Here is a 72,089-nt window from a genome sequence, read left to right as displayed (position 1 = left end):
AAAATTAAAAATATCGATATATTCATAAGATGACGAGTTGTAACTAGAAAAAACTAGATTCCATAGTCATATTCCAACTTGGATAAAGAAAAATGTTTTGCTTATAGCCGTTAGATCTTTTCTCAGCTATATCTTGACCTTTGCTATATCTTTTATTTAGCCTTAATGATAGCTAAACATACAATATCTACATTATTTTACCCGCTACGTTCTTTTTTTTAGCTACATCTTTTCCTCACCTGGATTTTTCACTAAGCCGCTAGATCTTTTTCTTAGTCTTAATTATAGCCAAACACACCCCTGGTAAAAATAATCTTTCCGGATTTTCTACGCAATTGAGACTTCCGGAGATATTATTCCAGAGTTTTTCCAGATTTTCTCGGGATTTTTTCAGACAAAATTCCTTTTTTATTTTTCGTAGGTAAACTCTTATTTCTAGTTTCTTTATTGATTTTTCCGATTTCTTGTGTTTGTTTTTAAAGCAAAAATTCCGGAAAAAATGCGGAGATATTATAGAAATAGTCTGGAGATTACTCCATAAATATCTCCGAAAGTCTCAATTACGTAGGAAATCCGGAGTAAGTCCGGAGAAATCATGAGATATCCGGAGAAAATCTGGAGAGATTATTTCTACCAGGGACAATATCTACGTTATTTTACCGGCATAATTGCTTCTTTAGCTGCATCTTTTCATCAGCTAAAGGCCGACTGGCAAGAATTTATGGTGGGGAAGCATAGCTCTCACTCACTCACTCTGGTGGGCTCTTATGAAAAGGAATGTGAAAGGGGCAGCTTCACCATCATAAACTCTTGCCAGTTGGCTTTTACATTATTTCATTAAAAACGAAAGTTACATCCTTTTATTCAAGTTGGAATATAACTATGGAATCTAGTTTTTTCTAGTTACAACTCGTCATCTTATAAATACATCGATATTTTTAATTTTCAATAATCGATGTCTCGAAAATGGATAGAGATATTGAATTTTTATCATCACTATTGTTTTTCTCCGTAAAAAATCTTCCTAGAATCATTATTAATATTGATTTTTTTTAAATTTATAATTATTTAAAAATATCAAATCAATGAAAAAATAATAATATATTTCGATATATTTTACCTTCAAAGCTCAGTATCTCGAAAACTGTTGAAGGTACGATATTTCTGTTTGAACCACAATATTCCTCGTTAAAAATACTAAGAAAATCGATTTCAAATTTTTTTTTTTTTTTATCAAACTATTTATCTACTAAAAAAATGACGAAAAGAAAAATTCAATATCATGTTTCTTCGATACCTCGAAAAGTATTCGAGATATCGAAGTTCTGTTGCGACCAATATTTTTTGCTTGCAATGACGTTCTAATATTACTCATAAAATCTTGTCTCTATGAATATCGTAATCTTGCTAAAAATCCCGAAATCGAAAATAGAAAAAGCTTTTGCGGCACGGGTTAATGTTGAGTAAAAATTCCGAAAATTTGAGAAAATTTTTTTTTATATATTTCTAACCAAATGAGGGGGTGAGAGTGATCAAATTTCACCATAGCCTTTTTAAGGACCACCCTATTATATATCAATTCAAGTGTTATAAGTAAAAAACTAAAAAATTCAAGAGATGATTTTATATTATTGCTGATTATTTAATATAATCTGAATTTATTCATGGTTACTTGGAACCAATTGTAAGGTTAGTTTGCTAATGATTTTTTAAAAATACAATTTAATTTTTTTATTATTAAAAATATTATAATTAATTATGTGTTTTAAGGCTTAACAATGGGGAGACGTTGTGGAGTATTGAATTGTGGTCACAGTAATGGTCGGATATATGAAAATAAATGTACAGTGTTTAAACTACCATCATTTTTTGAAGAGTGGGTATTTTATTTTTTATTTATTTCACACTAATATTCATATCTTTTTCATTAATTATTCTTTGTTTTTTTAGTTTTAAAAAAAGCATACAGCTTACTGGAAATGAAGAGTTAACTCGATCAAAAGGTTCAATAGTGTTGAAAACCATTGGTATATGTATATGCCATTATAACCAAAAAAATCGAATCGTTGGCAAAGGTAAAAACCGTAGACCTTCAGCAGGCCAGTTACCAGGCCTTAAACTTCCCGGAACAAAAATATCTGAAAGACTAATGCAAGAAGTCAAAAAAAATTACGACTTGAAAAAGCTGCCATCAAAAGGTATTTATTAATCAATATTTTAATTTATCAATCAATAATTATTATACCATGAATATTCATTTGCTATCATGTCTTTTTTTTCATATCTTTCAAAGGAATTAATAATGGCATATCTTTGGACATTGATACTAATAACAATTTGTCAGTTACTTAAAAGAATACTTCACCACTAGTCATGAATGGGACTACGACTTCGACGAGTATGTTAACTATTAAAAGTAATTTTTACATTTTCTCTTACTTTCAAATGACCAAGTAATTAAATTATTTTAATTTCATTTTCTAGATTTTGATGAAAGTTTGGATATTACTCAAGATGCAATACATATGCCAATTGATGACCTGCATGCAGATATTTCTCTTGATAATTCGTCGATATCACTTTCATCGATAGTCATGAATAAGACTAGGACTTCGACTTCATCTTTTCCTTAGCTACTGCTTTTCCTTGGGATTTTTATTTATTTAATAAAGAAAATTGGTGTAATTTATTTTTAAAAAATAAAAATGTGCAAGAAAAAGCAGTAGCTAAGGAAAAGATGTAGCTAAGAAATTAATGTTGCTCAAAACCTAATTTCTTTGGCAACTTTAATTCCTTAGCTACTGCTTGTCCTTGGGATTTTTATTTATTTTATGTAAATTTATTTTTTAAAAATAAAAATTTCCAAGGAAAAGGAGTAGCTGAGAAGCGATGTAGCTAAGGAATTAATGTCCCAAATAATTAAGTTTTAAGGAAATATATCTGCTTGAGAAATAATTTTTTGGGAACTGTAATTCCTTGGCTACATCTTTTCCTACGCTACTGCTTTTTATTGGGATTTTTATTTATTTTATAAATAAAATGCACGTAAATTTATTTTTTATTAATGAAAATGTCCAAGGAAAAGCAGTAGCTAAGGAAAAGATGTAGCAAAAAAATTAATGTTGCCAAAGAATTATGTTTTAAGGAAATATATTTGCTTGAGAAATAATTTTTTGCCAACTGTAATTCCTTGGGTACATCGTTTCTTCAGCTACTGCTTTTCCTTGGGATTTTTTTTTTTATAAATAAAATACATGTTATTGTATTAATTGAGTAGCTAAGGAAAAGATGTAGCTAAGGAATTAATGTTGCCAAAGAATTATATTTTAAGGAAATATATTTGGTGGAGAAATAAGTTTTTGGCAACTGTAATTCCTTAGCTTCATCTTTTTTTTTGCTACTGCTTTTCCTTGGTATTTTAAATTATTAAAATATATTGTTATAATTTTATTCGACGAATGAATGAATAAACTACCAAGGAAAAGCAGTAGCTAAGAAAAAGATGTAGCTAAGGAATCAATGTTGCCAAAGAATTATATTTTAAGGAAATATATTTGCTTGAGAAATAATTTTTTGCCAACTGTAATTCCTTGGCTTCATCTTTTTCTTAGCTACTGCTTTTCCTTGTGATACTTTTTTTTTTTATAAATAAAATACATGTTATTGTATTTTTAAAAAATAAAAATTTCCAAGGAAAAGCAGTAGCTAAGGAATTAATGTTGCCAAAGAATTATGTTTTAAGGAAATATATTTGCTTGAGAAATAATTTTTTGGCAACTGTAATTCCTTGGCTACATCTTTTCCTGCGCTACTGCTTTTCCTTGGGATTTTTATTTATTTTATAAATAAAATGCACGTAAATTTATTTTTTATTAATGAAAATGTCCAAGGAAAAGCAGTAGCTAAGGAAAGATGTAACAAAAGAATTATATTTTAACTAAATATATTTGGTTGAGAAATAATTTTTTGGCAACTGTAATTCCTTAGCTTCATCTTTTTTTTTGCTACTGCTTTTCCTTGGTATTTTAAATTATTAAAATATATTGTAATAATTTTATTCGACAAATGAATAAATAAACTACCAAGGAAAAGCAGTAGCTAAAATGTAGCTAAAATTAATGTTAAAGAATTATATTTTAAGGAAATATATTTGCTTGAAAAATAATTTTTTTCCAACTGTAATTCCTTGGCTTCATCTTTTCCTTAGCTACTGCTTTTCCTTGGGATATTTTTTTTTTATGAATAAAATACATGTTATTGTATTTTTAAAAAATAAAAATTTTCAAGGAAAAGCAGTAATAGAAAAAATATATTGAGAATTAATGTTTATAAGAATTATGTTTTAAGGAAATATATTTGCTTGAGAAATAATTTTTTGGCAACTGTTATTCCTTGGCTACATCTTTTTCTGCGCTACTGCTTTTCCTTGGGATTTTCATTTATTTTATAAATGAAATGCACGTAAATTTATTTGTTATTAATAAAAAAATTTCCAAGTAAAAACAGTAATAAGATGGCCCAGCTAAATAATATTTATAAATAAGTATATTTTAAGGAAATATATTTGCTTGAGAAATAATTTTTTGGCAACTGTAATTCCTTGGCTACATCTTTTCCTGCGCTACTGCTTTTCCTTGGGATTTTTATTTATTTTATAAATAAAATGCACGTAAATTTATTTGTTATTAATAAAAAAATTTCCAAGTAAAAACAGTAGCTAAGGAAAAGATGTAGGTAAGGAATTGATGTTGCCAAACAATTATGTTTTAAGGAAATATATTTGCTTGAGAAATAATTTTTTGCCAACTGTAATTCCTTGGCTTCATCTTTTCCTTAGCTACTGCTTTTTCTTGGGATTTTTATTTATTCAATAAATAAAATTTGTGTAATTTATTTTTAAAAAATAAAAATGTGCAAGAAAAAGCAGTAGCTAAGGAAAAGATGTAGCTAAGAAATTAATGTTGCTCAAAACCTAATTTCTTTGGCAACTTTAATTCCTTAGCTACTGCTTGTCCTTAGGAATTTTATTTATTTTATGTAAATTTATTTTTTAACAATGAAAATTTCCGAGGAAAAGGAGTAGCTGAGAAAAAATGTAGCTAAGGAATTAATGTCCCAAATAATTATGTTTCAAGAAAATATATCTGCTTGAGAAATAATTTTTTGGGAACTGTAATTCCTTGGCTACATCTTTTCTTTAGCTACTGCTTTTCCTTGGAATTTTTATTTATTTTATGAATAAAATGCACGTAAATTTATTTTTTATTGATGAAAATTTCCAAGGAAAAGCAGTAGCTGAGGAAAAGATGTAGCTAAGGAATTAATGTTGCCAAATAAGTATGTTTTAAAGAAATATATTTGCTTTAGAAATAATTTTTTGGCAATCGTAATTCCTTGGTTACATCTTTCCCTGCGCTACTGCTTTTCCTTGGGATTTTTATTTATTTTATGAATAAAATGCACGTAAATTTATTTTTTATGATGAAAATGTCCAAGGAAAAGCAGTAGCTAAGGAAAAGATGTAGCTAAGGAACTAATGTTGCCAAAGATTTATGTTTTAAGGAAATATATTTGCTTGAGAAATAATTTTTTGCCAACTGTAATTCCTTGGGTACTACGTTTCTTCAGCTACTGCTTTTCCTTGGGATTTTTTTTTTTATAAATAAAATACATGTTATTGTATTAATTGAGTAGCTAAGGAAAAGATGTAGCTAAGGAATTAATGTTGCCAAAGAATTATATTTTAAGGAAATATATTTTGTGGAGAAATAATTTTTTGGCAACTGTAATTCCTTAGCTTCATCTTTTTTTTTGCTACTGCTTTTCTTTGGTATTTTAAATTATTAAAATATATTGTTATAATTTTATTCGACGAATGAATGAATAAACTACCAAGGAAAAGCAGTAGCTAAGAAAAAGATGTAGCTAAGGAATCAATGTTGCCAAAGAATTATATTTTAAGGAAATATATTTGCTTGAGAAATAATTTTTTGCCAACTGTAATTCCTTGGCTTCATCTTTTCCTTAGCTACTGCTTTTCCTTGGGATATTTTTTTTTTTATAAATAAAATACATGTTGTTGTATTTTTAAAAAATAAAAATTTTCAAGGAAAAGCAGTAGCTAAGATAAAGATGTAGCTAAGGAATTAATGTTGCCAAAGAATTATGTTTTAAAGAAATATATTTGCTTGAGAAATAATATTTTGGCAACTGTAATTCCTTCTTCCCTATACGCCTACTGCTTTTCCTTGGGATTTTTTATTTATTTTATATATAGAATTAAATGCACGTAAATTTATTTTTATTAATGAAAATGTCCAAGGAAAAGCAGTAGCTAAAAATGTAGCAAAAGAAATTAAAAGAAGTTACTTAAAAGAATTGTATGTTTTGAGGAAATATATTTGCTTGAGAAATAATTTTTCGCCAACTGTGATTCCTTGGGTACATCGTTTCCTCAGCTACTGCTCTTCTTGTGATTTTTTTTTTTCATAAATAATATACATGTTATTGTATTAATTAAGTAGCTAAGAAAAAGATGTAGCTAGAAAGAATAATGTTGCCAAGAATTATATTTTAAGGAAATATATTTGGTGGAGAAATAATTTTTGGCAACTAATTCCTTAGCTTCATCTTTTTTTTGCTACTGCTTTTTCTTTTTGGTATTTTTAAATTATTAAAATATATTGTTATAATATCTTTATTCGACGCATGAATGAATAAACTACCAAGGAAAAGCAGTAGCTAAGCAAAAGATGTAGCTAAGAATATATTGGCTGCCTGAAATATGTTTTAAGGAAATATATTTTGCTTGAGAAATAATTTTTGCCAACTGTAATTCCTGGCTTCATCTTTTCATACAGCTACTGCTTTTCCTTGGGATATTTTTTTATTTTATAAATAATTGACGTGTAATTTATTTTTAAAAATAAAATGTGCAAGAAAAGCAGTAGCTAAAAGGAAAAAGATGTAGCTAAAGAGAATTAATGTTGCTCAAAATAATTTCTTTTGTAACTTTAATTTCACTTAGCTTCTGCTTAATCCTTGGGAATTTTATTTATTTTATGTAAATTAATTTTTTCACAATAAAATTTTAAAGAAAAAGTAGCTAAGAAAAAGATGTAGCTAAGGAATTAATGTTGCCAAATAACTATGTTTTAAGGAAATATATTTGCTTGAGAAATAATTTTTTGGCAACTGTAATTCCTTGGGTACATCTTTCCTACTACTTTTCTTGGGATTTTATTTATTTTATAAATAAAATGCACTTAAATTTATTTTTTATTATTGAAAATGTCCAAGGAAAAGCAGTAGCTAAGGAAAAGATGTAGCTAAGGAATTAATGTTGCCAAAGAATTATGTTTTAAGGGAATATATTTGCTTGAGAAATAATTTTTTGCCAACTGTAATTCCTTGGCTACATCGTTTCTTTAGCTACTGCTTTTCCTTGGGATTTTTTTTTTTTTATAAATAAAATACATGTTATTGTATTAATTAAGTAGCTAAGGAAAAGATGTAGCTAAGGAATTAATGTTGCCAAAGAATTATATTTTAAGGAAATATATTTGGTTGAGAAATAATTTTTTGGCAACTGTAATTCCTTAGCTTCATCTTTTTTTTTGCTACTGCTTTTCCTTGGTATTTTAAATTATTAAAATATATTGTAATAATTTTATTCGACAAATGAATAAATAAACTACCAAGGAAAAGCAGTAGCTAAGAAAAAGATGTAGCTAAGGAATTAATGTTGCCAAAGAATTATATTTTAAGGAAATATATTTGCTTGAGAAATAATTTTTTGCCAACTGTAATTCCTTGGCTTCATCTTTTCCTTAGCTACTGCTTTTCCTTGGGATATTTTTTTTTTTATAAATAAAATACATGTTGTTGTATTTTTAAAAAATAAAAATTTTCAAGGAAAAGCAGTAGCTAAGGAAAAGATGTAGCTAAGGAATTAATGTTGCCAAAGAATTATGTTTTAAGGAAATATATTTGCTTGAGAAATAATTTTTTGGCAACTGTAATTCCTTGGCTACATCTTTTCCTGCGCTACTGCTTTTCCTTGGGATTTTTATTTATTTTATAAATAAAATGCACGTAAATTTATTTTTTATTAATGAAAATGTCCAAGGAAAAGCAGTAGCTAAGGAAAAGATGTAGCAAAGAAATTAATGTTGCCAAAGAATTATGTTTTGAGGAAATATATTTGCTTGAGAAATAATTTTTCGCCAACTGTGATTCCTTGGGTACATCGTTTCCTCAGCTACTGCTTTTCCTTGTGATTTTTTTTTTTATAAATAATATACATGTTATTGTATTAATTAAGTAGCTAAGGAAAAGATGTAGCTAAGGAATTAATGTTGCCAAAGAATTATATTTTAAGGAAATATATTTGGTGGAGAAATAATTTTTTGGCAACTGTAATTCCTTAGCTTCATCTTTTTTTTTGCTACTGCTTTTCTTTGGTATTTTAAATTATTAAAATATATTGTTATATCTTTATTCGACGAATGAATGAATAAACTACCAAGGAAAAGCAGTAGCTAAGAAAAAGATGTAGCTAAGGAATCAATGTTGCCAAAGAAATATATTTTAAGGAAATATATTTGCTTGAGAAATAATTTTTTGCCAACTGTAATTCCTTGGCTTCATCTTTTCCTTAGCTACTGCTTTTCCTTGGGATATTTTTTTTTTTATAAATAAAATACATGTTGTTGTATTTTTAAAAAATAAAAATTTTCAAGGAAAAGCAGTAGCTAAGATAAAGATGTAGCTAAGGAATTAATGTTGCCAAAGAATTATGTTTTAAGGAAATATATTTGCTTGAGAAATAATATTTTGGCAACTGTAATTCCTTGGCTACATCTTTCCCTGCGCTACTGCTTTTCCTTGGGATTTTTATTTATTTTATAAATTAAATGCACGTAAATTTATTTTTTATTAATGAAAATGTCCAAGGAAAAGCAGTAGCTAAGGAAAAGATGTAGCAAAGAAATTAAAGTTGCCAAAGAATTATGTTTTGAGGAAATATATTTGCTTGAGAAATAATTTTTCGCCAACTGTGATTCCTTGGGTACATCGTTTCCTCAGCTACTGCTTTTCCTTGTGATTTTTTTTTTTATAAATAATATACATGTTATTGTATTAATTAAGTAGCTAAGGAAAAGATGTAGCTAAGGAATTAATGTTGCCAAAGAATTATATTTTAAGGAAATATATTTGCTTGAGAAATAATTTTTTGGCAATTGTAATTCCTTGGTTACATCTTTCCCTGCGCTACTGCTTTTCCTTGGGATTTTTATTTATTTTATGAATAAAATGCACGTAAATTTATTTTTTATGATGAAAATGTCCAAGGAAAACCAGTAGCTAAGGAAAAGATGTAGCTAAGGAACTAATGTTGCCAAAGATTTATGTTTTAAGGAAATATATTTGCTTGAGAAATAATTTTTTGCCAACTGTAATTCCTTGGGTACATCGTTTCTTCAGCTACTGCTTTTCCTTGGGATTTTTTTTTTTATAAATAAAATACATGTTATTGTATTAATTGAGTAGCTAAGGAAAAGATGTAGCTAAGGAATTAATGTTGCCGAAGAATTATATTTTAAGGAAATATATTTGGTGGAGAAATAATTTTTTGGCAACTGTAATTCCTTAGCTTCATCTTTTTTTTTGCTACTGCTTTTCCTTGGTATTTTAAATTATTAAAATATATTGTTATAATTTTATTCGACGAATGAATGAATAAACTACCAAGGAAAAGCAGTAGCTAAGATGTAGCTAAGGAATCAATGTTGCCAAAGAATTATATTTTAAGGAAATATATTTGCTTGAGAAATAATTTTTTGCCAACTGTAATTCCTTGGCTTCATCTTTTCCTTAGCTACTGCTTTTCCTTGGGATATTTTTTTTTTTATAAATAAAATACATGTTGTTGTATTTTTAAAAAATAAAAATTTTCAAGGAAAAGCAGTAGCTAAGATAAAGATGTAGCTAAGGAATTAATGTTGCCAAAGAATTATGTTTTAAGGAAATATATTTGCTTGAGAAATAATTTTTTGGCAATTGTAATTCATAAATTCATCCCACCACTTACTGCTTTTCCTTGGGATTTTTATTTATTTTATGAATAAAATGCACGTAAATTTATTTTTTATGATGAAAATGTCCAAGGAAAAGCAGTAGCTAAGGAAAAGATGTAGCTAAGGAACTATTGTTGCCAAAGATTTATGTTTTAAGGAAATATATTTGCTTGAGAAATAATTTTTTGCCAACTGTAATTCCTTGGGTACATCGTTTCTTCAGCTACTGCTTTTCCTTGGGATTTTTTTTTTTATAAATAAAATACATGTTATTGTATTAATTGAGTAGCTAAGGAAAAGATGTAGCTAAGGAATTAATGTTGCCAAAGAATTATATTTTAAGGAAATATATATGGTGGAGAAATAATTTTTTGGCAACTGTAATTCCTTAGCTTCATCTTTTTTTTTGCTACTGCTTTTCCTTGGTATTTTAAATTATTAAAATATATTGTTATAATTTTATTCGACGAATGAATGAATAAACTACCAAGGAAAAGCAGTAGCTAAGAAAAAGATGTAGCTAAGGAATCAATGTTGCCAAAGAATTATATTTTAAGGAAATATATTTGCTTGAGAAATAATTTTTTGCCAACTGTAATTCCTTGGCTTCATCTTTTCCTTAGCTACTGCTTTTCCTTGGGATATTTTTTTTTTTATAAATAAAATACATGTTGTTGTATTTTTAAAAAATAAAAATTTTCAAGGAAAAGCAGTAGCTAAGATAAAGATGTAGCTAAGGAATTAATGTTGCCAAAGAATTATGTTTTAAGGAAATATATTTGCTTGAGAAATAATATTTTGGCAACTGTAATTCCTTGGCTACATCTTTCCCTGCGCTACTGCTTTTCCTTGGGATTTTTATTTATTTTATAAATAAAATGCACGTAAATTTATTTTTTATTAATAAAAAATTTCCAAGTAAAAACAGTAGCTAAGGAAAAGATGTAGGTAAGGAATTAATGTTGCCAAACAATTAAGTTTTAAGGAAATATATTTGCTTGAGAAATAATTGTTTGCCAACTGTAATTCCTTGGCTTCATCTTTTCCTTAGCTACTGCTTTTCCTTGGGATTTTTATTTATTTAATAAAGAAAATTAGTGTAATTTATTTTTTAAAAATAAAAATGTGCAAGAAAAAGCAGTAGCTAAGGAAAAGATGTAGCCAAGAAATTAATGTTGCTCAAAACCTAATTTCTTTGGCAACTTTAATTCCTTAGCTACTGCTTGTCCTTGGGATTTTTATTTATTTTATGTAAATTTATTTTTTAACAATAAAAATTTCCAAGGAAAAGAAGTAGCTGAGGAAAGATGTAGCTAAGGAATTAATGTCCCAAATAATTATGTTTTAAGGAAATATATCTGCTTGAGAAATAATTTTTTGGGAACTGTAATTCCTTGGCTACATCTTTTCCTACGCTACTGCTTTTTATTGGGATTATTATTTATTTTATAAATAAAATGCACGTAAATTTATTTTTTATTAATGAAAATGTCCAAGGAAAAGCAGTAGCTAAGGTAAAGATGTAGCTAAGGAATTAATGTTGCCAAATAAGTATGTTTTAAAGAAATATATTTGCTTTAGAAATAATTTTTTGGCAATCGTAATTCCTTGGTTACATCTTTCCCTGCGCTACTGCTTTTCCTTGGGATTTTTATTTATTTTATGAATAAAATGCACGTAAATTTATTTTTTATGATGAAAATGTCCAAGGAAAAGCAGTAGCTAAGGAAAAGATGTAGCTAAGGAACTAATGTTGCCAAAGATTTATGTTTTAAGGAAATATATTTGCTTGAGAAATAATTTTTTGCCAACTGTAATTCCTTGGGTACATCGTTTCTTCAGCTACTGCTTTTCCTTGGGATTTTTTTTTTTATAAATAAAATACATGTTATTGTATTAATTGAGTAGCTAAGGAAAAGATGTAGCTAAGGAATTAATGTTGCCAAAGAATTATATTTTAAGGAAATATATTTTGTGGAGAAATAATTTTTTGCCAACTGTAATTCCTTGGGTACATCGTTTCTTCAGCTACTGCTTTTCCTTGGGATTTTTTTTTTTATAAATAAAATACATGTTATTGTATTAATTGAGTAGCTAAGGAAAAGATGTAGCTAAGGAATTAATGTTGCCAAAGAATTATATTTTAAGGAAATATATTTGGTGGAGAAATAATTTTTTGGCAACTGTAATTCCTTAGCTTCATCTTTTTTTTTGCTACTGCTTTTCCTTGGTATTTTAAATTATTAAAATATATTGTTATAATTTTATTCGACGAATGAATGAATAAACTACCAAGGAAAAGCAGTAGCTAAGAAAAAGATGTAGCTAAGGAATCAATGTTGCCAAAGAATTATATTTTAAGGAAATATATTTGCTTGAGAAATAATTTTTTGCCAACTGTAATTCCTTGGCTTCATCTTTTTCTTAGCTACTGCTTTTCCTTGGGATATTTTTTTTTTTATAAATAAAATACATGTTGTTGTATTTTTAAAAAATAAAAATTTTCAAGGAAAAGCAGTAGCTAAGATAAAGATGTAGCTAAGGAATTAATGTTGCCAAAGAATTATGTTTTAAGGAAATATATTTGCTTGAGAAATAATTTTTTGGCAACTGTAATTCCTTGGCTACATCTTTTCCTGCGCTACTGCTTTTCCTTGGGATTTTTATTTATTTTATAAATAAAATGCACGTAAATTTATTTTTTATTAATGAAAATGTCCAAGGAAAAGCAGTAGCTAAGGAAAAGATGTAGCAAAGAAATTAATGTTGCCAAAGAATTATATTTTAACTAAATATATTTGGTTGAGAAATAATTTTTTGGCAACTGTAATTCCTTAGCTTCATCTTTTTTTTTGCTACTGCTTTTCCTTGGTATTTTAAATTATTAAAATATATTGTAATAATTTTATTCGACAAATGAATAAATAAACTACCAAGGAAAAGCAGTAGCTAAGAAAAAGATGTAGCTAAGGAATTAATGTTGCCAAAGAATTATATTTTAAGGAAATATATTTGCTTGAAAAATAATTTTTTTCCAACTGTAATTCCTTGGCTTCATCTTTTCCTTAGCTACTGCTTTTCCTTGGGATATTTTTTTTTTTATAAATAAAATACATGTTGTTGTATTTTTAAAAAATAAAAATTTTCAAGGAAAAGCAGTAGCTAAGGAAAATATGTAGCTGAGGAATTAATGTTGCCAAAGAATTATGTTTTAAGGAAATATATTTGCTTGAGAAATAATTTTTTGGCAACTGTAATTCCTTGGCTACATCTTTTCCTGCGCTACTGCTTTTCCTTGGGATTTTTATTTATTTTATAAATGAAATGCACGTAAATTCATTTTTTACTAATAAAAATTCCCAAGGAAAAGCAGTAGCTAAGGAAAAGATGTAGCTAAGGAATTAATGTTGCCAAATAATTATGTTTTAAGGAAATTTATTTGCTTGAGAAATAATTTTTTGGCAACTGTAATTCCTTGGCTACATCTTTTCCTGCGCTACTGCTTTTCCTTGGGATTTTCATTCATTTTGTAAATAAAATGCACGTAAATTTATTTTTTATTAATAAAAAATTTCTAAGTAAAAACAGTAGCTAAGGAAAAGATGTAGGTAAGGAATTAATGTTGCCAAACAATTAAGTTTTAAGGAAATATATTTGCTTGAGAAATAATTGTTTGCCAACTGTAATTCCTTAACTATTTTCATACATTTCTTCTTTTCCTGGGATTTTTATTTATTTAATAAAAGAAAATTAGTGTAATTTATTTTTAAAATAAAATGTGCGAGAGAAAAAGAAACAGTAGCTAAGGAAAAAATGTAATAGAAAATTAATATTGCTCAAAACCTAATTTCTTTGGCAACTTTAATTTAGCTACTGCTTTCCTTGGTTTTTATTTATTTTATAAATTTGTTGTAACAATAAAAATTTTAAAGGAAAAGTAGCTAGGAAAAGCTAATTAAATATTTGCCAAATATTATGTTTTAAGGAAATATATTTGCTTGAGAAATAATTTTTGGGGCTGTAATCCTTGGCTACATCTTTTCCTACGCTACTGCTTTTATTGGGATTATTATTTATTTTATAAAAATAAAATGCACGTAAATTTATTTTTATTAATACTAGAAAATGTCCAAGGAAAAGCAGCCAGTATTTAGCTAAAAGGTAAAGATAGCTAAAAGGAAATTAATGTTGCAAATAGTATGTTTTAAGGAAATATATTTGCTTGAGAAATAATTTTTTGCCAACTGTCATTCCTTGGGTACATCGTTTCTTCAGCTACTGCTTTTCCTTGAGTTTTTTTTTTTTATAAATAAAATACATGTTATTGTATTAATTAAGTAGCTAAGGAAAAGATGTAGCTAAGGAATTAATGTTGCCAAAGAATTATGTTTTAAGGAAATATATTTGCTTGAGAAATAATTTTTTGGCAATTGTAATTCCTTGGTTACATCTTTCCCTGCGCTACTGCTTTTCCTTGGGATTTTTATTTATTTTATGAATAAAATGCACGTAAATTTATTTTTTATGATGAAAATGTCCAAGGAAAAGCAGTAGCTAAGGAAAAGATGTAGCTAAGGAACTAATGTTGCCAAAGATTTATGTTTTAAGGAAATATATTTGCTTGAGAAATAATTTTTTGCCAACTGTAATTCCTTGGGTACATCGTTTCTTCAGCTACTGCTTTTCCTTGGGATTTTTTTTTTTATAAATAAAATACATGTTATTGTATTAATTAAGTAGCTAAGGAAAAGATGTAGCTAAGGAATTAATGTTGCCAAAGAATTATATTTTAAGGAAATATATTTGGTGGAGAAATAATTTTTTGGCAACTGTAATTCCTTAGCTTCATCTTTTTTTTTGCTACTGCTTTTCCTTGGTATTTTAAATTATTAAAATATATTGTTATAATTTTATTCGACGAATGAATGAATAAACTACCAAAGAAAAGCAGTAGCTAAGGAAAAAATGTAGTTAAGGAATTAAAGTTGCCAAAGAAATTATGTTTTAAGGAAATATATTTGCTTGAGAAATAAATTTTTGCCAACTGTGATTCCTTGGCTACATCGATTTTATAGCTACTGCTTTTCCTTGGGATATTTTTTTTTTTATAAATAAAATACATGTTGTTGTATTTTTAAAAAATAAAAATTTTCAAGGAAAAGCAGTAGCTAAGATAAAGATGTAGCTAAGGAATTAATGTTGCCAAAGAATTATGTTTTAAGGAAATATATTTTAGCGAAAATTTTGGCAACTGTAATCCTGGCTTCATCTTTTCAGCGCTACTGCTTTTTCTTGGGATATTTTTTATAAATAAAATACATGTTGTTGTATTTTTAAAAAATAAAAATTTTCAAGGAAAAGCAGTAGCTAAGATAAAGATGTAGCTAAGGAATTAATGTTGCCAAAGAATTATGTTTTAAGGAAATATATTTGCTTGAGAAATAATTTTTTGGCAACTGTAATTCCTTGGCTACATCTTTCCCTGCGCTACTGCTTTTCCCTGGGATTTTTATTTATTTTATAAATGAAATGCACGTAAATTTATTTTTTATTAATGAAAATGTCCAAGGAAAAGCAGTAGCTAAGGAAAAGATGTAGCAAAGAAATTAATGTTGGCAAAGAATTCTATTTTAAGGAAATATATTTGCTTGAGAAATAATTTTTTGGCAACTGTAATTCCTTAGCTTCATTTTTTTCTTTGCTACTGCTATACTTATTATCTTAAATTATTAAAATATATTGTAATAATTTTATTTGACGAATAAATAAATAAAATACCAAGAAAAAGTAGTAGCTAAGAAAAAGATGTAGCTAAGGAATTAATGTTTCCATAAAATTATGTTTTAAGGGAAAAATGTTGCTTGAAACATTATTTTTCTGACAACATTAATTCCTTAGCTACTGCTTGTCCTTGGGATTTTTATTTATTTTATAAATAAAATACATGTTATTGTATTTTTAAAAAATAAAAATTCCCAAAGAAAAGCAGTAGCTAAGGAAAAAATGTAGTTAAGGAATTAAAGTTGCCAAAGAAATTATGTTTTAAGGAAATCTATTTGCTTGAGAAATAATTTCTTGGCAACTGTTATTCCTTGGCTACATCTTTTCCTGCGCTATAGTTTTTCATTGGGATTTTTATTTATTTTATAAATAAAATGCACGTAAATTTATCTTCTATTAATGAAATCGTCCAAGGAAAAGCAGTAGCTAAAGAAAAGATGGAGCTAAAGAATTAATGTTGCCAAATAATTATGTTTTAAGGAAATATATTTGCTTGAGAAATAATTTTTTGCCAACTGTAATTCCTTGGCTTCATATTTTCCTTAGCTACTCCTTTTCCTTGGGATATTTTTTTTTTTATAACTGAAATACATGTTATTGTATCTTTAAAAAATAAAAATTTCTAAGGAAAAGCAGTAGCTAAGGGAAAGATGTAGCTAAGGAATTAATGTTGCCAAAGAATCACGTTTTAAGGAAATATATTTGCTTGAGAAATAATTTTTTGGAAACTGTTATTCCTTGGCTACATCTTTTCCTGCGCTACTGCTTTTCCTTGGGATTTTTATTTATTTTATAAATAAAATGTACGTAAATTTATTTTTTATTAATGAAAATGTCCAAAGAAAAGCAGTAGCTGAGGAAAAGATGTAGCTAAGGAATTAATGTTGCCAAAGAATTATGTTTTAAGGAAATATATTTGCTTGAGAAATAAATTTTTGCCAACTGTGATGCCTTGGCTACATCGATTTTATAGCTACTGCTTTTCCTTGGGATTTTTTTTTTTTTATAAATAAAATACATGTTATTGTATTAATTAAGTAGCTAAGAAAAAGATGTAGCTAAGGAATTAATGTTGCCAAAGAATTATATTTTAAGGAAATATTTTTGCTTGAGAAATAATTTTTTGCCAACTGTAATTCCTTGGCTTTATCATTTCCTTAGCTACTGCTTTTCCTTGGGCTTTTTATCCATTTTATAAATAAAATACATGTAAATTTATTTTTTAACAATCAAAATTCCCAAGGAAAAGGAGTAGCTAAGGAATTAATGTTTTCAAATAACTATGTTTTAAGGAAATATATTTGCTTGAGAAATAATTTTTTGGCAACTGTAATTCCTTGGCTACATCTTTTCCTGCGCTACTGCTTTTCCTTGGGATATTTTTTTTTTTATAAATAAAATACATGTTGTTGTATTTTTAAAAAATAAAAATTTTCAAGGAAAAGCAGTAGCTAAGATAAAGATGTAGCTAAGGAATTAATGTTGCCAAAGAATTATGTTTTAAGGAAATATATTTGCTTGAGAAATAATTTTTTGGCAACTGTAATTCCTTGGCTACATCTTTTCCTACTACTAACTTTTCCTGGGATTTTTATTTATTTTATAAATGAAATGCACGTAAATTTATTTTTTATTAATGAAAATGTCCAAGGAAAAGCAGTAGCTAAGGAAAAGATGTAGCAAAGAAATTAATGTTGGCAAAGAATTTTATTTTAAGGAAATATATTTGCTTGAGAAATAATTTTTTGGCAACTGTAATTCCTTAGCTTCATTTTTTTCTTTGCTACTGCTTCTCCTTGGTATTTTAAATTATTAAAATATATTGTAATAATTTTATTTGACGAATAAATAAATAAAATACCAAGAAAAAGTAGTAGCTAAGAAAAAGATGTAGCTAAGGAATTAATGTTTCCATAAAATTATGTTTTAAGGGAAAAATGTTGCTTGAAACATTATTTTTCTGACAACATTAATTCCTTAGCTACTGCTTGTCCTTGGGATTTTTATTTATTTTATAAATAAAATACATGTTATTGTATTTTTAAAAAATAAAAATTCCCAAAGAAAAGCAGTAGCTAAGGAAAAAATGTAGTTAAGGAATTAAAGTTGCCAAAGAAATTATGTTTTAAGGAAATATATTTGCTTGAGAAATAAATTTTTGCCAACTGTAATTCCTTGGCTACATCTTTTCCTGCGCTACTGCTTTTCATTGAGGTTTTTATTTATTTTATAAATAAAATGCACGTAAATTTATTTTTTATTGATGAAAATGTCCAAGGAAAAGCAGTAGCTAAGGAAAAGATGTAGCTAAGGAATTAATGTTGCCAAAGAATTATGTTTTAAGGAAATATATTTGCTTGAGAAATAATTTTTTGCCAACTGTAATTCCTTGGCTACATCTTTTCCTTAGCTACTGCTTTTCCTTGGGCTTTTTATCCATTTTATAAATAAAATACATGTAAATTTATTTTTTAACAATCAAAATTCCCAAGGAAAAGGAGTAGCTAAGGAATTAATGTTTTCAAATAACTATGTTTTAAGGAAATATATTTGCTTGAGAAATAATTTTTTGGCAACTGTAATTCCTTGGCTACATCTTTTCCTGCGCTACTGCTTTTCCTTGGGATTTTTATTTATTTTATAAATAAAATGCACGTAAATTTATTTTTTACTAATAAAAATTCCCAAGGAAAAGCAGTAGCTAAGGAAAAGATGTAGCTAAGGAATTAATGTTGCCAAAGAATTTTATTTTAAAGAAATATATTTGCTTGAGAAATAATTTTTTGCCAACTGTAATTCCTTGGGTACATCGTTTCCTCAGCTACTGCTTTTCCTTGGGATTTTTTTTTTTATAAATAAAATTTATGTTATTGTATTAATTAAGTAGCTAAGGAAAAAATGTAGCTAAGGAATTAATGTTGCCAAAGAATTATATTTTAAGGAAATATATTTGGTTGAGAAATAATTTTTTGGCAACTGTAATTCCTTAGCTTTATCTTTTTTTTTGCTACTGCTTTTCCTTGGTATTTTAAATTATTAAAATATATTGTAATAATTTTATTCGACGAATGAATAAATAAACTACCAAGGAAAAGCGGCTGTACCCAAATTCAGCCCCGTAGCACTTCGTGGTGCCCCCCATGGCAGCTCATCGTGGATTATTAGCCTTTCTACTATTCGTATTTTCCATTGCCTTCATCTTGTTTTGGCTAGTTTTGCCAAGTTTCAAAATACGGGACTTAGTTTTTTTTCGTGAAAAGTTTTTAAAAAATATAGCTTAGGGAAAAACTAAGCTGGCAAAATTATGTAAATATTGTGTGTCTGGCTATAATTGAAGCTAAGTAAAAAATCTAGCTAAGTCCAAAATCTAGCTAAGGAAAAGATGTGGCTAAGGAAAAAATTAAGCTGGTAAAATTACTAAAAAGTGTTCCGGGTCGAACCACATGTCTGTCGGTCCCAGACTGACCAGATTTTTATTCTTTTTATTTTTTAAACAAAATACAATAAGTTGATAAGTTTTAAACATTACTCTGTTTTTTATGGCTAGATCACGAGATCATACAATTTCAAATAACATATGACTAACAATTTTGGTTTATATTTTTTCTAAAATAGTTTAAACAACGATTTAATTTATGTACTTTTAATAGCTTTTTACAAACTCGAATATTCCCACACATGGTCAACTCATACATAGACTTTTGAGTAAAAATCACGTAACAAATAAAACCATAAACTCAAGTTTCTCTTTGGTACTATTATAACATATTTTTTAAAACATTATTTGTCAAGAATTAGAGAAAATCTCACATCTGTCAAACAACTGCACTAACGTATTTTCGATACACAGAATGATCGTAAAATCGACAATAAAAAAGTAAATTTATAACTTTTTAAAATAAACTAAATTCATGAAAACGTCTTGGACTTTCCGGTCGTAAAATCTATATTTTTTGTTTACACATGGTATTTTTATGTCACCCTTTGGACCACACAAGGCCCAATTTTATGTATTTAAAGTGTTATTCCTATTATTTCAAGTTACAACTTATCCTCCACATCCTTTGATAGCCCTGTATCAAACATAAGGCCTTACAACCCTTGTGAAATTATCGTGGTATATTTGGATACGTGGTGCGAAACAAAAAGCTATTGGCAAATGTTGCAATAGAAGGATGTAACCAAATAAATTAATTTATATTCTAGATTAATTCTTCAGCCATTTGGCACAATAATTTTAATTTCATATAGAAAATATTGCTGTGGAATAAATTTAGATTATAAATTAATTTATTTGTTTACATCCTTTTCTTAGCAACATTTGTCAATACATTTTTAATTAATTAATTATGGCAAATGCTGCTAAGGAAAGGATGTAACTAAATAAATCAATTTATGGTCTAGATTTCCCAGGGAAAAGTCATCAGATCAAATCAGATCAGATTTTATCTGGCATATTCAATTAAATCTTACCTGAGCCAGGTTAAATTAGATCTGATTTGTTCTGCTGATTTTTCCTACAGCCATTTGACACAATTATTTTATTTCAATATAGAAAATATTGCTGATCAATCTAGACTAAGAAATAATTTATTTAGTTACATCCTTTCCTTAGCTATTTTTGCCATAATTAATTCATTGAAAAGCTATTGGCAAATGTTGTTAAAGAAAGGATTAGGTTAAAATTATTGTGCCAAATGGCTGAGAAATCAATCAAGAGTAAGAATTAATCTATTTGGTTACATCCTTTCCTGAGCCATTGCCAATAGCTCTTTATTTTATTTTGGCATATTCCCTTAGCTACATTTGCAATAATTATTATTTAAAAAAAAAAAAAGATTATTTTACCATTTATCAGGGGGGTAGCACTACGTGTATTTTTTTCTGGGCTTATTTTTTTCCCTAACTGAAGATTTTTCCCATGCGCAGAGACCGATTTTTGCGTTTGGGTGAAAGGAGGGGAGAATGTGGATAATATGACAATAATATCTTTAATATCGGCCCGAACTATGCTACCGACTGATTTATATTATAATTTGAAATGTGATTAATATTTTTTATTTTTATTTATTTATTTAATATCGTATGATAAATAGAAAGCTATTGGAAAAATGTCTATGGAAAAGATGTAGCCACATGTTAATTAATATAAAATTAATTTTGCCAAAGGAATTAACATGTAGGCATCCTCTTTTCCTTAGCTAATACTTTTCCCATAACTTTTTATTAATTAAAAAATAAATGGTCATAGGGAAAAAAAGGTAGCTAAGAAAGGATGTTGTCACATGTATATTCATACAAATTAATTTTGCCAAAGAAATTAACATGTAGGCGACCTCTTAGCTAATATTTTACCATTGCTTTTATTAATTTAAAAATAAATGGTCATAGGAAAAAAGGTAGCTAAAGAAAGGAAGTTGTCACATGTTAATTTATACGAAATTAATTTTGCCAAAGAAATTAACATGTAGGCGACCTCTTTTCCTTAGCTACATCTTTTCCTTAGCTACTGCTTTTCCTTGGACATTTGTATTTTGAAAAAATAAATTTACATGTATTTTATTTATAAAATAAATAAAAAATGTCCAAGGAAAAGCAGTAGCTAAGGAAAAGATGTAGCTAAGGAATTAATGTGACTAAGGAATTATTTCCTTGAAATATAATTCTTTGGCAACATTAATTCCTTAGCTACATCTTTTCCTTAGCTACTGCTTTTCCTTGGACATTTGTATTTTTAAAAAATAAATTTACATGTATTTTATTTATAAAATAAATAAAAAATGTCCAAGGAAAAGCAGTAGCTAAGGAAAAGATGTAGCTAAGGAATTAATGTGACTAATGAATTATTTCCTTGAAATATAATTCTTTGGCAACATTAATTCCTTAGTCACATTAATTCCTTAGCTACATCTTTTCCTTAGCTACTGCTTTTCCTTGGACATTTGTATTTTTAAAAAATAAATTTACATGTATTTTATTTATAAAATAAATAAAAAATGTCCAAGGAAAAGCAGTAGCTAAGGAAAAGATGTAGCTAAGGAATTAATGTGACTAAGGAATTATTTCCTTGAAATATAATTCTTTGGCAACATTAATTCCTTAGTCACATTAATTCCTTAGCTACATCTTTTCCTTAGCTACTGCTTTTCCTTGGACATTTGTATTTTTTAAAAAAAAATTTACATGTATTTTATTTATAAAATAAATAAAAAATGTCCAAGGAAAAGCAGTAGCTAAGGAAAAGATGTAGCTAAGGAATTAATGTGACTAATGAATTATTTACTTGAAATATAATTCTTTGGCAACATTAATTCCTTAGCTACATCTTTTCATATACTATAGTTTATTAATTGTTATAAAAAATTTACATGTATTTTATTTATAAAATAAATAAAAAATGTCCAAGGAAAAGCAGTAGCTAAAGAAAAGATGTAGATAAGGAATTAATGTGACTAATGAATTATTTACTTGAAATATAATTCTTTGGCAACATTAATTCCTTAGCTACATCTTTTCCTTAGCTACTGCTTTTCCTTAGCTACTGCTTTTCCTTGGACATTTTTTATTTATATTATAAATAAAATACATGTAAATTTATTTTTTAAAAATACAAATGTTAATCAAATTAATTGTATGGTTTCATTATATATTCAAATTTATTATCCATTCGAGGAAAACTGCAATTTAACTGGTAAGGAAGAAACGAGATAGATAACGTAGGAATTAAAAAGGTTTTTATCATGTGACTACAAAATGGCGTTCCGTTACTAGACTTTTTCTGGGGAATCGACTCATCTAGGGTGACAAACTACAGCCTATAAAAATACATGTAGTGCTATCCCCCTGCCATTTATCATCATTTGAACACGCCCTCATTATTCGGCGACACATACCGTCCTATCTGAAATAGCCAGGTTTGGTCTCCTGTTCATGGTCTTCATGGTATAAGCAGAGTGAAGCCATAGATGATTTTTACCTCGAAAGTGACGGAAATCTTTTTTATCCACTCCATACCGACCTCGGAAGTGACGGAAACCTCTTATACTCACTCCATACGGCGAGCACAAAATGTCGGACTAATAAAATCTCTGTGGCTTCACTCTGCTTATACCCACTCTAGGTGCTTTCTTTTGTGTATATATTTTTTTTCTGTTTGTTTTCGCGCATGCGCAATTGAATGCGCAGTCAGCAAAAAGTCAGTTTGCAACAGCGTAGGACATGAGGGGCTGGATCTGCCATGTTTCAATTCTTATTTTTTAAGAATTATTTGTTCGACGCCACTGTTCTCTCCTCAAGTTTGCATGACATACGCATGTGCATGATTATGCGCATTAAAGTGAAAAAAAATAAATATACAAAAGAAAGCACCTTCTAGTCCCATTCAACCTATCCAGGGCTGCGTTCTTAAATAGCGCATGTGCATACGCTAAGTACCTCATCAGCTGTCGCGAGTATTATTAGGTGCTTTCTTTTAGGTGTTTATTTTTTTTCACTTTAATGCGCATGATCATGCACACGCGTATGTCATGCGAAATTGAGGAGAGAGCAGTGGCATCGAAACAAATAATTCTGAAAAAATAAGATTTAAAACATGGCTGATCCAGCCCCTCATGCCCTACGCTGCTGCAAACTGACTTTTTGCTCACTGCGCATTTAATTGCGCATGCGTGGAAATGAACAGGAAAAAAAAAAATACACAAAAGAAAGCACCTATTGTTATTACATATTTTATATATGTACTTGCAATATTGTTCCGTTTTGTATTTTTTTTTTTTCTCTAGAATAGATTAATAATTTTAATGCGAAAAAGGGATCATTTTCTTTGACTTGATTTAATATAATTCATAAATTGAATCTAAACTATTTATGAAAATGTTGTGTTTAAACATTATTGCTATTTCTGATCATAATTGCTCTATTTCTTTAATCATAAATTTTTATACATTTCTTTGTGTTTATATTTTTATATAAATAACATGTGTTAAAACTTCAGTTGTATTGAGTACGCTTTTCATCATTGCTTGTTGAGAATTGTGATTTTGAATAATTTATCCTATGACAATATGCGATGAAACACTCTTGTCAATTGTTATAAAAATTTAAGTAACATATGAAATATGTCGTAATACTAATACTCGTGACAGCTGATACGGTAATTTCAGCTTTTTATTATTATTTTAATTCATTAATTGTTGTCAGGCAAATAACGAGGCAAGTAAATTTGGATCCAGCACATCAAACTCTACAAATTAACGATAAAAAAACTTGTGATTATTAGTTAGAATTTTTTGTTTCAGCTAACTTCCATACTCATTTTCAATAATTGATAACAATTAAACTATTATCAGGCAAATTTTGTTACTTTCATAGCAAATTCAGGAAAATCGCCAGGTATTGAAAAAAAATTTCCAAAGTCAGGTTTTTCACACTCTTTCGGCTAACTGTTTACCACTCCGTACATTGGGGACGTTCCAGAAATCACTCGGAAACCCGGAAACGGCGCAGTAGATGAAAAAATATAGTGATAAAATAAACTTAAAAGTAACTAGAGGTTACTGTAGATATTGCAAACAACAAAAACAGCCATATTGCATATGCCACTTTTGTTACTTATTACAGTTGTGAAAAGTATTTTTATAATTATTATTAATAATTAAACAATAATAATTTATTGTTTTGTGCCTATAAAAATACATGAACAAAAAATCATGTCTACCACAACAAAATATCAAAAATTTTCTATGATCACAATCTTGAACTTCCGGGTTTCCGAGTGATTTTTGGAACGTCCCCATAAATCTCTATTCAAGAACGCACTCCAGTGATGGGTAAATCGACGATTTTCGGGGTATCATGCAATCATACGTATGTTACTATACATAAAGTGTATGATAGTTGAAAGTACCCTTTCTTTTATAAAATGAAGTGAATGGGCTTGAGGGCAGGGGCCCGAGTTTTATCCGTACAACTGAAATATCTGCACAAATCAAAAAGTTCCTAACTAGCATTAAAATGAAACTAGTGTTGGGAATACGGGCTACATTTTCTTTTTTTTTTTAAATATAACTCATCATAACTTTCTGAAATATTGTTGAATCGTTTTGAAATTTCATATCAAGTACGGTATAGCGATGTATTAAGTAATGATAGAAATTTGATTTGCGTTTATTGTTTATTTATAGGAAATTTTTATTTGATACGCGACCAAAACTAAGTTTCTTGCATGTTTCTTTGACGCAAAAAAGTATCGAGGAAATTTCATGACCGTAATAATTTTGAGTGACAACTGTGTTTATTAGTATGTCATGAAGTTTTCTTGAAAATTTCAGCTTTTTATGTCAATAAATAAAAAAGATATTGATTTAAGGGATTACCTCGGCCAAATTTTGCGGTATAAGAGAGGGGATAAAGCCTATGTTTAATACATTGGTCTGAGAGCCATTGCCAACCTCAAAAAGATGAATTTTTTATTTTTTTTTTTCGATAAAACAATAGTTTTTTGAAATAATTTTTGTATAATAACCTAATATTATTAATCCCTGAAATATAATTGATCAACTTTTTATTCTTTTAAACATTTATTCAATAGTTAAAAAAAATGTGTAAATCGTGAAACACCGCAAAAAAAAAAAACAGTTGGTTGTACTGAGAGTGCGGTTGTGTTAGTGTATGATATAGCCGCTGTGGCAGTATGTGTGTATCAATGTGGGATTTATTACTGGCGTTTTTAAACCTACGCGCCACAACATGGCGGATCACTATTCGGTGTTGCCAAGCGTACATTAGAATATAGTAGACGTCATATATACTGCTCGATTAGATGAATTTTTTCATACTTTAATTATTAATTATAAAAAAACTAAGCTCCAAACCTCTTCAATTTTTTTTCCATACGTTTTGTTTTGTTTCACTTCATAGCCTAATAGGTTTTTTTTCACGATGTCATTATTTCGATTAAAGATATCGGTATTTTAATGGACTTTTTTTCGACAAAAATCGTATTCTCCATAAGAGCCCATGTTAAAAGTTGTCAACTTTGAAAATTAATAAAAAAATAACGAGCTTCCAAACAATTACCAAAAAATTACATAAAATGTATCAGTATTTCAAGAATCAACTGTAAAAATTTCAAAGCATTCTCATTATTAGTGACTGGCCGAGGTAATCCCTTAACAACAAATTGCGCGCCTTCAATACCGTTTTTAACAAGCGCTCAGACCAAAACGACAGCGCGAATACTCGCATTTGTTATTGAGAAAACGGCAGGCATGAGAAAAAACTCTCATGTGAAAAACATGCAAGACACTGGTGGCGAAAACTGAAAGGTAACTCAGTCAAGCAAAAAGACTTATATTAGCCGGAGCATGGTAGATCTGTCATTATGCAAGTCCCATCTTACAACAAGAAGAGTGCATCTAGATCATAAATTTATAACAAAAGTGATCCCAAATGGAAGAAGATCGCATGATGCTCATCGTAAAACAAGCCCGGTTGTAAGCAGGTAAAAACCATCTTTTCTCAAGATGGAAGCATATGAAACCTATAGGTGACTAATGTTTCCTTTTGAATATTTCACACAAGCTTGATATATTTAAGGAGGTTATGCACAAATTACTCTTTTTTTAAAAAATATAATGAGAATGTTCTGAAATTTTGTACACAAGTAGATCTTTTCATTCTGAATACAACGGTATAATTATTTTCTTATGTTGATCGGTTAAATTTTTTGTAATTAATTATTGAAAATAATATTTAACATTGGCTCTTATGGAGATTTCAACCATTTTTTTCGGATAGAAAAAATGATGAAAAAGTCTTGAAAAAAATCACACATATACTAGAAACCGAGTTTTATTAATTGCGCGAAAAATTTTCATATGTTGATCGGTCAATTAATGAGTAATTAATTATAAACTTTACAAAAATTAGATGTGGCAACGTATGGCATGTTCAAACACACACACATACCCGCAATCCCATATATTGTATATGGGGCGCAGGCGCTTTTCACTTTATTTTTTTACAGTGTAGTCGGATTTCAGTTTTGTCTGTGACGTCAGAAGCGCCCCGCAACACCCGCAATGAATTTGTGCATAACCTCCTTAAAGCCAGAATTTTCCTGATTTATGAGCAAATAAATAAGTCGCTTGTTGCTCGGGATCAGACGAGAATAGACAAAGAGAAGAAGAGCCTTGGAGGAAGAGGAGAAAACCTTGGCCGCCAGTAAAACGAAAATGTTCCCATCTTGAGAGAAGATGGGCTCTGCTTATCTTTATCTATTCTCTTCTGATCACGAGCAATAAGCGACTTGTTTTGAGTTTCATTATTTGTATCGAATCAAAATTGCATTTATTTCATATTTCTACATCTTGTCATGAGAAGGCTAAGATTCAATGACAGTAGCGCCACCACTCACCCTAATATAGAGAATTTCAAGTTACGATATTTATTATCTATATTATCATAAATCGAAAAAATTCAGGCTCAAGATGGATCAATCTTGTGTGAAATATTTCAGAAAAACCATTGGCCGCTGGTGGAACGCAAATGTTCCCATCTTGAGAGAAGATGGGCCCTGCTTCTCTTTATCTATTCTCGTCTGATTCTGAGCGACAAGCAACTCGTTTCGAGTTGTCGCTCATTGTATTAATGTCAAATCGGCCGACGTGTATTTGATATTTTACCATGTCGCCATAAAATAACCAAGATTTAACGTAGCGCCACTTTTTATACAACGAAGATGCGCTAATCTTGTGGTAAAATGGGTTTCGATTGTCTACAGCTGGTTTGTATGTGCGACTCGAATTCACTGAATTTGCAACTTCTATCATTTAAAAGTACATATTAATTTTGGATTGATTCTAACGAACAACAAATAAAAACTTCTTGTCTGCAAATGGCCTTTACTTATATCTACTCTCATCAAGGGCCTCTTGAATCAAGATTGGAAAATTTTCCTAAAATCGGCGATTTCTCTCAGTCCTGCAGGGATTTTTATTTCTTTCAGTTACAGCAGTTGTACGGATAAAATTCGGCGGACCTGTAAATGATTTGAACCCACACCACCACACACACCACTGTACACAACTGTCAAACTGTTTTTTTTTATTACACAACAATGAATAATAAATTGATTCATCAACGTATATAGAAAGTTCTATTATAATTAATCCATTGAATGAGAAAATGATATTACAGTTAATATTATGACTATTTTGAAAAAATTGGCTTATGAGTTGGTCTGGAATATATGAAAGTATGCCAATATGGATAATAATGTCAACTTGGCAAATGGGTTTCCCAGATTAATTTGATGCGTTTCTCATGGAAAATGACAAGAAAAATATATTTGTGATATTAAGTGATGTTAAATTATCTGTGTGATTATAATCTTGTAACTCCTGTATTTATCATTTCATTTTTGCAAGCTAAGTAAACTATCTTTTTTCCTGGCATTTCATGATGTTTTTCAAAACCTGTCGAAACCATCCTTTTCCACATATCATGTGATGGTCTACTATCTTACTTTTTTATCATTATTTTTTGAGATGATTCAAATAAAATATACACAATCATTAGTCGTTGGTTGTGGCCAATAAATATTAATAAATTCGTGAAATTACATATTATGATGACATATTGCTTTTAGGCGCCAAATATGTGTACAATAGGTGCGTACTTTTCCTTGCGGGAGCCTGCGGATATCCCCACCTATAATAGTCCCGCTCTACTTTTTTTCTTTTCTTCTTCTGACAACAAAAACCAGGCAACTTCCTTCTTTTAGTAACCATTTTTCCTACAGCTTTTTCCTCAATTAAAAAAATAAAAAGCAATGAGAAAAATGGTAGCTAAGGAAAGGAAGTTGTTTACCTCCCTGCAGTCCAATTCACAGGGCATTACAATTTAGGGCTTTTTTCCTCCACTGGCGGCGCTTGTGAAGCTTTTGTATATAAAATCTATATAAAAAAAATTTTACAAGCGCCATCGGCGGCAAAAAATAGCCCTAAATTGTAAAAAATTTGCCCTGTGAATTGGACTGCTGGCGGAAATAGTGAGAGCTAAGCCAGAAGAAAACGATATCGCTTTTGTCGCCTAAGCCAGAGCAAAACCAGAGCAAAGGCAGAGATAATAAAAACAGAATATAAACGATATCAAACGTAAATTTGGGCTTTATATGGATATATTCTTCAAATTAAATTATTATTGAACTTATTTTTAGCAATAATATTGATGTAAAGAAATAAAGATAAGTATAACAAGTGATGTAAAAGTTGACAGATTTTGACGTTTTGAGGTTGACTTGAATCGGCTAAACACGAAAATCCCTAGCGTAAAGCAAAAGTAAATCCAGACCTTTTCCAAAGTAAAGCCAGACTTGTAAAAAAGACATTTATTTATAACAATAGCACTAACTATTAATAAACAATATTAAATTAATAAATTTTAATGATTTTTAGAGACTTTTGTAAAATACCATGTAAGATACCGTATCTTACATCATCGGTTTCATACATCGAGGCAGTGATGGGTAAATGGTCGATTTTTTAGGTTTCATACACTTACAGTAAGATACTGTAAGATACTGTAAGAAACTGTAAGATACCTCTGACGCCATTTTGAACATTTTTATTGACTGTCGACTGGACAATTAGTTCTTATTGCTCGATATATATTGGTACATGTAATTTATTTGTTATATAAATATATATAATATCAAGGGAAACCAGTTTTAAGGAATTAATGTTGCTTGAAACATAATTTTTTGGCAACATTAATTCCTTAGCTCCATCTTTTCCTTAGCTACTATTTTTGCTTGGGATTTTTATTTATCTAAAAAATAAAATGCATGTAATTTTATTTATTAAATAAATTGAAATGTCCAAGGAAAAGCAGTAGCTAAGAAAAAGATGTAGCTAAGAAATTAATGTTGCCAAAAAATTATGTTTTAAGGAATTAATGTTGCTTTAATTTTAAATAACTAATTTTTTAAATAAATAAAAATCCCAAGGAAAAATAGTAGCTATGGAAAAGATGGAGCTAAGGAATTACAGTTGCCAAAGAAATTCTTTTTTAAGCATTATTAATTCCTGAGCTACATCCTTTCCTTAGCTACTGCTTGTTTTTGGAATTTTTATTTATTCAATAAATGAATTACATGTATTTATCGAATAAAAAAAAATTGTAGCACGAAGGTTCCACTTTTATTCGTAGGAGGCGCTGGGAACGCAATGTAAGATACCTCGATGCAGTGCTGGGTAGGTAAGATACCTTGGTATCTTACATGTGTAAAATACCATGTAAGATACCGTATCTTACATCATCGGTTTCATACATCGAGGTATCTTACATTGCCCTCGAACACCACACATTCGATAAATACATTACATTATTGAATAAATAAAAATTCAAAATAGCAGTAATGAAAAAATGTAATAGAATTAATGTTGCTTAAAAAAGAATTTCTTTGGCAACTGTAATTCCTTAGCTCCATCTTTTCCATAGCTACTATTTTCCCTTGGGATTTTTATTTATTTAAAAAATTAGTTATTTAAAATTAAAGCAACATTAATTCCTTAAAACATAATTTTTTGGCAACATTAATTTCTTAGCTACATCTTTTTCTTAGCTACTGATTTTCCTTGGACATTTTAATTTATTTAATAAATAAAACTACATGCATTTTATTTTTTAAATAAATAAAAATCCCAAGCAAAAATAGTAGCTAAGGAAAAGATGGAGCTAAGGAATTACAGTTGCCAAAGAAAGTCTTTTTCAAGCAACATTAATTCCTTAGCTACATCTTTCCCTTAGCTACTGCTTTTTCTTGGACATTTCCATCTTTTAAAAATAAACTGACATGTATATTATTTATTTAATAAATAGAAAATGTCCGAGGAAAAGCAGTAGCTAAGGAAAAGATGGAGCTACGGAATTAATGTTGCCAAAAAATTATGTTTCAAGCAACATTAATTCCTTAAAACTGGTTTTCCTTGATATTATATATATTTATATAACAAATAAATTACATGTACCAATATATATCGAGCAAAGAACTAATTGTCCAGTCGACAGTCAATAAGAATGTTCAAAATGGCGTCAGAAATATCTTACAGTTTCTTACAGTATCTTACAGTATCAAAAATCGACCATTTACCCATCACTGGTATAAGCAGAGTGAAGCGATAGATGATTTTTACCTCGGAAGTGACGAAAATCTCTTATACCCACTCCATACGGCGAGCACCAAATGTCGGACTAATAAAACCTCTGTGGCTTTACTCTGCTTATACCCACTCTAATGATACATGGCGTATGATAATGAAGATGTATCATACTGTATGATACTGCTGTATGATATACCGGCATCATACCTACCCAACACTGAGCCTATCCGCTAAATGTCGACTAATAATAACCTCTGTATCGCTTTACTTATATACTGCGCACTTGTATCTACATGATACATGGCATAATGAGCAATAAATGATGTTTCATACTATCATACTACTGAATACCGGACTATCATATCTACTAACACTAACCTATGCCGTCCTCCGACTGGCTGATATTGACTCTCTCGGTCTCTAGTCTTCTTGGTGAGTGTTCGATAGCTGACCTGGTCCTCGGCCATCAGAACGGAAATTTTATGAATTGAGAACTTTCTATAAAAATAACCAGTTTCAAAAAAGGCAAGTTTTTTTTTTAACTGGTTGATCTTGTTTTTATTCTCTATTATTCTTGGACCACATGAATAAAAAAAAAAATTACAAGCTTATCAAATACTAAATAATATCATTACAAAAATGGAAAAAAAAATTCTCTTGAGACCCACTATTTATTAAATGATGTTGATGGCAATGTTATTATTGAAAATGGACATTTAGCTTTATCTTTATATAAAAAATAATAACAAACACTGTTATATATCATCTTTATCTCAGACTGTTAAACTTGAGACTGATTGGTATAAAATGTTAAAGATAATATTGTTGTAATAAGTATAAAGCAGGTATTATTATGTGTAATACATTTGATATTTTTAGGTAAAAATATTTGTTTTTTACATGTATTTATTGCTGTTACATACATTGATAGATGAAATATAAAAGGTAATATTATTGTAATGAACAAAACAGGTATTATAATGTATGTAAACAATAATATCAGTAAAAATATTTCTTTATATTAGAATTTATATGGTATGTGACAAGCAGTTGAACTGCAAGCTATCTTTGTATCATTTTGTCAAATAATTATTATAATAATTAATAAAAAAAATACACGAAAAAGATAGATTAAAAAAAAGTAAATTCCTGTTACATACATTGATTATTAAATTATATGACTAAATTAATAATCATCATTACTTCTTATTATTAGTATAATTTTGAAATTCAAATTTTTCTATACTAAAAGATAAAAAAAATAAATTGATATATACTTTAAAACAAAAAATAATTGCTAACATATCCCTAGCGAATGGCTCGACTCTCCAATTTTTTTTGTTGAAATTTTTACAAGTTTTTTCACATTTTCTATTAATTTTTTTATAGAAAAATACAAATCTATCATTAATAAAGTCCATCATAATGTTTAAACAATTTACAACAATAAAAAATATATAAACTAGACACTTCTCAATTCGATGTCGAAAGCCTGTAGAAATGCTGTCGAAACGCGATCAAAACGGTGTCGAGACAGAGTCAAAAGGTATAGCGCTATAAAATTGAAAAAAAGTTATTTTTGCGATTGTTTAATCTTTAAATGCTTAATTATACTGTTTTATTTTGTTTTTTACATGCAATTGTTATTAACAATTAATTTAAAAATTATAAACAAAAAAAAATCATTATTAAAGTCCTTCATGATGTTTAAACAATTAAAAACAATGAAAAATGAATAAATTAGACACCTCTCAATTCGGTGTCGAAAGCCTGTCGATTTAGTGACAAAATATCTCGGTAATAATGACCGAGTCAATTACCGATGAATGGTCTGAGGCTCGACAGCTTTCCGACTCTAGTAGATATGCGAATTATGTCAATCTAACCTCTCTACCTTGTATAATTCAAACTTTTATATAATATTAAATACATGTACTAGTCAAGGTTTCATTCAGTTTAAGTTATTGTCATTATAATCTTATATTTATTTCATATTTTTCCAACTTATTTTGAGTATCCGGTGCTCGTGAATTACGTTTTATATATGCTGTCGAATGGCTGTCAAATCGATGTCGACTGAATGCTACATTGGAGAGTCAAATCCCGATCGAATAGGTGTCGACGCATCCGCTAGGGATAACCTCATGGATTAGGTACGATTGTTTTCAACAAGTTCTTTAAGTTTTCAACATTTTACTTTATTATTTTCTCTATTCAAATAAAATTATTGTGTCAAATATCTGTAAAATTACTCTAAACTACTAATTAATTTATTTGGCAACATCCTTTTCTAAGAACCATTTGCCGATATCTTTTTAATTCATTAATTACGGCAAATGTATCTAAGAGAAAGATAAACCCAAATGAATTAAATCACGGTCTAAATAATTCATCAGCCATTTGACACAATAATTTTAATTTTAAAAAAATGTTGGTTTTAATGATTTATTCAAACCCAATTATAGATGTAATAAGTTGATAATTTTTTTTTATTTATAATATTATGTTAAAAAGGCCGGATGACATCTTTATTATAAATTTCAATCGTATAAATTTGTCCAGTTTTATATGTAAAAGAACAAATTAATATTATATGAATTTTTTTGTTTATTTATATATCAGTCGAAAAAATATGGACTATTTTAAATTTTAGTATTTTAAACCTTCCATTAATTAAGTTGAAAAAAATTAATTAAATATTAAATAGCTTAGTCATTTTGCTTACTTGTCAAGTCAAATGATTTATAATAAATTTTGTAAATGTATCTAAGAGAAGGGTTAAACAAGATAAATTAATTTGTAGTTTACATTAATTTCTTTGCAATATTTTCCATAACAAATTAATATATTATTATAGCAAATGGCTAAGAAATTAATTCAAAGTGCAAATTAATTTATTCGGTTTAATTTTTTTTTTTACCCATTTGTCAATAGTTTTTTGAATTATTATGGCAAATAAATTGATAAGTAATTTTTATAAAAATCCTGAGGGCTGTATAATGCTCTATGTAGTGTTTGCCAGAGTATGTTTGTATTATGCGCATTGTAAAAAAAAAGCGATACGAGTCGCGCACGTTACCAGGGTGTACTACCAACAGTCCAATTCACAGGGCATTACAATTTAGAGCTTTTTTCCTCCACTGGCGGCGCTTGTGGAGCTTTTGTATGTGAAATCTATATAAAAAAAATTTTACAAGCGCCGTCAGCGGCAAAAAAAAGGCCCTAAATTGTAAAAAATTTGCCCTGTGAATTGGACTGCAGCACCCGTATTCAGAGGATGTTCTCATTAGGGCTTTTTTTTCCGATGGCGGCGCTTCAAAAACTTTTTGTCAGAGTTCTGTATGAATCGTATTCTATGACAAGAGAGCTCATTTTTATGCTAGGTGCTTTCTTTTGTGTATTTATTTTTTATCGTGTTTATTTTCGCGCATGCGCAATTGAATGCGCAGTCAGCAGAAAGTCAGTTTGCAACAGCGTAGGACATGAGGGGCTGGATCAGTCATGTTTCAATTCTTATTTTTTAAGAATTATTTGCTTGACGCCACTGTTCTTTCATCAAGTTTGCATAACAGGCGCATGTGCATGATCATGCGCATTAAAGTAAAAAAAAATAAATACACAAAAGAAAGCACCTGCTGTCGAGCTGGGGTTCACATCGTTGTATATATACGACATGTTTTGATGATTTTGAGCACCAGAACCCTTTTAAGAATGTAAACAAACAAAGCTGTCAAATTTTCAAGTTGATTGTTGTTACTGTTGCAGACAAAAATAGAAATAGAGAAGTACAAAATGAATATTCCAGGGAGATTAAGATGAATTAATATGAGGTTAAACAATAATATTCGCAATATGTCTGATCCTATTGAATATATGAGTGAGCAACAGTTTTTAGAAAAATTTAGGTTTTAAACAAGATATTTTTTTTATTTTAGGTGTTAAAAAAAAATAAACGTGTATTTTTATCAAATTAATTTAAAAAAAAAATTTACTTTCTGGTCATCATTGTCTTAAATAGTATATATATACATCGATGTGAACCCTAGCTCGGCAGCATGAAAATGAACTCTCTTGTCATAGAATACGATTCATACAGAACTCTGACAAAAAGTTTTTGAAGCGCGGCCGCCATCGGAAAAAAAGCCCTAATGAGAACATCCTCAGCACCCGTATTCTCGGGGAAAAATTGTTCTCATTAGGGCTTTTTTTTTCCGCTGATGGCGCTTGACAAAATTTTTTTCATATAGATTTCATATAGAAAAGCTTCACAAACGCCACCATCGGAAAAAAAACGCCCTAATGAGAACATCCTCTGAATACGGGTGCTGAATACGGGTGCAGCGCCCCTCAATTATGTGGCGATCACATAGCGACACGGTTTTTTGAAGCGGTGTTTCCACGCTATAGGGATCTGACCTATCGGCGGAGTTTGGTTGCTCACGCACACATTTATTCTGTAAAGGCTTATCTGTGAGGCAATATGGCGCATTCCAGACCATTTTACTATAGTATACTATCGTCAACAAACTATACCATATAAAAATTTTCAATGTAGTTTCAATGGTCTGGAAATAGTTCACTGTGCGCCACCAGATGCCATGGTGAATAGGTCTGGGGTGCTATTCTTGGTCCCGTATTGCGGGAGTTATTGCGGGTCCCGCAATAACGATTCGCCGACAAGAAATGTTTGTCGCAATAGAAAAATATGAAGGCGCTTGTTGTTGCTTTCATGTAAAGCTGCCATAGTCGTATGCAAATGCAAAAATAAAGTAGAATTTACATGAAAGCAACAACATGCGCCTTCATATTTTTCTAATGCGTAATATATGTCAGCAATATTATGCGTGACCAATAAGTCAAAACACCAAATATTGAAACGCACTGTGGGCGTGGCCAATCGCTGTAAGCAGTTGGCAAAAAAAGAAACTAATTACATTCAGTCAAGTATATCCCATGAGCATAGAATTTTATTGTTTATTAAAAAAATGTTATTAACTATTGAGTATATACTGTCATGGGCACAAAAATCGAATTTCTCACGAAATTTCCTTGAAGAAAATCGTATTATATATGCGGAACATATTACGAGTATTGGTGTAAAAATTGATTCAAGTGATGAATATCATGTGTTTGCCACTTGTATACAAACATCTTATCCAAAAGAACTATGTCATGATATTGAAGGTCGATTTAAAATAAATTAATGGTGAAATATTATCAGTAACATATTCATGCAAAGCTGGTCTAGAAGAAAAATGCAAACATATCCTTGGTTTCCTTATTTACTGTTCTTTGTAAGTTTTATTTTTATAAATATGTATTTTGTTTGTACGAATGACAGGTTAAAGTGACAGGTTCATAACAGCAATTTCTGTTCTCCTCATAAGTAGTTGGTAAATTACATGATGGGATAGAATTTTTTTTAAAAATGTGCATTGGTTCTGATGCATTGAGAGCTAATTATTTAAAACCAACAAAAACTTGTTACTTGTGATGTTGAATTATTTAGAGTTTTGTTTACATATAGATAGGTATACTTACTCTTCATATAATCATAGTAATTGAAATGAAAAGAGTATATCATTGCTTTTTTATTAACTGTTTTGATTTTGAATGCATGTTTCCAAGCATCGCACCGATTTATTTTATTAAAGTCACCGAAATGATTTTTTACTTTGACAGGTTGTTGTTTGTCTAACCTCGAAAATGTATGGAAACTCAGATTTCTATTTCTTCTGGAATTACTGTTGCACCCAGAAACGTGAAGTCTTGTTTTTTTGTTTTTTCATATCATTCTTGGGGAAAATTTTGTACAAGACGTTTTGAACAATTTGTAAAAATATTATTTGTTTATTAATTTAGTATTTATACTGTGTATACTGCATACGAATGACTGGATAAAATAGTTTCCAGAAATGTACCACCAGTCGTTGTAGTGAATTGTGCGTTTCCCAATAGAAATATGTACTTCCCTGGCAGAACTGGCGTGATCGCTTTTGTCGCCAAAGCCAGAGCAAAACCAGAGCAAAGCCAGACTTGTAAAAAAGACATTTATTTATAACAATAGCAATAACTATTAATAAACAATATTAAATTAATGAATTTTAATGACTTTTAGAGACTTTTTTATTGTTAGTGCTATTGTTATAAATAAATGTCTTTTTTACAAGTCTGGCTTTACTCTGGCTTTGCTCTGCACCCGTATTCACAGGGCAAATTTTATACAATTTAGGGCTTTTTTTTGCCACTGATGGCGCTTGTCAAATTTTTTTTATATAGATTTCATATACAAAAGCTGCACAAGCTTAAGTCTTCTTGAATACTGCTAACTTTGTCTGGTTTTATTCTGGCTTTACTCTGGCTTTCTTCTGGCTTTTGTATTGGTAGAAATTGATGTGTTTTTTTTTTATTTTCACGCGAAAAATTAATTATAATAATAAAAAAGTCTCTAAAAATCATTAAAATTTATTAATTTAATATTGTTTATTAATAGTTAGTGCTATTGTTATAAATAAATGTCATTTTTACAAGTCTGGCTTTACTCTGGAAAAGGTCTGGATTTACTTTTGCTTTACGCTAGGGATTTTTGTGTTTAGTCGATTCAAGTCAACCTCAAAACGTCAAAATCTGTCAACTTTTACATTACTTGTTATACTTATCTTTATTTCTTTCCATCAATATTATTGCTAAAAATAAGTTCAATAATAATTTAATTTAAAGAATATATCCACAAAAGCCCAAATTTACGTTTGATATCGTTTATATTCTGTTTTTATTATCTCTGCCTTTGCTCTGGTTTTGCTCTGGCTTTGGCGACAAAAGCGATATCGTTTTCTTCTGGCTTAGCTCTCACTATTTCCGCCAGGGTTGCAAGATCTATCATCACTAGATAATTACTAGAATTTTGGTGGAAATCAGCCTTAAAAAGCTTTGCAAGACTATTACAGCCAATAGAACCAGTGATGGGTAATTCGACGATTTTCGGGGTATCATACAATCATACGTATGATACTACATAAAGTGTATGATAGTTGAAACTGCCCTCTTTTTTTATAAAATGAACTAAATGATTTATTAAACTCTCACTCACACCACTGTACACAGCTGTCAAACTGTTTTTTTTTTTATTACACGATAAATAATAAATAAATTCATCAACGTGTATAAAAAATTATATTAGAATTAAAACATTATACGAGAAAATAATTTAACAGTTAATATTATGACTTCTTTAAAAAATTAGCTCAGGAGTTTGTCTGAAATATATTAAAGTATGCCAATATGATGAAAGAAGTCAACTTGGCAAATAGGTCTCCCGGATTAATATAATACGTTCCTCATAAACAACGACAGGGAAAATATATTTGTGATATTGAGTGCTGTTAAATTATCCGTGTGATTATAATCTCATAATTGCTGTATTTATTATTTTTTTTTTGCAAGCTAATAAAACTATCTTTTTTCCTGCACCCGTATTCACAGGGCAAATTTTATACAATTTAGGGCTTTTTTTTGCCACTGATGGCGCTTGTCAAATTTTTTTTATATAGATTTCATATACAAAAGCTGCACAAGCGCCGCCAGTGGAAGAAAAGAGCCCTAAATTGTAATGCCCTGTGAATACGGGTGCTGGCATTTCATGATGTTCCTTAGAACCTGTCAAAACCCTCCTTGCCCACATATCATGTCTACTATCTCATTTTTTATTGTAATTTTTGAGATTATTCAAATAAAATACACACAATCATTTTTCGTTAGTTGATTTATTAATAAATATTAATAAATTCTTGAGATTACATATTATGTTGGATGTTGACATATTGTTTTTGGGCGCCAAATATGTGTACAATGGCGGATAGGCAAAATGGCGTCAGTAAAATAGTTTAAAAAGTGAAATGTAGAGGCGCTCTTAATGTATGATACATGGCGTATGATAATGGAGATGTATCATACTGTATGATACAGTGTATGATACTGCTGTATGATACACCGGTATCATACCTACCCAACACTGAATAGAACATGTTCCATTTTTTCGTGCAAGATCTTGCTGCAAGAACTTACATGAGATTTCTATAGCGTGGAGACCAGTGTTGGGTAATTCGACGATTTTCGGGGTATCATACAATCATACGTATGATACTACATGAAGTGTATGATAGTTGAAAGTGCCCTCTTTTTTTTATAAAATGAAGTAAATGATTTATTAAAATCACTCACACCACTACACACCACTGTACACAGCTGTCAAACTGTTTTTTTTTATTCGACAACGATAAATAATAAATAAATTCATCAACGTGTATAAAAAATTCTATGAGAATTAAAACATTATATGAGAAAATAATTCAACAGTTAATATTATGACTACTTTCAAAAAATCAGCTAATGAGTTCGTCTTGAATATATTAAAGTATGCCAATATAGAAAAAGATGTCAATTTGGCAAATAGGTTTCCCAGATCAATATAATACGTTCCTCATAGAAAACGACAGGAAAATATATTTGTGATATTGAGTAATGTTAAATTATCTGTGTGATTATAATTTCGTAATTACTGTATTTATTTTTTTTTTTTCGCAAGCTAATGGAACTTTTTCCTGGCATTGCCTGGCATTTCATGATGTTCCTTAGAACCTGTCAAAACCCTCCTGCCCCACATATCATGTGATAGTCTATTATCTCATTTTTTTATAATAATTTTTGAGATTATATAAATAAAATATACACAATCATTAGTCGTTGATTGTGTCCAATAAATATTAATAAATTGATGAAATTACATATTATGTTAACATATTGCTTTTGGGCGCAAAATATGTGTACAATGGTGGATTAGGCAAAATGGCGTCAGTAAAATAGTTTAAAAAGTAAAATGTAGAGGCGCTTTTAATGTATGATACATGGCGTATGATGATGGAGACCCAAGGTGTGTTCGTTCACTATTTACACCGAGCGTATGGACGGAGCGTATGCAAGGAAGCGCTAGAGTTTTGCGGTCATTTGAAGAAACTTTAGTAACTAAAATTTACTAAAACATTCGTTATTTTCAGTCATTGTGTTTATTTTGTTAATTTAATAATTTTTTCTCAGACGCAAGAACAAATTACCAATTAATAATAATGAAGAAGGCAGAACTGGAAAAACGAATAGAAATAAATAAATAGTAGGTTTGCTCCGTTTCAGTGTGAAATCGAACAGAACACCTAATATTTCCACATACGAAATCTACTGGTAATTTTCATTGGAAATCTACCAGTAAGACCTACCAGTAATCTACTGGTAGATAACTGGTAGGAACTAACGGTAATTCCTACGAGTAACCTCCCAGTAGATTACTGGTAGGACCTACTGGTGGATTACTGGTAAGTCTTTCCGGTATCTCCTACCAGTAATTTACCGGTAGAATACTGGTAAGATTTACCAGTAGGTCCTGCCAGCAATCTACTGCAGTCCAATTCACAGGGCATTACAATTTAGGGCTTTTTTCCTCCACTGGCGGCGCTTGTGGAGCTTTTGTATGTGAAATCTATATAAAAAAAATTTAACAAGCGCCATCGGTGGCAAAAAGAAGCCCTAAATTGTATAAAATTTGCCCTGTGAATACGGGTGCTGGTAGGTTACTCGTAGGAATTACCGGTAGTTCCTACCAGTTATCTACCAGTTGATTACTGGTAGTTTCTGCCAGTCAATTAATTCGCAGTTTGAAAACTAAAGATTTATAAATAGCTATTAGCTATAGCTATTAATTGTATCAATATATGCTCGGTGACACAAAATAAATTCAGAGCATGATGATTGAACAGAAAATAAATGTAGAAACATATATAGTTTTGTGATGAATATATAATTTTATAAATAAATTTTTTGAATAAAATCTACATGAATAAAAATATTGTATATTTTGATGAAAATTTTATAAAATGGATTGAATATAATATAATTAATGAAACAGGAAAATTAATTATTATTTGTAATGTTTTTTTTTTTTTTTAAATGTCGATCTATGCTGCTCCGGCTGTTTTAGTTTTTTCAGCCCTACGATTTTTGGTACTTTTGAATGCACATTGCATGAATTTGTTGAACTCTTCATCTGTTGGCTGACGTTGTCTAAAAATACGTGAAACAGCTTCTGAAAAACCAAAGAAGGGTGCTCAAATATTATTTTATTTAATATTAATACATATGTGATATTTTTTTTTAAAACCAACACCCCCCAGGGAAAGCAGTAGCGAAAGAAATTAATTTGGCCAGGAAAATTATGTTTTAAGCAACATTAATTTCTTAGCTACATCTTCTCCTTAGTAATCCATTTATCGGTAAATAAAACACATGGAGTTTATTATTAATAAATGAAACACATGGAGTTTTATTATTTATTAATTTTATTATTTATCAAATTCCATGTGTTTTATTTACAGATAAATGGATTACTAAGGAAAATAACTAAAAATTAATGTTGCTTAAAACATATTTTCTAACCTATTATTTGCTTCTATCTTTTCCTTAGCTACTGCTTTTCCTTGGAAATTTGTATTTTTAAAAAAATAAATTTACATGTATTTTATTTATAAAATAAATAAAAAATGTCCAAGGAAAAGCAGTAGCTAAGGAATTAATGTGACTAAGGGATTATTTCCTTGAAACGTAATACTTTGGCAGCCTCAATTCCTTAGCTGCATCTTTACCTTAGCTACTGCTTTTCCTTGGACATTTGTATTTTTGAAAAATAAATTTACATGTATTTTATTTATAAAATAAATAAAAAATGTCCAAGGAAAAGCAGTAGCTAAGGAATTAATGTGACTGAGGAATTATTTCCTTGAAACATAATTCTTTAGCAGCCTCAATTCCTTAGCTACATCTTCTCCTTAGCTACTACTTTTCCTTGGAAATTTGTATTTTTGAAAAATAAATTTACATGTATTTTATTTATAGAATAAATAAAAAATGTCCAAGGAAAAGCAGTAGCTAAGGAATTAATGTGACTAAGGGATTATTTCCTTGGAACATAATTCTTTGGCAGCCTCAATTCCTTAGCTACATCTTCTCCTTAGCTACTGCTTTTCCTTAAAAATTTTTTTTTTTAGAAAAAATAAATTTACATGTATTTTATTTATAAAATAAATAAAAAATGGCCAAGAAAAAGCAGTAGCTAAGGAAAAGATGTAGCTAAGGAATTAATGTGACTAAGGGATTATTTCCTTGAAGAATTATGTTTCGAGGAAATAATTCCTTAGTCATATTAATTCCTTATAAATAAAATACATGTAAATTTATTTTTCAAAAATACAAATGTCCGAGGAAAAGCAGTAGCTAAGGAAAAGATGTAGCTAAGGAATTGAGGCTGCCAAAGAATTATGTTTCAAGGAAATAATCCCTTAGTCACATTAATTCCTTAGCTACATCTTTTCCTTAGCTACTGCTTTTCCTTGGACATTTTTTATTTATTTTATAAATAAAATACATGTAAATTTATTTTTTAAAAATACAAATTTCCAAGGAAAAGCAGTAGCTAAGGTATAGATGCAGCTAAGGAATTGAGGCTGCCAAAGTATTATGGTTCAAGGAAATAATTCCTTAGTCACATTAATTCCTTAGCTACTGCTATTCCTTGGACATTTTTTATTTATTTTATAAATAAAATACATGTAAACTTATTTTTTAAAAATACAAAAGTCCAAAGAAAAGTAGTAGCTAAGGTAAAGATGCAGCTAAGGAATTGAGGCTGCCAAAGTATTATGTTTCAAGGAAATAATCCCTTAGTCACATTAATTCCTTAGCTACATCTTTTCCTTAGCTACTGGTTTTCCTTGGACATTTTTTATTTATTTTATAAATAAAATACATGTAAATTTATTTTTTTAAAAATACAAATTTCTAAGGAAAAGCAGTAGCTGAGGAAAAGATGTAGCTAAGGAATTGAGGCTGCCAAAGAATTATGTTCCAAGGAAATAATTCCTTAGTCACATTAATTCCTTAGCTACTGCTTTTCCTTGGACATTGTTTATTTATTTTATAAATAAAATACATGTAAATTTTTTTTTTTTAAGTACAAATGTCCAAGGAAAAGCAGTAGCAAAGGAATTAATGTGACTAAGGAATTATTTCCTTGAAACAAAATTTTTTGGCAGCCTCAATTCCTTAGCTACATCTTTTCCTTAGCTACTGCTTTTTCTTGGACATTTTTTATTTATTTTATAAATAAAATACATGTAAATTTATTTTTTAAAAATACAAATTTCCAAGGAAAAGCAGTAGCTAAGGAGAAGATGTAGCTCAGGAATTGAGGCTGCCAAAGAATTATGTTTCAAGGAAATAATTCCTTAGTCACATCAATTCCTTATCTACTGCTTTTCCTTGGACATTTTTTATTTATTTTATAAATAAAATACATGTAAATTTATTTTTCAAAAATACAAATGTCCAAGGAAAAGCAGTAGCTAAGGTAAAGATGTAGCTAAGGAATTGAGGCTGCCAAAGTATTATGTTTCAAGGAAATAATTCCTTAGTCACATTAATTCCTTAGCTACTGCTTTTCCTTTGACATTTTTTATTTATTTCATGAATAAAATACATGTAAATTTATTTTTCAAAAATACAAATGTCCAAGGAAAAGCAGTAGCTAAGGAAAAGATGTAGCTAAGGAATTGAGGCTGCCAAAGAATTATGTTTCAAGGAAATAATTCCTTAGTCACATTAATTCCTTAGCTACTGCTTTTCCTTGGACATTTTTTATTTATTTTATAAATAAAATACATGTAAATTTATTTTACAAAAATACAAATGTCCAAGGAAAAGCAGTAGCTAAGGAAAAGATGTAGCTAAGGAATTGAGGCTGCCAAAGTATTATATTTCAAGGAAATAATCCTTTAGTCACATTAATTCCTTAGCTACATCTTTTCCTTAGCTACTGCTTTTCCTTGGACATTTGTATTTTTGAAAAATAAATTTACATGTATTTTATTTTTAAAATAAATAAAAAATGTCCAAGGAAAAGATGTAGCTGAGGAATCAATGTGACTAAGGAATTATCTCCTTGAAACATTATTTTTTGGCAGCCTCAATTCTTTAGCTACATCTTTTCCTTAGCTACTGCTTTTCTTTGGAAATTTGTATTTTTAAACAATAAATTTACATGTATTTTATTTATAAAATAAATAAAAAATGTCCAAGGAAAAGCAGTAGCTAAGGAAAAGATGTAGCTAAGGAATTAATGTGACTAAGGAATTGTTTCTGTGAAACATAATTCTTTGGCAGCCTCAATTACTTAGCTACATCCTTAGCTAAGGAATTAAGGTTGCCAAGAAATTATTTTTTAAGCAATTAATGTTGCCTAAAACATAATTTATTGGCAACCTTAATTTTTTAGCTACATTTTTTTGTTAGCTACTGCTTGTTCTTGCGATTTTTATTTTTGTAATGACTAAAAAATATAATATTTTATTTTTCGAAAATAAAATCCCCAAGGAAAAGATGTAGCTAAGGAAAAGATATAGCTAAGAAATTAATGTGGCCAGAAAAATTATGTTTAAAGCAACTTCAATTCCTTAGCTACATTTTTTTCTTAGCTACATCTTTTCCTTAGACATATTTATCCTTCAAAAATTAAATTACATTTACTTTATTTATTAAATAAATGAATTTATATATAGGACAACCAGTAGCTAAGGGAAAAATGTAGCTCAGGAATCAATGTGGCTAGAAAAATTATGTTTCAAGCAACATTAATTCCTCAGCTACATCTTCTTCTGGGACATTTTTCTTTTAAAAAAAATAAATTTTTTTAGCTGCATTTATACTTTAGCTGTATGCCGTAAAATATTAATTTATTCAATAATATTATTACAAGCAAGCGTGATATTTATTACGGCAAATACTCTAATGCTGAAGCTTTCGGGTTTATTAAAATGATTTACCAGTAATCTACCAGTAGACTACTGGTAGTTGATACCAGTAATTTTTTACCGGAAATTTACTGGTAGATTACTGGTAGTTCCTACTGGTAGTATTTACCAGTAGAATTCCAGTAATATACTGGTTGGAAATTACTGGTAGGAGCTACCAGCACCCGTATTCACTGGGCAAAATTGTTCTCATTAGGGCTTTTTTTTTCCGCTGATGGCACTTGACAAAATTTTTTTTATATAGATTTCATATAGAAAGGCTTCACAAACGCTACCATCGGAAAAAAAACGCCCTAATGAGAACATCCTCTGAATACGGGTGCAGTTATCTACCAGCACCCGTATCCAGAGGATGTTCTCATTAGGGCGTTTTTTTCCGATGGTGGCGCTTGTGAAGCTTTTCTATGTAAAATCTATATAAAAAGTTCACAAGCGCCGCCATCGGAAAAAAAAGCCCTAATGAGAACATCCTCTGAATACGGGTGCAGTAGTAGTTACTGGTAAGCTACCAGTAGATTACCGGTATCATATAATCCTACCAGTTGTGGTTATCTGGGGACGTATGATACTGTATGATACAGTGTATGATACTGCTGTATGATACACCGGTATCATACCTACCCAACACTGGTGGAGACACCACTTGAGGCCACTGAAATATAATAAAACTGGAAGCCGAACTTAGCGTCGCCGAGAGAGAGATTCAATGGATGGGCTTTTGTCCTTGTCGGTACAGTCACGTCAACTAAAGTTGGTTGAGACTGTACTGAAATATAATGTAACTTTTATTTCGTGCAGAACTAGTTTGTTTTGACGTTGACTGTACAAGATTTAATGTGCGCATGCGTGAGTGAGAGGGAAAGCCATCCAATATATTGCTATCTCTAGCGACAATCCGTGCATTGGCTAAGCATAGGAGTTCACCTTCCAGTTTTATTATATTTCAGTGCTTGAGGCAAGTTCGTCTTCCTGTATTTCTAGTCTTCTTGGGAGTGCAGTACTCGCAGTCTAATTCACAGGGCAAATTTTTTACAATTTAGGGCTTATTTTGCCGGTGATGGAGCTTGTAAAAATTTTTTTTATATAGATTTTACATACAAAAGCTTCACAAGCGCTGTGAGTGGTGAAAAAAAGCCCTAAATTGTAATGCCCTGTGAATCGGACTGCTGCAGTCCAATTCACAGGGCAAATTTTTTACAATTTAGAGCTTTTTTTTGCCGCTGATAGCGCTTGTAAAAATTTTTTCTATATAGATTTTACAGACAAAAACTTCACAAGCGCCGTGAGTGGTGAAAAAAAGCCCTAAATTGTAATGCCAGCATATATGTAATACACATATGGCAGAAAGAAAGCAACTATTGTATTATACAGTGTATGATACTAATGTATGATACATCGTTATCATACTTACCCAACACTGGTCAACATCTAAAAAACACTGCATCGATCCAAATTCCAAACGTGATTAATTCACACATGGAAACGCTGTTAACAGTGCGATGTCTATTTCCAGTCACTTTTTTTTTATCAATACTTAATACCACAGACACTAAAACTACTGTAAAAGCTGTATTTATTTTCATATCAAACATTTATTTTTCAATAATCACTGTTGTCATTACTATATTGTTCTTCAAATTAATGCATGGTTTAGTGTTTTCAATGATTACATTGTTTCAGTGTTTTTATGCTACCGAAGTCGTGTTGATGTATTCATAGTTGTTAATTTTTTTTACTTGACTTTTTTTTTTTTGTATAAAAAGAAAATTTATAATGGAATTTTTCAAATTTTTCACAGTCACTTGAACCGTTCTACTTGCTTAATAATATTAAAATTTGGTCAAAAAGTCATTAAGTTTTACATGCTTACTGACTGCTTTACTAATAACAGAAAAAGTGACCATTATACATTATGTGTGTTTCAATTCCTTTACTATTTAAGTACTTGTTATCATAATGATGAAGAACCTCTCAGTGAACTTTGTAATTTTGTTAATATGTCACAGACTAACAACCAAATAAAATTGAATATTGTTAAATAAAATTTATCTACTTTGAACAATAACAATGAGTAGTGATTTAAAGAAATCAAAGTGGAATTGCGAATATTGTACTTATGAAAATTGGCCATCATCATTGAAATGCACTATGTGTCGCGGTGCAAAGCCGCTTTTTAGTGAAGACATCTATAAACTACGTAACTCAAGTCCCCAACGTTCAAGCGTGGCATCAGGACCCGTGTCTTACAGTCCATCAGCAGATTCTCACAATCTGATCTCCCAAAATTCTAAGCAAATTCTGTCCACGAGTGACAATTGGTCATGTGAAGCATGCACCTACTTAAATTATGAAAATGCGACACTCTGTGGTCAATGTATGAGCCATAAACTACAAAATCAATCACAGTTTAACTCTGCATCGAATTTGCATGAACATCTAGCCCCCCTTAAACTAATTGACTTGCCAAAAACAAGTCAAAATTCACAAGTAATAAAAAGTTTATGCACTTCAATACCAACTCATTTAGAGAAGTGGTCATGTTCTGTTTGTACTTATGAGAATTGGCCAAAAGCAACAAAATGTATCATGTGTAATCAAAACGAAAAAGACAAACGACGAGAAAATTCGATTATCAGTTCAGATTTAATTTTGGCTAGTGCTGAAAGCTTACCATTAGCATCACCTCAATGTTATATTCGTGATGATAATTTGGCAATTGCAAGAAGAAAAAAAACTGACTATTTTGATATTCAAAATAAATCTCTACCAGATGCCCAATCACTAAATGATAATGATTATCAAAGTCAATTGAAACAGTTAAGACGTCACACAGATTGGTGTTGGTTAAACGCATGTATTGGTATTGTTGAGGGAGATAATGCACCTGTTGAGGTGTACTTAGCAAGTGGGGGAGATCCTACTCGTCAATTAACGAATTCCGAAGTTTTACTACTAAATAGAACTAGTGCATTTGATGTTGGGCATACACTTGTTCACTTAGCGATAAGGTAAAGTTACTGTTTAATAAAACCTTTTTGATGGTAAATGTTGTTTATTGCCATTAAAAGTTCAAGATAAATCATTACTTATTAATTTTAGATTTCAACGTGAAGATATTCTAGCTACTCTTTTATCTCAAATAGAAGGTTCAGGATCAGGAATTAAACGAATGCCTAGCTATATTGCTCCTGATTTAGCAGCTCAAATACGGAGACATGTCACTAACAGTATTCGCTTACGCAAAGGATTACTGCCATGTTATTTTGTCACTGATGTGGCAACGTTTGCACTTCCTGCTGAGGTAAATATAACAATACTTTTCAAGACCTATTAAAAAAATTTAAAACAAAAAAAACTTTGATGCCAAAAATACATAATTGTTTAGGTAAAAGATCTTCCAAGTGTTGTTCAAGAGCAAATGTTAGAAGAATTATTAGATCGCGAAGCTCAACAACAACTAGAAGGAGGCGAAAGTGAGCCACCAGCTCTCAATTGGTCCTTGGAAATAACTGAACGTCTCGGCAGTCGCTTGCATGCACTTTGGAATCGGTCTGCTGGTGATTGTTTATTAGACTCTGCAATGCAAGCAACTTGGGGTGTTTTTGATCGGGATAATACTCTTAGACAAGCTCTTGCTGATTCTCTTCAACAAGCAGGTCAATTTTTTTATCCTCGATGGCGGGAATATGAAGCATCACAAGCTTCGAGAATGCTACCTTTTACACTTGAAGAAACACAGTGGCAGGGTGATTGGGAAAACCTTTTGACTACTGCAGCCCAACCTGGTAGTGCTCTAGAACAGTTACATGTATTTGCACTTGCTCATATTTTGAGAAGGCCCATTATTGTTTATGGAGTAAAATACGTTAAGAGTTTTCGTGGCGAAGATATAGGTAATTTAAAAATATAAAATTAATTTTTTTTTCTCACACGAGGTATAATTTAAAGAATCGACCGCACTTCATTTTGACGTCAGCAATTTGAAATTTTCTGTGAGAAGAAAAACGAATAAAAAGACATAACAGAAACCCGAAACGCAACGATTGGTCTGGATACTAACCATCTAATCAATCGAACACTTCAGATGACGGGTGTCAAACACATTTTCCGTCATCAAGATTTCCGGCCAATCTTGATGTAAGGAATGACTATTACGGATTAAGAAATATGATCTCTACGATTTATTTCAAGAACCTCCTTCGTAGTAGGTTCTCAAAGTATCACTATACCTTTGAAATTTTCCACAATTTTCTTTATGTTGTAATTATTTATCTTTTCATCAATTATTAAGGTTGGTTATTTTTTAGAAGGTTATACTCGGGCTCTTATGGAGAGTTCTGTTGAGTTTTCGGAATAAGCCTGATTGGCCATTTGGCCATTTCACGGTGAAATATTACACATTACCAAAAGTTAAACACTGCTAAAAAAAAAAAAAAAAAGTGTGTGTGTTACAAGTACGCGTGAAGGAAGTGAAACTTTTTTCGTATTTCGGCCTTTCGTTTGACAATAAATTGATGATATTATGTGAACGGTGCACATGAGTGAGTGAGAAATAATAAAGGTAGCTTACACAGGGTGTCAGGTTTATAATTGTACATTTTTTCATTCTCTTAATTATTTTTTCGTAGTAAAATATGTTTATAAAAATTGGATTTATTTATTGAAAAAAGAGAATAAGTTTTATTCTTAAAAATGTATTATTATTGCAATATATATTTTATATATAAATATTTAACTAGCTGATTCACGGCTGTGAAAACCTGTCCCGCACATGTCTTTGAAAATTTTTATTAATTACTGGTCAGAAGCGTCATAATTTGTACTAATTTGTACCGCGATTGTTTTATTGTGTACCTCAAAATTAAAGGGTCAAGAAAGGGTTAAAAATCGACGTTTTTTTTTAAATGACTTGGGAAAAACAAATGCTACAGACGCTCGAAATTCGTATCTCAAGAATAATAACAAAAAAAAATACTCCGAAATGTTTCTATAGTTCCTCCAAAAATGAATATGGCCATCTGGAAGAAATGTGGTCTAATTTGTACCGATCAAAACTAAATTTGTGACTCAATAAAAATAACAAAGTTTAGTTTATGGCAAATTTTTTTCGATTATCATTGAGGTACAAATTCGCCTTCATCGGCACAAATCGGCTTACGTTCTGCTTTTGAAAACAAATAAAAAAATATTGAACAATTTTTAGTTTTGGAGGCACCATGCAATCGTTCATAAAAAATGTTTACTTAACAATTACATAGTGGTTCTGGAAATAAATATTTTTAAATTATTTTTTTTTGTTTCTAAGAGCAGAACGTAAGCCAATTTGTAAAAAAATAGCTTACTCCAAATAATTGTTAATTTACAATACTTTTTTATTATTGTTATTGAGGATACAAATTTTGTTTTCATCGGTACAAATAAGACCATATTATTATTATTATTATTATTATTATTATATTATTTTATTTATAGTAACATCATATATTTGCATTATTATTAATTTCATTATATTCATTATTATTTTGATGGCATCAAAATCTTCAATTTTTTATAAATAATGACATCAACTATACTCAGATACTCTGACTCCCGACACTACACACATATATTGAGAGATTCGGTAGAGTCTCGACCCATTTTTTCCCAGCGCGAGATGACTTACCGAGTAATAAGTAGGTTGCATAGGTATGACGTCACGAATTTTTAATTGCTCGATAACTTCCTTAATATTAATTATCAATCAAAACTAAAATGACTTTCCCCATTAAAATCGATGATTCCCTATCCAATAAGCCTATTCTTGAATTTTTCCGACTTATAGTTGAAAAGATATAATATTCCAAATAAGCCAGCTACGAAATTTGACTAGAAAATAAATATTTTCTATTAAAAATTTTTTACTTAGCCTTAATTAGAGCCAAACAATCAATATTTAAATTATTTTACTCAGCTAGATTTTTTACGTAGCTGTAATTGTAGCCAAACAATCAATATCTACATTATTTTACCAGCAAAATTTTTTACTTAGCCGCGAGATTTTCCACTTAGCTTTGATTATAGCCAAACAATCAATATCTAGCTTATTTTACTAGGACGTACCGCAATTCAGGCTCTCTAGCTAAGTGAAAAATCTAGCTAAGTAAAATAATGTAGATATTGATTGTTTCGCTACAGTTACAGCTAAGTAAAAAATCTACCTAAGTAAAATAATGTAGATATTGATTGTTTGGCTATAATCAAAGCTCAGTAAAATCTATCTAAGTAAAAAATCTAGCTAAGTAAAATAATGCAGATATTGATTGTGTGGCTACAATTACAGCTAAGTAAAATAATGTAGATATTGATTGTTTGGCTATAATTAAAGCTAAGGAAAAAATCTAGCTAAGTAAACCAATGTAGATATTGATTGTTTGGCTACAATTACAGCTAAGTGAAAAATCTAGCTAAGTAAAATAATGTAGAAAACTAGACGAAACTAGTCAAAAATTCGGATTCCAGTAGATATTCAATTTGTCTGTGGTAGTATGTGTGTGTCTATCCAGATAAATTACAGACACACACTTTTTGCAGTGCCACAGAACAGTAGCCAAAGGTCTGAGATATTGTTTCCGCAAGTCCGTTTTTTGGTAAGGCTTCAGAATAGCAAGAGTTTCTTAAAGGATGAAAGTTCGGCAGTTGAGCAGAACAGTTTTAAGTAAGCGGTTCTGTAGAGGCGTAGAGCTGTACCCGAGAGGAAATCTGGCCAGGCTCAACGGATTTGATATCCGATCCTGATCAAAAATTGCTGAATAATTATTTTTGACTATATATATTAATTAATTAAGTACGAAATAATTTTTTTGTATTCATTTGTTAGAGTTATTGTAATAAAAAATTATGGATACATATTGAAATGAATTATTTAATAAAAGAAATATTAGATAGAAGTGTCATCAGCTGTATATTTTAAATATGATAAGACTTAGAAACTTCTGATCAAGATTTGACCAGGTCCACTTGTTCAAGATGTGATCAAGATACTTGATGCTATCTTATACAAGAAAAATTGTTACAAAAAATATTTATTCTAAAATATTTAACTTGATGTTTTTTTGCTCAAGATTTGACCAGGTTCATTCGATCAGGATGTGATCAAGATACTTGATTCTATCTTGAACAGGAAAAATTGTTTTAAAAAAATATTTATTTCAGAATATTTGACTTGATAATTTTTTCATTAAAATTTGATCAAGTTGCCTTTTTTCAAAATGTGTTAAGGTTACTTGATACTATCTTGATCAAATTAGCTTGAAATTGAATGCAATAAAGTATCTTGATTAAATCCTGACCAAGATTCAATCAAGCTACCTGAAATAAGGTAACTTGTTCAATTTTTGATCAGGGTCGGATATCAAATCCGTTGAGCCTGACCAGATGTCCACTCAGAAACTAACAAATAAATACAAAAAATTATTTCGTACTCTATTCATTAATATATATAGTCAAAAATAATTATTTAAGAATCAAGAGACTCGGCAGAGTCTCAACTCATTTTTTCCCAATGCAAGACCTACCGCTAAAAAATTGGTTCATGTGGTGAAATTGTTAAACGTTATTATTATAAATAAATTAAACAGCAATAATAATCATTATTAAAATAATCAAAAGAAGTGAAATAACATTAAAACAAAAAACTTGTTCGCTGTTAAAATTTATCACCACGTCTGACACGAAGAGTCGATTATCGACAAAAGCAGACAAAGGTAAAAGTCATCTGGATTTTCCAATGCTCAGATCAACTGATGCGCAGTCATTTGATTTTTTTTACTATGGCCCATTAGAATTTTTACTGAACACATTTGGATATGGACTTTTGAATACTGCAGTCGGTAACAGCGAGCATCACAAAAAGTAGCAGATAAAAAATTGCTATGGTGCATTGCAATTTTTAAATGAAGAAATTTGAATTTTTTCAACAAAACTATTGTAAAAAAATTATGCACCGCAAGTTTGATGATGTGCTCAAGCAAAAATTAAAAACTTATAAAAATTACTGTGGTACATTATAGTATTTGAAAAGAAACATAATAATTTTTTCAACTTAAATTTGTAAAGATTGCATGTTACGTTACAGTTTTCATTTTATACAAAGTAAAAAATCGAAATCTCAAACACTGCTATGGTCCATTGCAATTTTTCAATCACAACATTGTATTTTTTCTTCATATTTACTGTAAAAAATATATTTGTATGTTTCTTGAATATTGTGAAACCATAGTAGAATTTACAGTGAATTTTTTGCGTGTAGCTCGATTAAGACTTGTTCTATTTTTTCGTTAAGTTTCGATTAATTCTTGTACATGTAGCTTGATCAAGTCTTGATCCATTTTTGCGTTACGTTTTTATCAACTCTTGATCAAGTTGCCTGATCAAGTTTTGAACCTGTCCTGATCCGAATTTCTACTCGGTAGTTTAGTAGGGGTTCAGGGCCACATCACGTTCGTAAGAGATCCTTTTCCAGCTAGAGTAGGGAACAGTTAGTAGTAGTAGAGAGATTAAAGAACCATTAGTTAATGATATTTTAGTGAGACAGATGATAAGTGATCCATTTATCGAAAATCGTGAGAATTAGATTTTTATTTTATTTTATGTGAACGAGTAGATTTCTATATTTATTAAAAAGTGTTTTATAATTTTATTATCATTGAATCCATTACTAAAAAAATTAAATTGAAATAGAATATACATACCTTTTACTTAATATTTTTTTTGCTTATCACCCCTAATTATTGAAAGGATGAGTTAAAACTGGCCTAGCCCTTCTACTTTTCGAATCTTATTTGAATAAAATATAATGAAGTTATTGTACTGAATAACTGTAGATTTATTTATGGAATGAAATATGTGCAACTTGGACTGTATATGTAGATTTATTTATGTATAAATAAAGTCTCCTAAAATGAAATTTCACCACTTTTGTTCAAAGTTTTGAAAAAAATCATGGGGGTGTATTTGAAGGTGGGAAATCGATTGGTCGTAGGGAAAAATCGCGGAAAAATTTTTTTTCGGGGAGAAAAAAAATAAAAAGGGTTAGTTTTTTGAATACTGGGCAGGCTATGGGTCGGAGGGGAAAATAGTTCAAATGATTCTGATTTATACATGTACTTAGATTTATTATTATTTCCTTTTTTTCGGCCTCTTTCCAGTGAAACGCGAGTATATTCACGCCATTACATGAGCGACATACGTTTACTACGTACCTGTGCTAGATTCACACTTATTTAATTGAGATTTTAACACGGATTCCAGTAAAAAATATAAATGAAGAGTAGGAAAAATTATAGAAAATTAGTTATACTTAGTCTAAGAATTGACTTGATCGGTGTTTTTTTTTACTTCAGTAGTTTTTTACTGAAGATATAACTTTCTACAGAACACTAACCGCGTGTGTATCGAAGTATGTTTTTTTTGTCAATTCTTTTTCTATTTTTAGGATATGCAAGATTTGAAGGTGTCTATTTGCCCTTACTTTGGGAGCCTTCTTTTTGTATACGTTCGCCAATTTCACTTGGGTATACGCGAGGTCATTTTTCTGCACTTGTGCCGATTGAACCATATAGATCATCTCGACTAACTCATTCGGATTCAGAGGTTGGTAATGGGAAGAGTCCAGTGCAACAGCTTCAAACGTTCATGCCGTTGATGAATACAGAACGCAAATTACTGCCGATACATTTCTTAAGTTCCGAAGAAGTAGGAAGAGAGGATACTATTTTAAAGCAATGGCTCGATGTGTGCACTACAGAAGAAGGAACACTTGTAGCACAACAAAAACTGCATAAAAAGCCACTTCTAGTGGCGCAAATGCTAGAAGAATGGCTCAACTATTACCGCAGATTAGCGTGAGTATAATTTTTACAATCAAATTATCCCCTGAGTAAATGCAGTAAAAAATATCTTTTTAATCTTATTGGCAATATTTTTGAATGCAGTGTAAATCTCGATGTGTAGTTTGAATCATCACATTTATAACAAAAAAAAAAACTCACTTTCGATTCAACTTTAATGGCTTTGTGATTTTGACAGGCAAATAAACAATGCTCCCTTCGTTCGACCAGCAGACCTTCCAGAATATAGTAGTGACGGTGACACAGAAGATGAATAACGTATCTGATAAGTACAATGCGTTAATTATATGACTGTATTTGGCAATCTCATATTATACAGAGTAATTTTTATAGTTTCATTAGTCAATATTATCCACTGTCATTACAAATAAAAAACAGTATCTTTGTAACTTTCGCACATAAAACGTGTTTTTTTTCGTAATTTTTCACCCTATTATAATTTCTACACTGAGAAAATTTTTGGATAAAAAAAAGAAAATTTATTCTTGACAGTAAAAATTAACTTCTTGGCGAAATACTTTTTGAAAGGAGAATTAAATTATTTATCAAAGGTAATTGTTGTTTTATAAAAAGAAAAAGAAAAATCTTGAACTAAACAAAGATTGTTTATTTCATTTAGATGGTGTTTTGTGTCAAACGATAGATGGTTTGCGTCAAGAAAAAAACTTCTAAACGTAAACCACGTTACTCCTTCACATGAACACTATATGATGATTGTTATAACAGACAGGCTTCTTTTTTCAAACGGCAGAAGGATTCTTCTTACAAACAAGTTATTATTTAAAGCAAATCAACTTGAGTTTAATTCAAATTATTAGAAGTTTAATAAAATTTTAAATAAATTCTAAAAAAAATTTGTATAAAAAGTATTCATTTTTTATTTTTTTGCGATGCGGATGCCTTGACCGCTGCGCCACGATCTCGCATTAGTAGAGATAAGGTTTGTATCATCTACTTGAGAAGCTCGTTAGATAGAAATAGTTTTTTTTTTTTTTTCATACAATATTTTTTATTTAAGGAGGTTATGTACAAATTCATTACGGTTGTTCCGGGGCGCTTCTCACGTCACAGACAAAACGGAGATCGGGCTACACTGTAAAAAAATAATGTGTAAAGCGCCTGCGCTCCGTATACAAAATATGGAACTGCGAGTATGTATGTGTGTTTGATCATGCCATACGTTGCCACATCTAATTTTTGTAAAGTTTATAATTAATTACTCATTAATTGACTGATCAACATATGAAAATTTTTCGCGCAATTAATAAAACTCGGTTTCTAGTATATGTGTGATTTTTTTCAAGACTTTTTCATCATTTTTTCTATCCGAAAAAAATGGTTGAAATCTTCATAAGAGCCAATGTTAAATAATATTTTCAATAATTAATTACAAAAAATTCAATCGATCAACATAAGAAAATATTTATACCATCGTATTCAGAATAAAAAGATCTAACTGTGTACAAAATTTCAGAACATTCTCATTATATTTCAAAATAATAGTGTTAGCTGCATAACCTCCGTAAATACGAAAAAAGAAATTTCGATTTTTTTTTAAGATTGACTTAAAAATTTTTTAAACTTTCAATATTCAAATTAAGCATATTGAGGCATATTTTGTTTACGCTCAGAAGTTTTTTTCTTGACGTGAACTATCTATCGTTAGAACACCATCTAAAGGAAATAAACAAATTTTGTTCACCCACACGGAAAAAAAATATATAATTTATATATAAAATTATATATAATAATTACATATAATAATTATATATACTATTGGGCGAAAACGTGTATATAATTTATATAAAATTTATATATAACGATTATATATAATAGTTTATATAAAATTATATATATTTTTTATATAAAATTATATATATTTTTTATATAAAATTATATATAAATTTTATCACATTTACCCCCCCCCCCCTCCTCCCCTCTCATGAATTGTTTTTATTTAAAAATTTTCTCAAATTTTAATTTAAAAAAATCGAAAACAAATCTTTCATCAGGATTCGAACCCGGGCCCTTCTGGTTGGGAGGCAAGTACTTTACCTCGAAGCCACAAATCTTATGATAGATTTTTGTAAAAATATAAATAAGAATATGACTTTTCTCAATTTTTTTACTTTGGTGTTTTAATCATAATTCTATTACTGACTTTTATTCAAATATATAAAATTTTAATTTTAACATCTTTTTGTTCATATTTTTATGAAAAAGAAGATAAAATCGGTATTAAAACCACAAAGTAAAAAAATTGAGAATGTCTACAGATTTATCATAAGATTTGTGGCTAAGGTGCTTCTCTAACCAGAAGGGCCTGAGTTCGAATCCTGATCGAAGATTTGTTTTTTGTTTTTTTAAATTAAAATTTAAGAAAATTTTTAAATAAAAACAATTCATGGGAGGGGCGAAGGGGGGGGGGGGAATGTGATAAAATTTATATACAATTTTATATAAAAAATATATATAATTTTATATAAACTATTATATATAATCGTTATATATAAATTTTATATAAATTATATACACGTTTTCGCCCAATAGTATATATAATTGTTATATATAATTATTATATATAATTTTATATATAAATTATATATTTTATTTCCGTGTGGGGCAATTCAAGATTTTTTTTTCTTTTTACAAAACAACTATTATTTTTAATAAACAACTTATTTCTTATTTCAAAAATGTTTTTGCCAAGAAGTTTATTTCTGAATAATAAAAAAAAAATTTCCTCAGTGTACTGCAGGGATCTGACCTATCCACCATGGCCTCAGGCGGCTAAATAGGAAACCATATTTAAATGACCACGTATATTGTATTATAAGGACCGGTTTTGTAGTCCATAGTTACAGTTTTTTGGTATAGTTCAACGTTTCTCTTTTCTATACTATACTATACCATGTTAACTTAACTATGGACTACAAAACCGGCCTTAAGGAGGTTATGCACAAATTCATTGTGGGTGTTGCGAGGCGCTTCTGACGTCACAAACAAAAACTGAGATCGGGCTACACTGTAAAAAAATAAAGTGTAAAGCGCCTGCGCTCCGTATACAAAATATGGGACTGCGAGTATGTAATAGTTATCCCTGTGTAACGAGATAGAATGCTCTGGCGCATATTTCGATGCTCCAGCGCATCTTTTGATGCTTCCACCACATTTACCTATCGTGTGACGTAGTCAATGTGGTGGTGTCTCATAAATTAGTGTGTAAAATCATAAACTTACTTCAAGTCCGGCCACCATCGAGTGCGTCCGCAAAATAAAAATCTATCTTGGTGACGTGGCTTTTCCACATCACACATACATTAAAACATATCTTGTATAATCATTACTAATATATCATATAACCTAAATATTAAAATAAATAGTTTAAATATTATTAAATTGAAAATTGTGTTCTATTTTATTTAGAATATTTAAATAAAATCTTGAAATAATAAATTAAAGTAATTTGGTGGCAAAAGTTTGAATATCAATAAAAATTTAAACAGTATAAAAACCACTGGTTACAACCTGTCGCCGCGGATAACTGAGGAGATAATTATGTCAATGTAATAGTTATCCTGAAGATGGCATATTATAATAAAATCGTTTGGACTGTGCTATATTGTTTGTCAGATAAGATTTGACATTATAAGTGCGTACGTGAGTGATCAAACCCCGTCAATAGGTCAGATCCCGATATTATAGTAAGCATGACGTAGTGGAGACAAAAACTGCAAAAAAAAGAGATAGCTTCATTTTGAACTGTTTGAACTGCACTACTGTCCATCACAATATCTGATCTAGTAAGTGTGTGCGTGAGTGACCAAACCCGCCCATAGGTCAGAGACCCTTATATTACTATTATTAATTGAATCTACACCACTAACATCTTCCTCATATCACCCTTTACAAACCGTCTTGAAGATGTATGTGATTTGACATAATAAAATATGTACAATGCTGTGTTTTTTTTGTACATGGGTGGTCAAGATAGTTGCCCAGGAAAGCAAAATACTCGGATTTGATTCCCGGTAGCGTCACTCTTTTTTTTCCCAACCCGAGCTAAAAAATCTCAGTCTTAAAAATGTCGAAGTCTTAAAACAGTCTTTATTTGTCCAACTAGGAAGACTTCGGAAGACTTCCAATTTAAGACCTCAGGCTTACGAAGTCTTCCATTTAAAGACTTCGTAAGTCTGAGGTCTTTCAGAGGAAGTCTTCCATTTCAAGACCGTAGGCTTCCGAAGTCTTCCATTTTTTTATTTTTCTTTTATTTTGAGCCGTAAAAAAAGCAAAAAATAAAAACCTACGAGGGAACGATCATAGGTCTCTGGTGTGAAAGTCGGATAGGCTGACTACTCAGCCATTTGTTCAATTGATATTCATAGAGATCACCTAATTCATTTTATTACATAATTTTTTAAAATTTATATATTTTTTTTAAGATAAAAAAATCAAGTTCTTCTAATTTTAATAGATCTAAATTAAATTTTACTTCAAATATTTATTCAGATATTTATAATATAAAATTGATTCAAATAACAAAAATTAGAAGTCAAAAGTTTATAAGGTAAATAAGAGATTTTTTAGCTCGGGCGGGTAGTTTGAAATTTTTCTAAGTTCCTTAATTTTTGTTATAAAATAAATTTACAAGTCTTTAATTTCAAGACCGCAGGCTTTCGAAGTCGTTTTTCTTTAAAATTTATTTTATTTTAATTTAATTTGAGGGTGGACCCGAAAATAAATCCCGCTGTGATATGAAAAATTTTTAGAAAACCTGGAGGCTTCCGAAGTCTTCCAAATCAAGCGTTAACGGCAGCTTTGAAAATTATCAAAAAAAATTGTAATTTTATGTGAAAGACTTCGGAAGACTAATAAAGCGCGTTTTAAGACTTGGAAGACAGTATAAGTTCAATAAAGCGCGTTTTAGGACTTGGAAGACCTCGGAAGACTGAGATTTTTTAGCTCGAGAAGTTTCTTATTTTTAAAAATGGTTCTTTGTGCTTTGCACTACTTGTTACTTTTTTCATTTCAAACTGTTTGCAAATAAAACAATTTATGTCTACCACAACTAAGTTTTCTAACGTCTGGGGTGCACTCGTTTATTCACGAATTGTTTTCCCATCTACTTTTTCCACTCTACAACACCGGCAAAAATATTTCAGGAATAATCTGTTTCCCGAAGTAGTAACACTGGCTATCATATTATTTTTTGCTATATACAAACTACAAAGTACATGGATATAACCTACCTGTGCTCATATTCCCAGGTAGGAAGTGACGACGGGCACAAGCCTGGGACAAGCCTGATTACCCGGCTCTCGGGCCTGTGTCAGGCCTGAGACACAAGCCTGTGTCAAGTCTGGATTCTAGAATGTTCACGATGTATTTGCTGGTGTCGGACTAGTGTATCGGGCTTGACACAGGCTTGTGTTCCCAGGCTTGACAAAAAAAATTATAAAAAAATATAAATAAACAATTATTATTAATTTATTCAGTTGACATTATTATTTTTTACGCGATACAATTTGAATTAACGATAATTATATGAACGAAAATAAACGACATAACGGGGGATCGATCCTAGGTCACTCACGTGGAACTCCAATGCTCTATCAAGTCAACATCCGGGGTATTAATGAAAGAGTCAGTCAAAATTTTTTATATCAATGAATTTATTCGAGAGTCAATTCACAGTCCTTGTAAAGGCCTGGCACGATAGTCAAAACCTAATAATTGTTATTTAAAATTTCTATTTACAATTTATAGATCTAATTAATATAATTTTTTTTAAATTGAATATATGGACAAGTCAAGTCCCGTGTGAGGCCGGGGAAAACAAAAAAAACAGGCTTGACACCAGCTTGGACTATTGAGGCCTGTGTGAGACGGGGAAAAACAACAGGGACAGTCTTGTGTTAAGCCTGTGTTAACGAGGCCCGTGTGAGGCCGGGGAAAACAAAAAAAACAGGCTTGACACCGGCTTGGACTTTTGAGGCCTGTGTGAGGCCGGTTGAAAACAACGGGGTTGGTCTTGTGTCAAGCCTGTGTTAACAAGGCTCGTGTGAGGCCGGGGAAAACAAAAAACACAGGCTTGACACAGGCTTGGACCATTGAGGCCTGTGTGAGGCCGGTTAAAAACAATGGGCACAAGCTTGTGTCAAGCCTGTGCTCCCAAGGCTTGATACACAACCCTCGCACAAGCCTGGCACAGTTGTTCAAGCCCGAGAACTCCTACCTGGGTTTGGCATAAACGAACCATTATTTATTTTGAAGCGAATCTACTTATAACAAAATAAAAAAGTGTAACAATAATTACTTGAGAATCAAAATGGTAGATATATAATTATATTTATAAAAAATTTGCATATTTATTGTGAACATTGAAAAATATTCATTTGGTTTTTTTTTATTGAAAATTCATAAATAATTCATCATTTGACTTTCAGGATCTTGAAGCTGTATTGATGATTGCCCATGTTGTACAGCCTTTTTATCAAGCCGTATTTAATAGTGATTCTTCGACAAGCATTGAGGAGAATAAAGAGAATGACATGTTGATGTAGCTAGGTCTTATTGCTAGATACTATAGCTTTTATAACACTTAAACATAGAATTGGGCCATGAACAGCACGACCTAACGATAGAGCACGTAAACTATTCAGCGTTCTTATACATCGGCGTACAGTAAAAAAAAAAATGTAAAATGTAAAAAAAATGTAACTGTTAAAATAAAAATGTTAAATTTTTAACATCGCTTAAAGCGTTAAATGAAAATTTAACTTTTTTTCATCTTTAACATCTGAAAAAATGTAAAAATTAGAAAAAATGTAAATTTGTCATTTAAAAAAAGTCAATTTATTTTACACATGACATTAACACTTAAAAAAATGTTAAATTTAATTATTTTCCTTCGCTTCTACTAGCGAACGACGCCAAATAAAACTCTGTGTTACAGAAATAAGTTTAATACATATTATAAAAATGAATAATATAATTAAAGAAGTTACAAAACATAAGTTATTCTTCAGTTTATCTTTTTTTTGTTTTATCGAGATCATATCCATTCGAAATAATTAATTATCTACTTTTTATTACCAATATGTCATACCTAACCTATGATTTTGCTCGTTTGTGTCAATTTTTTGTTTATATTATACTTATATATATATATCTATTTTACTATAAATGAATTTATTTTGTGAATATTAATAATATTATTAATAGTTTGTGTGATTGTTTGTAGTTTTATAATAAAGAAAAGATTAAAATAAATAATTGAAAACATAATCATATTTATATGCATATTTTCTTCAAGACAATTTACATTTTTTTAAATGTCAAATTTTTAACATTTTTTTGGATGTCAAAATCGGTCTACACTTTTTTAAATGTTAAATTTAAAATTTTTTTAAATGGTAAATCCTGACATTTTTTCAAATGTTAATTTTTTAACACTTTTTAAGTGTTAAAATTTAACACTCAACAAAAAGTTGAATTTGACATTTTAAAAAGTGTAGACCGATTTTGACATCCAAAAAATGTTAAATTTTACATTTTTTTTTTACTGTGCATTATTAGTTATTCTATTGAAACTGATAATTGAACATATAAGTATTGGACAGTTATCAGAAGTTTTCAAAACCATATAATCATTTGAATTATACAGAAGTTTTTTTTTTATCCATAATGGTTTTTGAAATTGTTTGTTTATGAAAATTTTTCTTGTATGTATACAAACACTCTGCTGAAACTCTCAGATAAAAGGGCTTGAAGCCACGGGAGCCAACTTGAAACTATCTGCGGTGTAGAATTCAAAGAAATAGAAAATCCCTAGCGTTGTTTCCATATGAACACTATATATATAGTAATTCAATATTACCTGTTTGAATTATTCATAGAATTATAGATTACACTATAATTATTTTGTAAAAAAGCTTAATTTCTGTAGTATGAATTATTGAAAGCATATATATTTCAAAAAAACACATTTCACACATTTCTATATTTGATAATGTCACTCACTAAAAAAAGTAAAATATTCGAAATGTTAAAATGCTAATACTAAACTCACACACGTGAAAATTGCTTTAAAAACTATAAATAGTCGAAAAAAAGTTAGCTATCCAATAAAATGAACAAAATTATTCTTACTCAACGTGGTAACGTAAGTATCACAATAATGATACTTACGATTAACATGTTTTGCTACAAATATAATTACACATTTTTAATTCACGTATCAATTGAAATTTCAAATTATAATTTTTATAAAAATATATATTCCTTATAATAATAAATAAAATAGAGCTCTTAACATTTGAAAACCAACTTATGACTAACGTTTTTATAAGACGATTTGTATGTGTACATTTATTAGTTTCAAACTCAAATTGCATCCAGTTAATACAATAATAATTATTTATTTTTCAATTAATGATATATGTATAAGAAATTTGATGCCTTTTTGAGCAGTAAAATTTACTTAATTAATTAAGGACTCGCAAATTACAAACTGTTATGTTATCAATCAATTAATTATCTGTATGTGATCAATTAGGCGATCAGAAAATCATTTAATTATTAGTTCAAACAAATTTGTTTTTTCACGCAATATTGTAATATACTCAATCGAAATTACACTAAATACTGATTCATCCGAATTTATAAGACAGTCGGTATTGCAGGAAATATGAATGTTTTGAGAATCGATTAATATTGCAGAAAGCTTTTTTATCACAAATTTAAAGTTTGAAAATAGTTCAAAATATTTTATTATAGAAATATTTCATATATTTATTACATGAATTAATTTAATATTTAAACATCGAAAAAAATTCTACAAAATAAATGGATCAATAAGTTATATAAAAATATGAATGTTTGAAATTTATGATGTATGTGTTTAATGTGTATAAAATTTCTAGCTAAAAAAAATCATGATTTTATATCCTTTTTTGTTTTTTTTGTGAAAAAAAAATAGAAAAAAATTTCAATACTTAATTAAATGAAATAAAAATTGTTAGATTATTTTAAAATTATAATTTTTCGCGATATAAAATTAATAAGCAACAAAAAAAAAAAAGAGAAATGAGATTAATCACGAGGTAATGAGAGTAGTGTAAAATTAATCTGGGCTTTGTTATAAATTTAAGAATAAAATTTTTAGGTACGAAAAAATTAATATTAAATTAATTTAAAAAAATTAAAAAACAGACACAAAGTGGTAACTTAAAAATAAAGAAAGGTTGAATATTAATAAAATATAAAAGAAAAAGTAGTAAAAACAAAATGAAATAAATAAATGGGCCAAGCTTAAAATGTTATTTGAATCCATTCAATATTATATACATTGTTTGTTTATAAAAACATATATGATTACTTTCGAAATATATAATCACATATGTATATGTGTGGGTACAAGAGAACTCTCTCTTCTTGTTGCTTGAGACTCCGCTCTCTTCGCTTCTAGTCCGGCCACCAAGCCAAACGGTGCGTCCGAACTATACTTGTAAAGTTGTATTGGTGATGTGCGTATAGTTATTGAAATAACGATTAATTCTCAAATTTAATAATGGCTATCAATAGAGATGCCGCGATAATCGATAATATCGCGACAAGACGATACGATAATGACGACAACGATACGATAATGCCATTTTTTATCGTATCGTCGTCACGACACGATACGATATTTGACTGACGATAACCGATAAAATTATCGTGTTATCGCGATAATGTCGGAAAAAATATACATTTAAATCAAAGCAATATTTTCATATTGTTAAACTCCACAAAATATTAAATTAAAGAAAAATTGATTACTGCAACATATAATATTAGATACATATTAAGCTAACAATATGAAAGTAATATAAATTATAATAATATGATAATTAATAATAATTTTATATAAATTATATAAACCGTTGTTGCATGTGTTATAATATTACGGAGGCTAGGAGCCGAAAGGCTCAGCCGCAGTATTGGATTTATCCCCCAAAAAAAAAAAACGTTCATAACTTCTAAACTAATTGTCGTAAAGACTTCAGATTTGGCTCAAAAAAAGCGGCTCTGGAAATTCTATCCCCCCTAATAAAAAAAAACATTATCTATTCGGCCATTTTTTTTTTTCCCGAAAAACGAAAAAAAAAAAATTGTGTTTTTTTTTTTTTTTTTGCACGAAAAATACTATTCGTACGATAAAAATTCATTTGAAAAAGTTATAGAATTTTGAAAAACGATTATTTTAAGCCTAATATGAAACCTCTGCGACAACTCTATTTTGAGTTATAGCTTGTGCCGTTTTCATTTTTTAGGCAAACGATAACTCATGATGAAATGGTGTTAGAGACTTAGGCTTATATTAGGCTTATATTAGGCTTAAAACATGCGTATTCGAAAATTCTATCGCCTCTCCGAAAAAATTTTGATCTATTAATCATATTTTTTATAAAAATTAAAAAAAAACCGATTTTTTTTTTTTTTTAAATTTAGTTTTTTTAAAAAAAAAAAAAAGTGACTGAACAGATAATGCTCTTTTTCATGAAGGGCGATGGAGTTTCAGAAGACGCGTTGTTTGAGCCTAATACGAAGTCTCTACTACAGTTTTATCAAAAGTTATTGCATTCCTAGTTTTCGAGTAATTTCTGAAAAACGCTCTAACTTTCGACAAAATCGTCCTAGATACTTTGTATAAGACTTAAAAAGCATGTGTGGTAAAATCCTACAACTTTTAGTCGAAACTTTTTTCAAAAAAAATTATAGTTTTCATAAAATAGTAAAAAATAGAATTTTTGAAATATTTTTGTCTCTTTTGTTTCAAAAATAGAAAAAAATTGACAATTGGAATCAGGATAAACTCCTTAAGGGGCGATAGAGTTTTAAAAACTACGTTTTTTGAGCTTAATACGAAGTCATTCCGTTGATTCTAACAGAAGTTATAGCTTGCCTTAACTTGAACAAAAAAAAAACAAAAAATCGATTTTCAGAAAAATAAAAAAAAATGTACTATTATTGTATTGTTACTTTTAAAAACCATTTAAGGAATAAAATTTAACACGGCCCTAGCCGAAGTATTGAAAATTTTTAATTTTCAACGGTAACGCGGGCCACACGCCCCAACAAGCGTTACCAGATCTTTTTTTTTTTTTTAATTTGGTTTTCAGGTTTTTTTTCAATATTATTTGCCAATGAACTTTTAAACCATGAATTTAAACATAATAAATTTTGAGTATAATAATTTTTACTTAGATAATTCATGTAATTTACTTATTGTCCTTAAGATAATTCTTCCTGCTTTTATAATGTTTTTGTATGCAAAAAATATTTTAAAATTTCCCTGTAAATTATACTCAAACAAAAAAATTATCGTCGATAATGTCAATAATACCCGATACGATACGACAACACCTATGACGATACGATAATAAGACGACAGGATAATCCGATTTTTTGTCGAATTTTTAGACGACACGATACGATAACGACAATCATCTTTCGCGACACGATACGATAATCAGCCAATTATCGTATCGTATCGTATCGCGGCATTTCTAGCTATCAATGAATCTCGTCAAGTAAAAAAAAAGTCAACATAGAAAAATTCAATATCTCGAATAATTTTCGAGTTATAATTACTTATATATTTCGATATATTTAATTTTTTTTTTCTTTTTAATATTAATAAAGGCAATCGATAAAACTCGCCAAGCTAAAAAAAAAGCCCGAATAAAAATTTTTATATCTCGAATAGTTATCAAATTATCGATATTTTTTTTTAAATGTATACAATTTTTGTTTTTTCGAATAAAAACTGCTAATTATTGATTGTCGCGTATTGTTAAGCACGAATATATATTTTTTTTTCGAAAATAATGAATATATCCAAGTTTTTTTTACTTGGTCGATAGGTTTTTTACTTAGCTATATTTTTTACTTAGCTATTTTTTTTAATTAGCTATATTTTTTCTTAGCTATATTTATAGCTAAGCACACAATATCTACATAATTTTACCAGCTATAATTTTTACTTAGCTATTTTTTTTACTTACCTATATATTTATAGCCAAACATACAATATCTACATAATTTTACCGGCTAAATTTCAACTTAGCTATATTTTTTACTTAGCTATTTTTTTTACTTAGCTATATTTTTTACTCAGCTATATTTTTTGACTTAGCTCCATTATATTATCAATTATGAAAAAAATTATTATTAACATTAAAAAGATATCGATAATTCGAAAACTATTCGCGCGATCAAAAAATTGTATTCATTTTTTTCTCTCCTTGATGAGTTTCATTGACTTCTATTATTAAATTAATAAAAAACAAAAAAATCAGTATATCGAAATTTTTAAAAATATTATAACTCGAAAACTATTCGAGATATCGAAGTTTTTTTAAAGACATTTTCTTCTTCCCGCCGATTTCTATTGATTACCATCATTAAATTTGAGAATTATTCGTTATTGCAATAACTACACGACATATAACCGATAAATAGCCATTTTTTTCATATTTCAACTCCATTTTTAACCATTTTGCGCATTTGTAGGAATTTTTCGTAAAAACACGCCGAAGATGTTTACACATAATAAACCGGCGAGTCTAGATGGCTCACAAAAATTTTTTTTTTTTGACAAACTATCTAATAATTCCGTGAATGTCTCATTATTTTCTATTGACATATTATTCAATAAACATGAATCAACAATTTTATCATATTTTGTTGATAAAACATCAACTAGTTCAGTGAATGTGGCATAATTTGTTTTTTTAAATAAAGTTAAAGTCTCAAATTTTTACCATTTAAAACATTCAATGATTCAGTAAAAGTATCATTATTGTTTTTTGCCCAATACATTCAACGATTTAGACGTAAAAGTATTATTTGTATTAGTAAGAGTATCCCTGGCAGAACTGGCGTGATTGCTTTTGTCGCCAAAGCCAGAGCAAAACCAGAGCAAAGCCAAAGATAATAAATACAGAATATTAACGATATCAAACGTTAATTTGGGCTTTATATAGATATATTATTTGAATTCAATTATTATTTAAATTATTTTTGGCAATAATATTGATGTAAAGAGATAAATATAAGTAGAACAAGTAATGTAAAAGTTGACAGATTTTGACGTTTTGAGGTTGACTTGAATCGACTAAACACAAAAATCCCTAGCGTGAAGCAATAGTAAATCCAGACCTTTTCCAGAGTAAAGCCAGACTTGTAAAAAAAACATTTATTTATAACAATATCACTAATTATGAATAAAAAATAATAAATTAATGAATTTTAATGACTTTTAGAGACTTTTTTATTATTAAAATTAATTTTTCGCTTAAAAAAAAAAAAAAAAACACATCAATCTCTGGCAATACAAAAGCCAGAGGAAAGCCAGAGTAAAGCCAGAGTAAAACCAGACAAAAGCCAGAGCAAAGCCAGAGTAAAGCCAGACTTGAAAAAAAGACATTTATTTATAACAATATCACTAATTATTAATAAACAATAATAAATTAATGAATTTTAATGACTTTTAAAGACTTTTTTATTATTAAAATTAATTTTTCACTTAAAAAAAAAAAAAAAAACACATCAATCTCTGGCAATACAAAAGCCAGAGGAAAGCCAGAGTAAAGCCAGAGTAAAACCAGACAAAAGCCAGAGCAAAGCCAGAGTAAAGCCAGACTTGTAAAAAAGACATTTATTTATAACAATATCACTAATTATTAAAAAACAATAATAAATTAATGAATTTTAATGACTTTTAGAGACTTTTTATTAAAATTTTTTTTTAAAAAAAAACATCAATCTCTGGCAATACAAAAGCCAGAGGAAAGCCAGAGTAAAGCCAGAGTAAAACCAGACAAAAGCCAGAGCAAAGCCAGAGTAAAGCCAGACTTGTAAAAAAGACATTTATTTATAACAATAGCACTAACTATTGATAAACAATAATAAATTAATAAATTTTAATGACTTTTAGAGACTTTTTTAATATTGAAATTAATTTTTCGCTTAAAAAAAAAAAAAAAAACACATCAATCTCTGGCAATACAAAAGCCAGAGTAAAGCCAGAGTTAAGCCAGACTTGATGTGTTTTTTTTTTTTTTTCACGCTAAAAATTAATTATATATATAATTATTAATTAAATATAATATATATATATATATAATTTTAACAATAAAAAAGTCTCTCAAAGTCATTAAAATTTATTAATTTAATATTGTTTATTAATAGTTAGTTTTATTTATATAAATAAATGTTTTTTTTACAAGTCTGGCTTTACTCTGGAAAAGGTCCGGATTTGCTATTGCTTCTCGCTAGGGCTTTTTGTGTTTAACCGATTCAAGTCAACCTCAAAACGTCAAAATCTATCAACTTTTACATTACTTGTTCTACTTATATTTATCTCTTTACATCAATATTATTGCCAAAAATAAGTTAAATAGTAATTGAATTTAAATAATATATCTATATAAAGCCCAAATTAACGTTTGATATCGTTAATATTCTGTATTTATTATCTTAGGGGTGCGTTCCGTAGAGGACCGCGGTCTACCAAAAATAGGCGTGGTTTATCATGGTGAATTTAATTTCGTTGTAGTGTCAGCACTGCTATGTATTAGAAAACGTAAACAAACATAAGCAAACGTAAACACCGAAAAATATGATTAACGAATTATAAAGAAAAAAATAATTTGGCATCAAAAAAAAAATTGTCAATTAAAATAGTCGGTGTATATTGTTGTTATCTCCATTATTTAGCCTGTAAATTGTATTTCTTTTCAAAGTTAATGCTTCAAAACCTATCATAACTCAAATGTAAGGTTAGGACAGCACTTATATTTTTGTTATCTTTCAAGATCTTAAACTGGCTGATGTTGCTGTTCATTTTCAACAAAAACAACAATTACTACCGACATCAGTCAATAGATAATGTGTTTGAAGTGTAATTTTTCTTTTCATTTTGTTAACTGTTATTAACAAATTTATTGTTTTAATAATTTTATTCAGTACAAAATTCAGTAAGCACCACATCCACAACATTAACAATACATACATAGAAAGGTGTAAAAAAAAGTATACATGAGACTGGTTATTTTTTAGGGATTCCTAGGGAGATTTTTAATCTTTATGGATCCACTCTGATTATGGCCAAAAAGGACCGCGGTCCCCCTACGGAACGCACCCCTGGCTTTGCTCTGGTTTTGCTCTGGCTTTGGCGACAAAAGCGATATCGTTTTCTTCTGGCTTAGCTCTCACCATTTCCGCCAGGGATTACTGTAAAAACTATCGTCAATTTCACCATTTAAATTATCCAACTAATCTTTAGAAGATGGATTACTTCCAGAAACATCACTAAACATACTTATTTGCATCATTGATTCAGTTGAAATTTTTGAAACAGCCATTGCTAAACGATCACCAATGTCATCGTTACATTGTGAATATTTCAATCCATTGTTAATAAATTTATTATTGTTATTTTCGTTTTCCTTAATTTTATCAATATCTGTTGTTGATGTATCTAAAAAAAATGGTCTTGATGTGTTCATAATTGATGCATCCTTAAATCAGACGTTCAATTGATAAAAGAATTAATACCATTTGATTGTGACATATTTAAAAATGTATCAAGACTTTCTTGACGATTTGATAATGACAATGATATTCATAACGTGCCTGACACTGATGGTTTCAACATTGCTGACGCATGTTCTTTGTCTTTTTGATTTGTATTATCATTTTCATTATTTATTTTTATTGATGATTTTTGTTGATAATTTAATTTCCAAACATTATGACTTATTGCTGATGTTATTTCCATTATTAATTCCAAACTCATTCTTCCATTTTTTTCGCTCTCTTAAAAGTTCTTAGATCAATTGTTTTTGTTGTATATCATTTGACAAATCATCAAGTGAACTTACTTGATAAATCTTTTCTTAACCAAGCTTGAAGATCTTTGACACTTGATTAATTTCGTATAAATTAACATGTGGCAACTTCGTTTCCTTAGCTACCATTTTTCCTATATCTTTTTATTAATTTAAATAAATAAAAAGGTATGAGAAAAATATTAGCTAAGGAAAAGAGGTTGCCTACATGTTAATTACTTTGGCTAAATTAATTTTGTGAAAATTAACATGTGGCAACATCCTTTCCTTAGCTACCATTCTTTCTATAGCTTTTTGTTACTTTAAATAAATAAAAAGCTATGGGAAAAATATTAGCTAAGGAAAAGAGGTTGCCTACATGTCAATTTTTTTGGCTGAACTAATTCTCAATAAATTAACATGTGGCAACTTTCTTTCCTCAGCTATTTTCCCAAAGCTTTTTGTTTTTTTAAATTGACAAAATGCTATGGGAAAAATGTCTAAGGGAAGGGAGTTTCATACCCGTTACTTTCTTTGGCTTATTCATTTTGTAGAAATTAACAGGTAAGCATTATCTATTTTTAGTCATTTGTCAGTAGTCATTTAATTCATTATAATAAATTACAAGCATAAAATTTTATATAAAAAATATTCTATGTAAATTCAAAAAATGCCGCTAAATGAAATGTAGGTAACATAGTTTACGAGAAAAGTCGGGGTGCGTTCCGTGGCTATCCAGTCCGTACGGACTTCAAAATGGCGGAGTTTCGAAATATTTTGATCCTTTGTTGTGGTAGATCTGATTTTTTTCATTTGAAAATATCTGATCAAATTTGACGTTAGCCAATTTATTCGACAGATTTAAAATAATTAAATGGAAACTCTGTCAACTTAAACCTGAAAAAAATACTAATACTTAATATTTTAAGTTATTATAAATCTCTGGCTTTCTCTTTGGCTATAGTGATGTATCATAGTAACTTTTAACATTATTAGAATTTTCATTTTTTTCGTCGCCATTTTGAAGTTCGTACGGACTGGATAGCCACGGAACGCACCCTCGGTCTTGGAGAAAGTATATCTCGTCGCGTTCTATCTTTCTTTCTGTCTCATTTTCTATCCCTTTCTACGACGAAAATTGGTCTTCTGCGCTGACTCCTCGGGCATCTAGTAATAAATATAAGCCACCTCCGATTCCTATGTAGTGCTGGGCCCTGTGGAGCATTCGCCGCGATAAGGTTTTACGTATCAAGACATCTTATAAACATCGAACAGCCACCCCATTGATGTCATATATAATAGTCTTGACCCTACACTGAGCCTCGCACTAGTGATCTTATATTTGTTATTAACTAATTCTCATTAGTTATTAACACGCAAGCGTTAACAAATA

At 29.4% G+C, this 72,089-nt stretch overlaps 1 protein-coding gene across 4 annotated transcripts; it reads left to right on the top strand.

Moving 5' to 3' along the window:
* Positions 1–46,376: 46,376 nt before the first annotated feature.
* LOC122849094 (ubiquitin thioesterase trabid) lies at positions 46,377–62,105 on the top strand. 4 transcript variants are annotated; one of them, XR_006373502.1, is made up of 6 exons: positions 46,377–47,939; positions 48,031–48,232; positions 48,317–48,824; positions 54,404–54,812; positions 54,997–55,369; positions 55,438–56,087. XR_006373502.1 is itself a non-coding variant. In XM_044147680.1 (5 exons), exons 1-5 carry the CDS (start codon positions 46,999–47,001, stop codon positions 55,073–55,075), a joined length of 2,139 nt encoding a protein of 712 aa, XP_044003615.1. In that variant the 5' UTR covers positions 46,377–46,998; the 3' UTR covers positions 55,076–56,087. The 4 variants fall into 4 exon arrangements, 2 of the variants coding, with proteins under 2 accessions (XP_044003615.1, XP_044003616.1); XR_006373503.1 differs by lacking the exon at positions 55,438–56,087 and adding an exon at positions 61,265–61,588 and having other exon boundaries at positions 46,389–47,939; positions 54,997–55,138; XM_044147680.1 differs by having other exon boundaries at positions 54,997–56,087.
* Positions 62,106–72,089: the final 9,984 nt, after the last annotated feature.

This window comes from Aphidius gifuensis, linkage group LG2 (genome assembly GCF_014905175.1).
Source record: "Aphidius gifuensis isolate YNYX2018 linkage group LG2, ASM1490517v1, whole genome shotgun sequence".
Taxonomy (NCBI): domain Eukaryota; kingdom Metazoa; phylum Arthropoda; class Insecta; order Hymenoptera; family Braconidae; genus Aphidius; species Aphidius gifuensis.
Note: the sequence above shows the minus strand (reverse complement) of the source record. Positions and strands in the feature narration are given on the sequence as shown.

Coding starts and splice junctions, on each gene's coding strand:
- LOC122849094 (XM_044147680.1), top strand. CDS start 46,999: ATGAGTAGTGATTTAAAGAAATCAAAGTGGAATTGCGAATATTGTACT. Junction 47,940..48,030: donor CTTGTTCACTTAGCGATAAG/GTAAAGTTACTG, acceptor TATTAATTTTAG/ATTTCAACGTGAAGATATTC. Junction 48,233..48,316: donor CGTTTGCACTTCCTGCTGAG/GTAAATATAACA, acceptor ATAATTGTTTAG/GTAAAAGATCTTCCAAGTGT.